The sequence below is a fragment of the Nomascus leucogenys genome, chromosome 11 (assembly GCF_006542625.1).
Source record: "Nomascus leucogenys isolate Asia chromosome 11, Asia_NLE_v1, whole genome shotgun sequence".
Classification (NCBI taxonomy): domain Eukaryota; kingdom Metazoa; phylum Chordata; class Mammalia; order Primates; family Hylobatidae; genus Nomascus; species Nomascus leucogenys.
Genome location: NC_044391.1, coordinates 56,508,050 through 56,576,493, shown reverse-complemented (window position 1 = coordinate 56,576,493; position 68,444 = coordinate 56,508,050). Strand labels below are relative to the sequence as shown.

At 52.6% G+C, this 68,444-nt stretch overlaps 3 protein-coding genes across 6 annotated transcripts; all 3 read right to left on the bottom strand.

Moving 5' to 3' along the window:
* Window positions 1-9,981: 9,981 nt before the first annotated feature.
* On the bottom strand, window positions 9,982-12,023 carry GPR84 (G protein-coupled receptor 84). Its single transcript, XM_003252879.1, has 2 exons — window positions 11,930-12,023; window positions 9,982-11,396 (listed from the first exon to the last, which is right to left on the bottom strand). Exon 2 carries the CDS (start codon window positions 11,386-11,388, stop codon window positions 10,198-10,200), a length of 1,191 nt encoding a protein of 396 aa, XP_003252927.1. The 5' UTR covers window positions 11,389-11,396; window positions 11,930-12,023; the 3' UTR covers window positions 9,982-10,197.
* A 4,992-nt stretch (window positions 12,024-17,015) lies between these two features.
* Window positions 17,016-39,114, bottom strand: ZNF385A (zinc finger protein 385A). 4 transcript variants are annotated; one of them, XM_030822504.1, is made up of 8 exons: window positions 39,033-39,114; window positions 32,260-32,396; window positions 23,702-23,812; window positions 21,845-22,007; window positions 19,350-19,592; window positions 18,808-18,977; window positions 18,507-18,602; window positions 17,016-18,366 (listed from the first exon to the last, which is right to left on the bottom strand). In XM_030822504.1, exons 1-8 carry the CDS (start codon window positions 39,040-39,042, stop codon window positions 18,136-18,138), a joined length of 1,161 nt encoding a protein of 386 aa, XP_030678364.1. In that variant the 5' UTR covers window positions 39,043-39,114; the 3' UTR covers window positions 17,016-18,135. The 4 variants fall into 4 exon arrangements, with proteins under 4 accessions (XP_030678364.1, XP_030678366.1, XP_030678365.1 ...); XM_030822506.1 differs by having other exon boundaries at window positions 32,260-32,392; window positions 39,033-39,104; XM_030822505.1 differs by lacking the exon at window positions 39,033-39,114 and adding an exon at window positions 33,504-33,592.
* Window positions 39,115-43,371: 4,257 nt separating this feature from the next.
* ITGA5 (integrin subunit alpha 5) lies at window positions 43,372-67,418 on the bottom strand. Its single transcript, XM_030822503.1, has 30 exons — window positions 67,134-67,418; window positions 59,703-59,833; window positions 57,341-57,453; window positions 57,088-57,208; window positions 56,749-56,810; window positions 56,613-56,658; window positions 55,969-56,094; window positions 55,691-55,735; window positions 55,508-55,551; window positions 53,725-53,781; window positions 53,518-53,570; window positions 53,020-53,228; window positions 52,555-52,746; window positions 52,282-52,327; window positions 51,997-52,098; window positions 51,763-51,818; window positions 51,477-51,631; window positions 51,039-51,176; window positions 50,835-50,902; window positions 50,038-50,188; window positions 49,859-49,951; window positions 49,634-49,713; window positions 49,443-49,523; window positions 49,232-49,337; window positions 48,705-48,854; window positions 47,729-47,812; window positions 47,508-47,621; window positions 46,478-46,579; window positions 45,463-45,585; window positions 43,372-44,479 (listed from the first exon to the last, which is right to left on the bottom strand). Exons 1-30 carry the CDS (start codon window positions 67,349-67,351, stop codon window positions 44,396-44,398), a joined length of 3,150 nt encoding a protein of 1,049 aa, XP_030678363.1. The 5' UTR covers window positions 67,352-67,418; the 3' UTR covers window positions 43,372-44,395.
* Between the last annotated feature and the right edge of the window lie 1,026 nt (window positions 67,419-68,444).

Below are 68,444 nucleotides of genomic sequence, written 5' to 3'. Positions count from 1 at the left end.
CTTTGGTTTTCTTTCCCCCTTCCTCTGCAGGATTTTTAAGGAGGGGGGAGTGTGGGGAGCCTCTTCTCCACTGCAGTTTGAAGGGTCTCCTCAGTCACCTCTGCCGCTCATAAAATGGACCTGCAATTCCAGGATTAAGCAAGGGAGACCAAATTAGTATCTCAGATGGGAAAGGATGAGGGAAGGAAGGTAACAGGAATGGGGAGAGTCTCTCCAGCGTCAGAACATGAAACCCAGAGTTTTCCAGTCTTGCTTGCTCTTCTGTGAAAACCTGACAATTAAGCTCAACAACTATGGGGCACCTGTGCATGGGATACTCCTCAGCAGGTAGAAAAGAAAAATACCTGGGTGTACCACGTCTGCCTACAGTCCTGCATTGAAAGTTGGAGTGCAAGAGTTTGGATAAAGACTAGGTACTTCTTTTGTCTTTGCCTGTCTGAGCTGGGGAAAAGCAATACTCAGCCTTACCATCCTAATCTTCCTACTCACCACACAGCATTGACCTGGGGGAGGGGCAGTGTCAGTGCCAGAGCTGGGTGGTGGTCTGTGATGGTGTGGAGTTCTATCCAGTTCTCAAACTTGGAATTCTCTGAGCTTCAGTTTCCCCAGCCTGGCCTGGGTTAAACTCCTGCCTTCTGTTTTCCAGTATGAATGGAACTTTGGTGCCCTGGCCTACTCAGTCTTTTGGCCAGCAATTTTTTTTCAGGGCTATGAGTAAACACATCCCCAAGCACTGACTGAAGCAGAGCCTGGGAGCAGGGTCTGATTATTTCTCTTCCTTGGTTTCTTTCTGTCTGTAAGCCTCTGTCTCTGTTTGTGAGCCTTTCCCTCTTTCCCAGGGGATGCTGGGAGGCCCCTCCTCCCCTCTCCCCCTTCCTCCCCTTTGGCTGGGAAAGTGACTACAGCCTGAACAGTGCCAGACACCTGCCTGCCAGATGTGGCGATTCCCCATTCTTCCCCCCACCCTCCTATGTCTATTCTTTCCCTACCCCACTGAGCTCAGGCAGAGGGAGCCCCCCCACAGGGTGATTTACTGCTGCTGCCTCTCTTCCTCAAGTGCCCCCCTCCACTCCTCTCCCTCTCCCTCCCCCTGATGCCCATGCCCCCTCTTTTCCCACAATGTTCTGCAGCTACCTTCTTGGTACAGCCTCCTCCCACTCCTACCCCAGAGTGCTAGGCTATGTAAACTCCAGCTCCTGGACTAGAGAGTGAATGCATGGGGCAAAGGTGATTAGCCTTCTGTTTCACCCATGGGAGAGTACATCAGCAACAGGGCTGAGGACAGGGGCAGCCAGAGCTGATGTCATTCTCACTGGGGGAGGAAGGGAGGTGACAGAGTGGAGGAGGTGAATGGGGAGGGAACCAACACTCCAAGACGGTCTGGAGAGGAGAAAAAGGTCTCTGAGAACTTCCTAGGTAGGTGACAGAGAGTCCAGAATTGTGGATGCCTGGTGGACATCACGTCTTTCTGGCTGAGCCTCCAGACCTTGTCTTTGAACCTGTATCTCAATATGACTTAGGAGATGCCCCTCAGCTCCTCCCCTTCACACTGACCCAAAACACACACCTAGAGAGAACTTTAAGTCCGCACCCTTCTCTCTTTAGTGTTTGTCCTTCTGTGTCTTTTCTTTTCTTTCTTTCTTTTTTTTTTTTTTTTTGAGACAGGGTCTCACTCTGTCACCCAGGCTGGAGTGCAGTGGCATGATCGTAGGTCACTGCAGTCTCGACCTCCCTGGGCTCAGGTGATCCCCCCACCTCAGCCTCTTGAGTAACTGGGACTACAGGTGTGTGCCACCATGCCCGACTAACTTTTTGTATTTTTTATAGAGACGATGTTTTGCCATATTGCCCAGGCTGGTCTTGAACTCCTGGGCTCAAGTGATCCACCTGCCTTGGCCTCCCGAAGTGGTGGCCAAGTGCCATGAGCCACTGCATCCGGCCTGGTGTCCTTTTTTTTGTTTGTTTGTTTGAGATGGAGTCTTGCTCTGTTGCCCAGGCTGGAGTGCAGTGGTGCAATCTTGTCTCACCGCAACCTCTGCCTCCCGGGTTCAAGCAATTATCTTGCCTCAGTCTCCCGAGTAGCTGGGATCACAGGTGTGTGCCACCATGCCTAGCTTTTTTTTGTTTTGTTTGTTCGTTTGTTTTTTGTATTTTTAGTAGAGGCAGGGTTTCACCATGTTGGCCAGGCTGGTCTCCAACTTCTGACCTCTGGTGATCCGCCCGCCTCGGCCTCCCAGAGTGCTGGGATACAGGTGTGAGCCACCATGCCCGGCCTATGCCTTTTCTTTATCAATCTCTTCCTTCTCATTTCACCCTACCTCCCTTCGTTGTGCTTCTCTTTCTGGTCACCTTCTGCCCACCCCGCCCTTCCGTGCCATATTGTAACCCAGTATGATTCCCAGACCTCCCACTAAAGCAGGGACTCATTCAGAGCCTCTTTTCTCCTTCCCATCTATTCTTGGAATCTAACTCCTAAAGGTCTCCTCTGGGCCAGAACAGGGTTCTGAGGTGGGACTGAGGTAGGAGGGATGGCTAGGCTGAAGAGTGGCAGAAACAGGACAGACGGAGCAGCGTCCAAGGAATTTGGGGAGGGGGGAGAGGGAGACAAGAAGATGGAAAGAAACAAAATGAGAGAGAAAAAATGATTGAGAGACCGAGGCAGAGGCTGAGAGACGGTGAGAATAACAAACTGGGAGAATGAGAGACACAAAGAAGGAAAGCAAGACTGGGAGCAGAGAAAAAGAGTAGAGTTGGAAACAGGAAAGTCATAGCAAGAGAAGGCCACTAGAGAGGGGCCAGGAAAGGGGCAGCCTGGCTCTCCGGGGCTCCCTCATGCCATAAGTCCTGTGTGTGTGAGTGTGTGTGTGTGTGTGTGCATGGCACATTTGCATAGGAGTCTGCGGTATGGATAGGATGATTTCCACAATATTTTTCCACTTCTTTCAGCAGTCTCTTTCCTTGAGGCACCCCATACTAGCCCCCCATCTCCCAGTATTCCAGATGCTCAAGGGACCATTCCGAAGGTATTTCCACAACTCAGCAATCCTGGCTTTCTCCCTTGGAATGCAGACCTGCTGGAATGTCCAGGATCTGTAGAATGAAGAAGCCCCATCCCCTCACCGCCCACCCCCCATGCCTGCCCACCAGCTGCTCCTGTCCATCTTCTCCTCCCATTATCCTTGTATCTCCCCTTCCTCCACCCTGACCCCTCCCCCAGCTCTGACCCCCAGCCTGCCTGAGGCCTGGGTCAGAGGGGAGACAAAGACAGGATTTATCACCAGTATTGAGAAGCAGCCAGAGACCAGGACTGAGGGCAATGGCTGACCTCCTTCGGATAGGAGGGAGCACTAGGCTGGATGCTGGGAGGCTGGAAGCCTGGGTTCCAGTGGCTGCTGCTCACAACCCCCTTTTCCCACTCCAGCTTTCCTCTCTCCCTTGTCTCTGAAGACTTAGAAAACAGAGAAGAGTATGACCCTGGAGTGATTTTAGGCCTCTGAAGGAAAACCTGGGAGAAAGGAAGAGATGAGATTGATATCTTAGGGTTATTCTCTTATGGATATGGAAGAGGATTTGGAAACTACAGGCAATCAGGCACCAACTGTTTCCAGGGCTGGGAAAGAGTTCAGGCCTAATACTGCAACAGATGAGAGGGACTGTCCTCTAATATAGAGAGGGACTTCTCAAGAACAGGCCCTGGTTGCCAGTAGGAAAGGAAATAAGGGTGATTATGGGTCCTGAAAGGTGGAAGAAACAGTCTCACCTGAAAGCGAAGAAAGAAATGAAATTTACCAGGGCTCATTCTAGCTCTAGCCCCTCTGAAAAAGTCTTTTTCCCTAAGATCCCCAACTCCCTCCTGAAAGGTATAAGGAGCAGCTGGTCCTTTACAGTAAATACACTATTGGCCTGAAATTGTCTCTACTCAGCAGGCAGGGTGTGTGCTTGAGGAGAGGGAACGGTATGATCCAGGAGTTTCCGAGAAACCAGACTGTATATCTTTCAGTGGACAGCTCCCGCAGCTTCCCTAGCTGCCCTTGGAAGCCCACCACCAGCCCCTCTAGAATCTCAGTGTGTCAGAAGCCTCCACAAACCCAGCTCAGAAGCTTTCGTGCCCCTTCCAGCCCCTGGCACCCAACTTCCTGCTTCTTGCCTTTACCCTATTGTCCTGGAAGACGGCTGCTAGTTACCTCCAAGTGAGAAGAGGGTGGAAGGATGAGAAACTGAGGGATCTGGGAGTTACCAATCTACCAGTTTCTCACCACAATCCACCAAGCATTCCCACCTGGGGTCTGGTGAGGGAAAAGTTGTGATCTCCTCTCTTAAACTCCTCTGCAAGCTGAGACCATTCTGTCAATTTCTGATGCAAAGCCCAGAATTGGACATTTTAGTGGGAAGGGGTTGTGGATTGCAAGAGAATGGGAGAGGACAAAAGAATTGGGTGGAGGGGGGTGGTGTGGGCACACCAAGTAAGGAAGAAACAGGAAAGGGGAGAAGAGAGCATGTCTTTTTTCCTCAGTCCCCCTTCCCCCAGTTAAGAGGCAGATTTACAGCCTTGGTTTGGAGAGGGGGGTGAGCATAAGGAAGACAGATCTGCAGTTCTGCCCTCTGAGTGTCTGGGTACTTAGCTTTAACTCCCCCATTAGCATCAATCCCCATCTTGCTGCCCATCCGTCTTCTGACATCAGCTGCTTCCCCTCTCTGTAGCCCAGGCTTTCTGACCCTAAGTGGCTCTTAAAGGGCCAGTCTAGACCCTTCCCTCCCTCCTGCCATTCCAGGCAGCAGTCTAGTGTATGTACGCATGTGCATTGCGGCCATCCTTGCTAAGGCCATAGCGGTTGGAGGGCATGGGGGATGGGGGCGATGTGTGACTCTTCCCCAGCTCTGTTTTCCTTAGGTCTCCCTTATATTATGGACCTCCATCTTTGTTCACTACCTACCCAAACCCAGAACAAGCCCTTTCACTGGGTTGGAGGGTCACAGACACATGGCTCCTAGAGCTGAGGGCTGGAGAAGGTACGTGGATCCATAGGCAGACCCACCACTCCTTCTCAATTTCCTGGAGGCCCAGAGCAAGGGATGTCAAGAACTGGTGGCTGTTTTTAATTCTCAGCAGCAGTGGGGGTGGGCAGGTTGGAGGCCAAGACTCCTAGGAGATGCCCTGAGCCCCACATTCCTAGCCTCCTTTCCCAGGGATCCAGGCTGTGGTCTGTGGAGGTGGGGGATTTCAAATCTTCCTTTCCTGTGAGGATGGTGACAGGCCAGAGAAATCTGCCTCTGAATTTTCTGGCTTATCTCCCCTATTCCTCAGCAACTGAGCTTAAGGGGACAGGGGGGAAATGGGCTTCTTCCCACCTTCTGCAAAAATGTTGTAACTGCACACTAGGGGCTATAAGAATGCCAGGATGCTTGGAAAGTTCCTCCCCTATCTGCCTTCAATCCTTTCTGCTGCAAAGCTCTGCAGTCCTCTGAGGGGCTCTACAGGATAGTCAACCCCTCTTCCTGATACCTGAAACCCATTCCTCACCTCCCTCTGTGCTTCCTTCTCTGGCTCAGGAGGAGAGGGAATGTGTGGGTGGGGGCCTTGGGAAAATGGCCATGTTAAAAATAGGAGCCCCCAGCTGCACCCCGCAGTGGACCCTTATTTATCACCTTCCAAACCTCACTCTCAAAGAAGCATTAATATTCCTAATTCCTGAAGGCCACCCTGGACTCATAAATTTAACTGGGGAGGTGGGCAAGGGGAGGAGTGAGGTACATGGGATGGGGAGCTTACTGCAGCCTTGAGGAAGCAGAGTATCTCCTGGGGGAGGCGCCTGACTCGTCTGTCCCCTTGCAGACGCCAATGGGTCTTCACAGGGGAGGAGGAGGAGCCTTTCTGTCAATATTTCCTTTGGGGGGTAGTCTTCTCTCACTGCACCTTTCCTCCCTCCCCTAAAAACAAACAAAAAACCAAAAACCCACCTTCCTCCTGGTCTTCCCCATTAGTTCTCTGTCGCTCTCCCTCCCTCTTTTCTTTGCTATTACTTTCCAGTTGTCCTTTCCTGCTTCTCTCTCTCTCTCTCTCACCTCCCTATTGCGCCTTTCTCTGTCTTTGCTTCTCTAATGCTTTTCCTTTACAGAGCCATTGTGTGAAAAGGAAATTTCCGTCTCTTATTCAGCCTGGATAGTGAGGTTTGAAAAGTCCCTCTCTCGGTGCCCGGATCTCGCTGCTTCAGCCCGTGTGGCCCCTCAAATGCGTCCTTTCTCTTCATCTCTCCTTCTTTCTTCTCGGATCTTGGACAAATTACCCAATCCCTCATTTATCTCCTTAACCCTCTCTCTCTTCTCCTGCCTTCCTTCTCTCCTCAGCCTTCCTTTCTGTCATCCTTTTGCCCCCTCAGTTTCCCCTTCGGTCCTCAGCTCGGAATCCTCTCTCCCTGTTCAGTCTCCTCTGCTCTCCCTGTCGGCCCCCACCCGCACCCCTCAAACTCGACTTCTCCGCCCATGTGGTACCCTCAGACCCCATCATCCCTTCAGTTCCCATCACCACCACACCCCAGTTTCCCCTCCCAGTGGACGAAAGAGAAGGGAGGAGGGGGCCTGAGGAACAGGTAGAGGGAGCGCCATTCCTTGAGGGGAGGGAAAGAGGAGAAAAAGCAGGGGAGAGGTAGAGGGACGCGGCGGAGAGGGGAGGGGAGGGGCATCCTCACTCCCCAGCCGCTGCACCCCCCTCCCCGCGGCTGCTGAGCCATAAATCAGGGCCAAGGCGGTTTGGCCAATGGTAGAGTGACTCGTAAATCGGCCTGTCAAGCTCAGCCAATGAGAGGCGGCGTTAAATCAAGTTCTGTCAGCGCTTGGCCAATGAAAGGCCCTGGGCTGACCATAAATCTGCCTGTAAGAGACAGCGAAAGAGAGAGAGCGTGCGAACGAGCAAGAACAGCCAGGGCGGGCGACTGGGGAGGGGGCGGGGGGAGCGCGCGAGCGGGGAATGGAGAGACGAGCTTAGGAGAAAAAAAGGGCGATAACAGAGGTACAGGAGATGAAGACAGCCTACAGGAGAGACGGACAGATGGAAAAAGACAAAGAGAGGCAGTGAGAGATAGCGTCAGAAAGTCAGCGATAGAGCTCGGACTCGGGCGGGAGACTGATAAGAGATAAAGAGACAAAGAGAGACAGACGGTGACTCACACTCGTGAGCATACAGGGCCTCCAAACACACACACTTCCCGAGACACGCATGAGCAACGCACCACGAGGGACCCAATGCATGGGCTCACGCGCCAAGCACAACCGCAAGAGAGAGAACGCTTCAAGAAAGCCTGGCTTTTCTTCAGTTTCTTTCCCCTCATTCAGCCCTTATTGAAATTAGGGGCGGGGGTGGCTGTGTGGGCCGTGGCGGGTGGCTGCTTTCTTGCTAAGATCTGCCCTCTATGGTTCTTAGACCCCAGGATTTCTTTCTGTGTCTCCTGAGTTTTTTTTTTTTTCCCAGCGACTGATAATTGGGAAGTCCTTTCTGAGGTCTAACCTCAATCCCTATTGCTTCACCTTTCTACTTGACACTGTTGTGATTTGCCTTCTAAGAACATGTAAAGTAAATCCTTTTACAACCCTTCGGAGAGTTGTCAACTTTCAGAATCTTAGAAGGTCTGAATAGGAAGGACTCTTAGGGATCATCTGGGCACTCGATCCTAGTTTTAGAAAGGCGGATTTGAGACTCTGCCCTCAAATCACGGTCTTACAACGTATTAGTCATTCGGCCTTGGACAAATTACTTAACCTATTTGTGCTTCAGTTTTCACATTTGTAAGAAATAAATTATAATAGATACTTCATGGTAATTTTGTGAGGATTACGTGAAATAATATATGTACAGGGAACTGCATGGGGCACATGTTAAGAGTGTACCCCGCACCCCGCTTTGTACAGATGATAAAATCTGAGCCCCAGAGTGGTCCCGAGATCTGCTCAAGTTCCCAGAGCTAACTATCAGAGAACCTTGACTGAAACCTTTGTCTCTACACCCATAAACTGTTGTTCTTCATTGGTCCAACAGTTCACCTGTCTGGACCCCTGCCTTAGTAGTCCCAGCTTGATTTGGTTTAGGCTCCTGTGACTTTCGTGGAAGGAGGACACCGGAAAGTGCATGTTCCATATTAGGAGTCAGGATTCCTGGACCCTAGGAGTGTGTTGCATGTGAGGGTATCAATCTGTCCACCCCAACTGTGGTTCTTTCTGCCCTTAATATCTTCAGATTTTACTTTGTTCTCTCAAACCGTGGACTTGGGGTAGGGAGGGGACAACATGCAGCCAGAGCATTAATGTCAGCATGACTCACATTCCATCCCCAGTGCCACCCCAGTGCCCACACTGCTACTCCCCCCAGCCCCACCCCAAGTAGACAGTAATATCTCATGAATAATAAATGTCTCATTCTTCACTTTTCTTCCTAAGCTTTGGGGGAAAGGGAGGGTGAAGATCCCTGGGTCTCTACTCCCTGGTCAGGGGTCTCTGGATTCCCAGCCCTGCCTTCTGTCCTCAACTGGGAAGCCAGAAAGGAAACGCAGAGAACCAGCGTCACCTGGTGGCCACAGGTGCTTTAAGGAAGTGTGTAAGCATGCACATTGTGACAGGATTTGGTCATTCTGGAGGGAAGGAATGGTATGGTTTCCTAGCCTGGCCCCTGAGCCCTTTTAACTAGAGTCTTTGTTTTCCTGCTTTCTTTCTTTTTTTTTTCTTTTCTTTTTTTTTTTTTTTTGTTTGAGACAGAGTCTCGCTCAGCCACCCAGGCCGGAGTGCAGTGGCGTGATCTCGGCTCACTGCAACCACCGTCTCCTGGGTTCAAGTGATTCTCCCGTCTCAGCCTCCCAAGTAGCTGGGATTACAGGCACCCGTTACCATGCCCGGTTAATTTTTGTATTTTATTTTATTTATTTATTATTATTATTTTGAGGCAGAGTTTCACTCTTGTTGCCCAGGCTGGAGTGCAATGGTGTGATCTCGGCTCACTGCACCCTCCACCTCCTGGGTTCAAGCAATTCTCCTGCCTCAGCCTTCTGAGTAGCTGGGATTACAGGCATGCGCCACCATGCCGGGCTAATTTTTGTATTTTTAGTAGAGATGGGGTTTCTCCGTGTTGATCAGGCTGGTCTTGAACTCCTGACCTTAGGTGATCCACCCACCTCTGCCTCCCAAAGTGCTGGGATTACAGGCGTGAGCCACTGTGCCCAGCCCATAATTTTTGTATTTTAGTAGAGACGGGGTTTCACCATGTTGGCCAGGCTGGTCTTGAACTCCTGACCTTAGGTGATCTGCCCGCCTCAACCTCCCAAAGTGCTAGGATTACAGGTGTGAGCCACCCCACCAGGGCTGTTCTCTTGCTTTCATAAGTCCGGATGACAAATGCAAGGCAACTGAGGGCCTGGGACTCAGGTGAATTAGCCCCATGGGCAAGACCCTGGCCAGGGCAGCTGGAACCTTTTTCTGCCTTTGCCTCAGCTAAGCTCAGTTCCATTTCTGCAAACCAAGGAGTCCTCCTCCATGACCATTCCCTTCGCACAGAGCAAGGGCTGGGGGGCTGGATCCACTGGAGTAGATATCAAAGCTGGATTATAAAATTTTTTTAAGCTGAATAAACTTGTTTGTAAGGATGGCAGATCCTGGCAGCAGTGGTTAGGGGCAGAGGCCATTTCCGGGAAGTTAAACAAAAAGGCAGGCTAATCCTCTTAAATCACCTCACATGTTTTATTACCTAGAAACCCCTCTTCTAAAGACTATGTCCCAGGCCAGCTGCTTCCTGCTCCTGCTTTGACCTAGGTACCCCTGAATCCTTAGGTATTAGGTTCCAGCTCCTGGTGGCCACAGGTGCTTTAGGGATATGTGTGAGCATGCACGTGGTGACAGGATTTGGTCATGCAGGAGGGATGGAATAGTATGGTCTCCTCCTAGCCTGGCCCCTGAGCCTAACCGTGACCTGTTTCCTTCTTCCCCAGAGACCGCACCTGAGCATTAAAAGCACAGAATTCATTTATTAATAATTAATAATACTCCTTGGGCAGTCTAGTGCTGAAACATTGATCAAGTGATGGAGAGACTTGATTTGGGAGGCTGGGGAAAGGTTGTTGTGAAAATGCCCACACGTGCTATTTTACCTATTCTCCTATCACCTGGCCACTTTGGTCCTGGAGGAGACAGTCCTAAATTCTGGTGACTAGGGTCACAGTTCTAATGGAGCCTACGGAAACTCCGGGGCCCTCTTTTTAAAACGGAGCCATATGCTTGGCGGAATTGGCGGTTCATGGCTGCATAGAGCACAGGGTTGATGCAACCATTGAGCCATGTGAGGTTGGCAGCAAGCATGTGGACCACCCGGGGAGCCTGGACTCTGGCATCCAGAATGTTGAGCAGCAAGAAGGGGATGTAGCTCAGGGCAAAGCAGAGAAACACAGCAAAACACATTCGAGTCACCTTCCCAAATTCCGATGAAGAATCCGGAGCTCTTCTGGCTCCTTTAATTGGCTGGGCTTTGGCAGATGCTTCTGGAGGGCTTTTCTCTGCCATCTGCTTAGCTCTCTTGCTGTTGATCTGGTCTCCCACTTCTGATGAGTCTCCTTCCAGGGTCTGGGTGGTGGCAGCACTGACTGGCTCAGATGAAATCCCCTCACTGGGTCCTCCTGATGCTAACTTGCTGTCCAGCTCCTGGAAACTACCAGGCATGGCCTCATCAGTCCCGGCCACATGGTTGGAGTGGATGCTTGCCTGTCGCAACTTGTATTGGTCCAGTGCCTGTGCTGTTCGTTTGACCTGGCGATGGATGAGGCAATAGAAGATGCCAACACTGCTGAGCCCAAGCACAAAGTAGATGCCCATGAGGATGGTGGTGTAAGGCCGGCCTCGGATGCGGTCAAAGCTGCAGGTGCAGACTACAGGTACCAGGATATAAATAGGCCAGAGGGGAGCAAAGCTGGCTACGCCCACAACCCAGGTGCTCACCAGTGCCAGCACTATCCCCTTGGCACTGAAAACTTGGGGAAAAAGCTTAGGGTGGGCAATGAGGAGGTAGCGTCCCAGTGCGATGAGGCAGAGGGTCAGGATGGAGACAGAATTGGAGGCAAAAAGGAGGAGCCCAAATACCCTGCAGAAGGTGGCACCAGTGCGCCAGTGCATGTGGAGGTAGGTGTCCACAGAGAAGGGCTGCAGGAGCGTGCAGTAGAGGAGATCAGCCAGTGTGAGGTTGGCTATGAGCAGGTTGAATCGGGTACGGAGCTTGGGCTGGATGGCCAAGGCCAGCAGGGTGAGCACATTGCCCACGGTGCCTGTCACAGCCACCACCACCCCCCAGCTAACTGCAACATAACGATAGCCCAGCACAGACTCATGATAGCAGGAGAAGTTGGCGTCAGAGGTGTTCCACATGATAGAGGCTAAAGAGGCAGAGAGGGGAAGAGGAAGAGGGAATCAGAACCTAGCATTAAACTTAGATCTCTTGAACAGTTCTGGGACCCTGGACATCTGAACTGCTCCTGGACCTCACCTTAATTCACTATCCTCCAGAACCATTCCCAGGCCTCTTCATCTCAAGATCCATAACTGTCTCCTTAGGTTCTCTTAGTCCTTTCCCATTCTCAAATATTTCCCCAAGTTTTTATCTAAATATCTCTTGCCTAAATATCTTAGTCTTATTCTGCTCCAAACCTCAGTCCTCTTCTATATCCATCCCGCTGCTCTCAGTAAACCCAGTGCCCTCCAACTTTTCTAATTCCTTCCCCATCCCCAAAGACCCCCAGGAGTCCCCTCTCTCTATTCAGCATCCTGTATTCAGGATCCTCTCTGTATTCAGTTCCCTCTGCTCCTTTCCACTACACACATATATAGGCTTTAGTCATTTCTGTTTGTTACCACCTGGGAGATGAGAAGACCAAGAAAGCAAAAGTATACCCACGACAAAAGTACTTACCTGAGTTTCTCAGCCTTCAATTCTTTCTCTGATGGAAGAAGTTCAACTCACCCAAAGAGCAGTCCTTTCTGGTGGACAGTCAGGCTTCAAGCAGGAGACATCCTGCTCTTATGTATCCTATTATAGTCCACTGAAACAATAAGAAACTCCCCCGTTACCCAATCCCAGCCACTTCCTTCACCACCTCCGGTCCTACTCATTTTGCTTTGGCTGTGAAATCTAGGCTTCTCTGTTGAAATTCCCCTGCTACTTACTTCAGAGTGGTTTCACTCTTCCTTTCTCCTTCCTGAAACCCAAACTCTCTTTTCTTCCCCTCTCTGCATGGCAGAACTCACCTGTAAGATCATTGCCGAGAATTGCTAGGGCACGGAGTCAGAGCATCAGAACATTTGGGCCACTCCTCAAAGGGCCAAAAGATAAGACCAAGTTCCAGGAGCAACTTTAGGTACCCCCAAAAGCCTTGGGTTTGTTTCGGAGGAGCACTACCTTTCTTCTCTCCACGGCTTAGACATGGTTCAAGTCAGAGGGACCCATGTGACACCCTAGCACATCTGAGAAACCGAGTCAGATGAAGAAAAGTGGGGAATGAGGCATCCAGGATTCTGGTTTCATTCTCCTCAAGGGATCAGGGTCCTGTTCAATCATTCATTTATCCCTTCACCCAACAACTTTGTATTGAGTGCCTACTATACACCAGACTCTGATCTAGACACTGGGGACACAAGAACGTCTGATACATGGCCTTGTGCATAGTCTACTAGGGGAGACAGATACATAAATATGCAAATGCTTAATCAATTCTCCAGAGCAAGGGTGAGTAAACTTCGCCCTATGGGCCAAAACTAGTCTGCTATCTGTTTTTGTATAGCCCGTGACCCAAGAATGGTTTTTTTTTCCATTTAAAAATGGTTATATTTTAGGCCAGGTGCAGTGGCTCACGCCCATTATCCCAACATTTTGGGAGGCCAAGGAGGGCAGATCACTTGAGGTCAGGAGTTTGAGACCAGCCTGGCCAACATGGTAAAACCCCGTCTCTACTAAAAATACAAAAACTAGCCAGGCGTGGTGGGTGTGCCTGTAATCCCAGCTACTAGGGAGGCTGAGGCAAGAGAATTGCTTGAACCCAGGAGGTGGAGGTTGCTTGCAGTTAGCCGAGATCAGATTGCACCACTGCACTCCAGCCTGGATGACAGAGCAAGACTCCATCTCAAAAAAAAAAAAAATAAAAAAAAAAAATAAAATAAAATAAAATAATAAATAAATAAGTAAAATAAAAATGGTTATATTTTAAATTGTTATATAAGTACCTATGTAATATCCTCAGTTGTATCTCTTGATCAACACAGTTTAAAATATTTATAATCGGGCCCTTTGAGAAAAAGTTTGCTGAGGCTTGCTTTAAAATACTATATAGGCCTGGCTTGGAGGCGCATGCCTGTAATCTCAATACTTTGGGAGGCTGAGCTGGGAGGATGGCTTCAGGTCAGGAGTTTAAGACCAGCCTGGGCAACATAGTGAGACCCTGTCTTTACGATAAATAAATTTTAAAAAAATAGCCAGGTGTAGTGACGTGCATCTGTAGTCCCAGCTACTGGGCAGGCTGAGGTGGGAGGATCATTTGAGTCTGGGAGGTCAAGACTGCAGTGAGCTAAGATTGTGCCACTATGCTCCGGCCTGGGTGACACAACAGGACGTTGTCTCTGAGAAATTAGAAAAACAAACTAACAGGCTGGGCGCAGTGGCTCACGCCTGTAATCCCAGCACTTTGGGAGGCCGAGGCAGGTGGATCATGAGGTCAGGCGTTCGAGACGAGCCTGGCCAACATAGTGAAACCCCGTCTCTACTAAAAATACAAAAAATTAGCTGGGCATGGTGGCAGGCGCCTGTAATCCTAGCTACTTGGGAGGCTGAGGCAGGAGAATTGCTTGAACCTAGGAGGTGGAGGTTGCAGTGGACCAAGATCGTGCCACTGCACTTCAGCCCGGGCGACAGTGTGAGACTCCGTCTGAAAAACAAACAAACAAAAAATACATGGCTGGGTGCAGTGGCTAACACCTGTAATCCCAGCACTTTGGCAGGCCAAGGCGGGCAGATCACTTGAGGTCAAGAGTTCAAGACCAGCCTGGCCAATATGATGAAACCCCATCTCTACTAAAAATACAAAAAATTAGCTGGGCATGGTGGCAGGCACCTGTAATGCCAGCTACTTGGGAGGCTGAGGCAGGAGAATCGCTTGAACCTAGGAGGTGGAGGTTGCAGTAAGCCAAGATCGCGCCACTGCACTTCAGCCCAGGTGACAGTGGAAGACTCCGTCTCAAAAACAAACAAAAAACAAACAAACAAAAAACAAACAAAAAAACAAACAAAAAATACATGGCTGGGTGCAGTGGCTCACACCTGTAATCCCAGCACTTTGGGAGACTAAGGCGGGCAGATCACTTGAGGTCAAGAGTTTGAGACCAGCCTGGCCAGTATGATGAAACCCCATCTCTACTAAAAATACAAAAATTAGCCAGGCGTGGTGGTGCGTGCCTGTAATCCCAGCTACTCGGGAGGCTGAGACAGGAGAATCGCTTGAACCTGGGAGGTGGAGGTTGCAGTGAGCCGAGATTGCACCACTGCACCCCAGCCTGGGCAACAGAGCAAAAACTCTTTCTCAAAAAACAAAACAAAACAAAACAACCCAGAACTATACATCAGAGGCTTAGAGAAAAGGAGCATACTATTAAGGAGGAGGTGAGGAAAGGGTTCACAGAGAGGTAACTGAGCTGCATTTTGAATGATGAACAGGAGAGTTTTTGGGAGATAAGTAGAGGGACATTCTAGACAAAGAGAACAGCATGTGTAGAGGCGCAGAGGTTCAGGTAGAAGCCAACAAAGGGCATGAGGTAGAGAACAACAGAGAAGAGCTTGGAGAGTTGAGCAGGCAGGGTCAATGGGGACCTTGTGTATCATGCTAAGGAGCTGGTTTCATGCTGAAGGAGTTGGTGAGATTTGCACTTAGATTGCTGTGAGTAAGGAATGAAGGCATGCAGTCTGGGAGTGAGCCTGGACAAAGAGGCACTAGTTCAGACGAGAGATAGAATGGGCCTAAGTTAGGGCCAGACCACCTGTACAACTGCATAGGGCCTTGCAGTTTGAAGGGCCTGGTGCTTGGTTCAATGCTCGTCAATCACTGTTTTTAAATTCTTTTTTTTTTTTTTTTTTTGAGATGGAGTCTTGCCCTGTCACCCAGGCTGGAGTGCTGGAGTGCAGTGGTGCGATCTCAGCTCACTGCAAGCTCCGCCTCCTGGGTTCACGCCATTCTCCTGCCTCAGCCTCTCTGAGTAGCTGGGATTACAGGCGCCCGCCACCACGCCCGGCTAATTTTTTGTATTTTTAGTAGAGATGGGGTTTCACCGTGGTCTCGATCTCCTGAACTTGTGATCCGCCCGCCTCGGCCTCCCAAAGTGCTGGGATTACAAGCGTGAGCCACCGCGCTCAGCCTTTTAAATTCTTAATACTATACTTTTTGAATAAGGGGCTCTGCTTTTTCATTTTGTACTGGGTCCCACAAATTATGGAGCCAGTCCTGGTTAGGGCAGTGGTTGTGGGAATGGAGGAATGATAAGGATCCATAGGTTGTTAGAAAGTCAAATAGGACTTATTTAGTGATTCATTGAAGAGTTAGGAAGAAGGAGGAACTAGGATAACTTTCTGTTTTCCAGAGGGATGGTGGTGCTCTTAATAAGATAGGAAATGTGGGAGGAGGAGCAGGCTTAGGGAAAGGGGTAAATAATGAATTCAGTTTTAAACTAGCAGACTTGAGGTACTTGTGGGGTATGCTAGTATCCTAGACTCTCTAATTTCAATTTCTTCCAGTCCCTAGCTCCTTCCCCACGTGTGACCCAGCCCCTGCTTTTCTGTACCCAGTCTTCTATAGGACCTCTCTTCTCCCTCATCCTTCTAAATCCTCCCACCCCTTTTAAGGCTAGATTTACCTGAAAACAAACTTGCAAACAAACACCAAAACACTCCTTATTGGGTTCCGATTCTGAACCCACAGTGAACACCCACCTTTCAACTTCACAGTTGACAAACCCAGGAGTCCCCCATTCCCCTCTCCTTCCTGTTTAACAGACGTCATCCCAACTTCCTTCTTCCTTTCTTCTGCAAGACTGGGTAGTGGGTAGAGAGGGGGAAGTGAGCAGAGATAAAAGTCAGGAGGACCTCACATAGATTCTGGGGTTTTTTTGGGGGGCTTTTTTGTTTGAACTTCCTGCCACTCAGTAGGGATAGAGGGTGTCAGGATTGCTGGCTGCTCTTGGGAGTGTATGGTTGAACCAAATTTTGGAGATAACGGAGAGACCATTTTCCTCACATACCATGTGAGAGACAGCTGAACAGTGTTTCCCTGTCCCACAGACCATTTAGGGGCCAGTTGAGAAGGTATTCTAGTATATCTGTAAATGGCACAGTCTCAGTTCTTCAGTCTTGGATACATGAGATCTTAATGAACCTTTAAAAGACTCAAGTCTCATTTTGAACTGTGACACTGAGGTCCAGAGAGGGCAAGGACTGACTCAAGGTCACTATTTATGTGGGGCCAGAGCCTAGAGCTCAGATCCCCAGTCTCTGCCCCCCGTTTCTTCCTGTGCCTTGAGTCTCGCTGGCGTGGGTTTCCCACCAGACACACAAAAGCCTGGATTCTTTTCTTTGTCTGAGACTGTCCAGACCCATCTGCGTGGAATCTCGAAACACATCACAGGAGCGGCTTAGCCGCGGGCTTAGACTCCTTTTCCGGGTCGTTGGCGCCGCCTTGTGGAGTTGTGGCAAATTCTCAACAGCTGCAGCTGCAGTCCCAGACTTGGACTAGAAATGATCTCCCAGGCCAAGTTTACAAGAGCTGGACGAGAGTGGGGGTGGGTGGAATGGGGAGCCTCTGCTCACTTTGCACAAGCCTCATATTTTGCCTCCCCCACCCCCGATTTCCGTTTCCCTCCTCCCTCTCGCTCCCTTTCCTCTCTCTGTGCCGGTCCCATACAGATACATTTAAGGATAGAATTGCTCCCAAAACAGCGGGCAAAGACAGAGTCTGAGTCTAGGGGCGGAGGGCAGAACAAATTCAGACTTTATTGTCAGGGAGAGGAAAAAGGGGAGGACCGTGGGTGGGAGGCCGGGGTTGCTACATTGTCAAGCAGAAAGAGTTGATGGGAAGGGGAAGACCAGTGTAGGCCGGACCCCTCCCGGGTCGGCGGCTGAAGGGTTGACGATACGGAAACCACGGAGTCGGGGGCGGGGGAGAGGTGTCACACCCCCGCCCGAGTTGTGCAGTGGAGGTGACTGGTGGGAGGGGACAGCCATGAGGTCTAGGAACTCGGATCGGGGAGGCTACAGACTCGGCGAATCCTGCGAAGGGGAGGGGCGGGGGCGAGGCTTCTATTGCTTTTTGCTCACAGTTTTGCGGAAGGCGAGGCGGGGGTGGGCTTGGACTGGACACCCCTTGCCCCCCTCGGTACCCCTTGGGCGATGGGTGCTGGTGAAAAGAATGGAACCCGGACTAGGGAGGAAGAAGGCGAGGGAAAGGTCTATGGTGGCATCTCCTTGGTCCCACCCAAGTGCCGGAGATGCCCCCAAGTGCTGCCCCCTGCGATGGGCCCAGCTAGACCTGGGGCTGGGGCGTGGTGCGGGGCGGGCACAGTGAGGTTGCAGGCGGTAAAACCAAAGTGCTTATGAGGGACCCAGGATCCCGCCTGCTCCCCTCCCCCTACGGAGGACGGGGGTGTTCACGGAAGCGCTTCAGTTTGGGGTAGGGGGCCGGAGTCCCAGAGTCCGCTTATTGCCAAGAAAATCCATTTCTGTCCCCCCGGACCCCCACCATGGCTTGTGAACCCCGTTTTGTGCTAGGTTTGGGGGGGAAGGGCTGGATGGACATGGCTTTTGGGAGGGGGGGTGTCTCCAAGGGGGCTCGGGGGTGAGACGGCCCCCCCTTTTCTAGGGGAGAGGGAAAGGCAGGGGGCGGGGTTCCCTGAGATCTGGGGTGTTCCCCCCCTTCTGAAGCCCCCCTCCCCCGCTACCCCTCCCCTTTCCTGGAACCCCGTATCTCGGGGTGGGGGGGGAAGGAGAGATCATTTAGGGAGTGCCGGGAGGAGGGGCGGGCTGGGAGCCCGGACGCCTGGGTCCCGGCTGGAGGTGGGGAGTTGAATGGGAGGGGTTCAGGGTTGAGGTCAGTACGGGGAGAAGAGGATGGGTCCGTGAGCAGTTCGGATGGGTCCGGGGGCCGGGTGAAGCAGAGGGTGAGTGATCGGCGGTCCCTGGAGAAGAGGTGCGGCTGGAGCCGGGCGCAGGGACAGCGGCGAGCCTGCTGCCGCTGCCATCACTGCAGCCACCGCCAGGGGGCTGGGGAGCAGGCCGCCCGCCAGGGACTTGGGCAGCTCCTTGGAGAAAGTCAGCGTGCCCTGAAGCGGGCGAAAGGCGGAGGAAGAGAAGTCACCCGGCGGTCCTGCAAACCCCACCTCTCCCTGGGCAAAGCCCGCGTCCCTGTCTCCTCCCTGCCCGCGCCCTCCCATTGCCGAATTCTCCAGCATCCAGGCCTCACCGCCAGCTCCCCGGCGCCCCTAGACTTCTTGTGACGGCTCAGTAGTGGGTTGGGCTTCCCGGCCACGCCGTCTCGGTGCCGCCGGCTGGAGATGTGCTGCGGGGACCAGTGGATAGGGGGCTGTGAGCTCCCGGAAAGGGGCAACAGCGAGGGGTTATAATCAAGCTCCAAGCACCAGCCCCCTCCCATCTGGCCCCCTGGGGAAAACCCTGAAGAAGGGCCTTTACTCAAGCTCCTTGCTCCCCTTCCCCACTTAGCCCGTGGAGCGTCCCAGAATTCCTGGGAAGGGCCTTAGACCCACCTGTTTCAGCTGGACCTCCGAGTTGACCTTGACATTGCAGATCTCACAGTGGAAAGTTCGGTCCTGGGCAGGAGCCTCTGGTTCCCCCGGGGTGGGAGGCCCCAGCCGAGGGTAAGCTTTGATGGGCCCCAGCCCACTTCGGGCCTCCAGAATTGTCTTGTGCTTAGTACCTGGAGCCCAGAGAGGGCAGGAGGTAAGGGGTGGAAGAAAAATTATCCAGGCCTACTGGGCCTCAAAATGCACATTCCCAGTTACAATATGAGGGGGAAGAGGGTGGGCACAGTGTGGGTTCTTTCTAAGCTCCTTGGGACCCTCCCAAACAGGTGGATCAGGAGAGAGTCATAGGTAAAGGAGTAAAGTGGAGGGAGGAGCTGAGGAAGTAAAGGGCTAAGGCACAGGGGAGATGGCTGGAGAAGGAGACAGGCAGATAGGCTGATAGGTCTTAGATGGTCTAGGGATGGTGGAAGCCAGGGGCATTAGGATGTAGAGGCAGGGGTGGCCTGAGGACAGGAGAGTCTGGGTGGGGGCAGGGGAGTCCATACCTTTGTTATGTGCCTCAAGCTGGGACAGGGAGTTCACAGCCACCTTGCACAGAGCACAGTAGAGCAGCCGCTTGGCTTTCTCCTCCTCTTCCTTGCTACCCCCAGGCAAGGAAGCTGGGGCTGGAGTCCCCCCTTCACCCTTGGTTACACCCTGACCAGTCTCCGGAATGCTGGGAGGGGATGGGGAGCCAGGCTGTTTCTCTGGGGATCCTGGGGCTGGCCCCAGTCCATTCTCCATGGAAACTGTTGTTGGGGGAGAAACATGGGGATCACCCTAGATGGCTCTTGGAGAAGACTCTTCATGTGGAAGAGACCCCCCCATTTCCTGGAGGGCAAGGGACCAGGAGTCCCCACCCTGTTACAACATGCATGCTCTCATGCCCTGGTCCAGAGCCAGATGTGGTCCAGCTGCCGCAGGCTGGGTGTGAAACTCCAATGCTTGGCTCATTCTCCATTAGCTGGGAATGGCCAAGGGGTCCAGCCTCACCAGCCTACCTTCAGGGTGAAGCTGGCAGCCAGCCCAGCCAGGGGGAGAGGCATGCAACAAGGATATACCCCTCAGTGGCCTGCCAGCCAGTCTGGGCTTCCTGCCAGGACAGCCCCTTCCCGGAGTCTTGCCCAGCCCCCAGGAAGTACAGGAAAGAGCCCTAGGAAGGGGCAGAGGCAGGGTGAGGAAAGGTCTGGAGAGATAAACACAGGCATGGCAAAAGGGAAATAGAAACATCAGAACCAGAGAGGGAAGAAACAGGGATGCAGGCTGCTCTATAATTCATGGCTTGATGAAAGATGCACAGGCCCTGGGCCTCAGTGCTGGGTTCTGGCCTCTGTACAGGGGAAACTCTAGCGCTCCCATTCTTGCTGCAGCAGCTGATCCAGTTTCCGGGTCATGGCGAGGCTGGCAGTGGGGGTGGGGAGCTTGTGGGAGGGGAAATCCTCACCCCTCCAGGTACCCATTTGCTTGTTCATCCTATGTCCTTCCCCTTATTTCTCTTACTTTTTTCTGACATTCTTCACCTCCATCCCAATCCAGACAGCACATCCACATCTCAGTCTGGACAGGACTTCATGGTTTATAAAGCAGGGCAGGTATAGTTATCCTGCCTATATCCTCAGAGATACTGTAGGAATTAAATGAGGTAATATGTGTAAAGTGCTATTCAAGAAATGTTAGCTATCATCACCATCATCATCATTCTCTTCCTCTCCATCTTATAGAGATGTTAACAAACTAAGATGCTCAGGCTAAGAAGCAGCCAAAGTACAATTAGAACTCAGCTTCCCATGGCCGGGGATGGTGGCTCATGCCTGTGATCCCAGCACTTTGGGAGGCTGAGGTGGGCGGATCACTTGAGGTCAGGAGTTTGAGACCAGCCTGGGCAACATGGTGAAACCCTTTCTATACTAAAAATACAAAAATTACCCGGGTGTGGTGGCAGGTGCCTGTAATTCCAGCTACTCAGGAGGCTGAGGCAGGAGAATCGCTTGAACCTGGGAGGTGGAGGTTGCAGTGAGCTGAGATTGTGCCACTGCACTCTAGCCTGGGCGACAGAGTGAGACTCCGTCTCAAAAAACAAACAAAAAACAGAACTCAGTTCCCCCACCTGCCCGCCTGCCCACTCACTCTGTCTGTGCATCTCTGAGGGGGTTCTGTGTGTGTGTTTTTGTGTGTGTGTGGGTGTGTATTGAGAATGGGGGCCTGGTTTCCAAGCTGGTAGTACAGATATTTGTTTCTCATTCTTCTTAGGGTGGGGCAGGAAGGACAGGCAAGGATAAGGATGGAGATGTTAGGTCTCTCTGGAATTGGCCATGATTGACATCTGATGTGGTAATCCCAGGATGGGGGTGGCTCATCATATCTTCCTGTCTCAATGTTCCTGCTTTCCAGTTTCTTGGCTGGAAGTATGGCTGAGGATGGTCACCAGCCATGAGGGAAAAGGAATCTTGTAAACTTGGAAAAGACCTCAAAGATCTTAGTCTCACTCCTCTATTTCCCAGAAAAAAACAAAAAAAACAAAAAAAAAAAACTCTGACTAGGGAGGTCAAAAGGTCTGCTACCCAAGATCATTCAGGGAGTTTCCTGGGTTTCTTGCACTCTCTGTCTTCCCTGAGGGGAGCCCCAGTAGGGCAGGAACTCAGATATTCTGATTCCTTTCCCTGCCCCTCTCCCTAAGATGAAAAGACCTCTCTCTGGATTTGGTGGTTCTCTTTTTCTTGGGGATGTTTGCCAGGTGGCCTCACCCTAGCCCCTCTCTGAGTCACTGGGCTGTGGGGAAGGCAGACAGAGGGGACTCTGTTGAGAGGAGCTGTGGGGGGGGTAAGGGTGACAGGATGGAAATTTTACATCACTGTGCTTGGCTCCAGGACTCACCTTGGGTGGGGGTCGGGGTATAGGGACTGAGGAAGAGAGAGATGGAAGCAGAGGAGAGTTCTGGGAAAGGGGGAGAGAATAGAGAAGACAGAGATTAGCTGAAGAATATGGGGGGATTCAGACACACCTGGACGGGGTGCTACACCATCCCCATTTGTTGGGGTGCTGCCTGGGGGGGCTGGGTCTCCAGGTTCTCGGACGCCAGGCTCCCTGCCTCTTGTCTTGGCGGCCTCAATGCCTTTGACTCGTCGGGCGTGGCGATTACCCTTGTAGTGCGCCTCAGCCTGGCTCTTTAGGGATGGAGGAAGAAAATGGAATCTGAGATCACCTTTCATCTGACCGATCTCCCTACAGAGCTCCCTCAAGTCCTGGGGTGATCTCAGCAGGCTGCAGTGAATTTTTCTGTACACCAGTGAGATGTAAAGCCCCATGCCAATAAGTCCTGGTTATTCCTGGGGCTCAGACTAGCTTCTCAAGCTTGAGTCCCTGGGAACCTAGGTCCCCACCTAGTTCAGACTCCACCCTACCACCACACCCAGGGCCTGGCTGCTGACTCAGACCCCCCATCTAGTCCTAGTAGAGACAGGGGGACAACAAACCTATGGAAGAGTTCTAAATTGGGAGAGGCCTAGCAATCCAGTCAGTCAGCATCCTCTTAGACCCCAAGGCTATGTGCCCAAGTCCTCTGCCCCTAGGATCCAGCATTTGCTGCTTTCACCCTGAGGCTGGAAGTCCCAGGATTCCTGATGCCTGGGCTCTGTCCTGACTACTTCTCCTTGGGTCTCATTTTCCCTGAAGTCTCTGTGGACACCCTGGAGGACCCTGGCCCCAAGCCCAGCTCTGGGGACAGACACAGCAGTGGAGACAGCTGTCAAAACAGAACCATTTGATGGGGGAGGGGAGGGGAGGGCAAAAAGTGGGAAGGGCTATCTGCTATTGGCTCCCTGCCCCTCTAGTCTTCCACCATCCACCAGTGAGTGGAGCCAGGGTTGACAGACAGGATGCCTGGGGTCCAGCTAAAGGAGAGGCCTAATTCTGGGTTAGTCCTGTCTTCCCTTCCCCACCCTGCTCCACTCCCATGTATACCCCCGCTAAGAATGTACAATCCTGGAGGCACAGGGTCACCCAGACAAGGGCAGAAATAAAAGGTGTGGATAGGCAGGAAAAGAAGATTGACAGCCCAGGGGTAAGGTAGCGGTGTGCAGAGCCCAGCAGTATGGAGTGTGTGTGTGTGTCTCTCTGTGTACTGGGTAGAGAAACAGAACATGCTTTTATTTTCCCCTACTCAGCAGAACGAGGCTCTGCTGTTTTTCTCCAAAAGCTCTCAGGGCCTGCACCCCACAAAGTCCCCTCTAGACCCACACACACTCCACAGAGTCCCAGTGGAGCCTCAGAGGGAGGAAATCTGGGAGGCTGGACATCTGGGTTTTGGGTTTGGGGTAGCGTCTCCCCAGGGGAAAGCCCCATGGGATAAGAGTAGGGGCCAGGCCTTGTGTGTGATTTGGAGGGAGGAGAGTGGAAATGGGGTGGAGAGAGAAGGAAGCCAGAAAGTTAGAGGGAAGTGGGTGGGCCAGGGAGGAGTATAGCAGAGGCCAAAGAGGACAGAGGCTCTGTGGGGGAGCCAATGACCTAACTGTCCCGTGCCCAAGAACCAGTGGGCCAGAGGCCACACTCCTGCTCAGACACTGATGGCCACCTATGTTCCAAGAAGCTCTGAACCAGGGATGCCCAAGTCTCAAGGGAGGGAGGGGTCAACTTTAGAGGACTGATCTACTTCATGTCAAAATACACAGCAACTTCTTGTGCCTCTCCAGTGCCTTCCACAAGACCCTGCCCCTCCTGTGGTATCCCCATTCCCTGCTCTTTGCCTAGTATCCCCTTAATCCCTGCCCCTCACCCAGAGTAAGTGTTCTCACCCAGCCTCTGCCCTCCCTCAAGGTCCCCTGCCCCACCCATTGGGTAGATGAGCAGCTTGGCTTCTTACCTGAGAATTGAAGCGGATTTGACAGACATTACAGGAAATGACGGGCCGCTTGGTCTTGAGCAAGGGTCCCCCAAAAGTGTGGGAGAGCACAGCCTTCTGCACAGGGTCCATCTGTGGAGGCAGGCTGGGGTGAGCCGGGAACCCTAGCGCAACTCATGTCCAGCATTCCCCCAACACAGATATCTGTGTTGAACCAAGGTCCCCAGACCCCTTCTATCCCTTAATATGCCTGAGGGCTCTGAGCCTCAGTCTTCTGATTCTCTCTTAGCCCAATCTTCAAAGCACTGAAAGGGACCTGATTGATAACTGGCCCAATGCTCCCATTTTATAGAACATAGAAGTGGTTTGCCCAACATCACACCATGAGTTAATAGCAGATCTGGTATCTGAACCTGGACTCCTGCCTTGGTCCATCATACCATGAACATCCAACTCTGTCACCTTGACTTATCTCCTACAGTGAAGCCAATCCACCAGAGGCCTCTGACATGAAGTCCCAAAGCACCCTAGATCCTAGGGCCTTCAGCTGAAGCCTCTGAACCCTTTGGGCCTCCACTCTGGGGTAAGACTATCACCAAGCCCAGCCTCTAGTCCCAGGAGACAGATGTTCCCAGCCTCCCAACTCTGGACCCCTGGTCGCCCTAACACACACACTCTCTGGACCTCTTAAAGGCAGCAACTTCTAGAGGGAGTAAAAGAACTCAGGAGAGAGTAGGAGCTCTAGTGAATCATGGGGACTAAGTGGGGGGACCTAAGCAGCTGGGCTGGCCCGAGGCAGCCCAGGGATCTTCTGAACCTTCTCTCCCTGATCATCAGTTTCTAGGGCAGAGCTGTGGGGCTGGGCGGGATTAGGAACCATCCCTGTCCCCACCCTGGGTCAGCAGATGTCTTTGCAGTCTCCTGCCAAGAGTTCACATGAGGAAGGGAGAGGACGGGAGTTTCTCTGAGGCTTTCTGCTATCAGGGGATGAAAACCAGGGGCTCAGAGGCGTGAAAACTGCCTCTCTCAACAGTTCTCCTCCCTTTTGGCCTCTAGGCAGCCAGGGAGAGGAAAGCCTGGAATGCAGCTGAGACTGAAGATTGGGGGATGGCTGGGCTCTCTCATAAGAATGAGACTGAATTAGGACTGAAACCTTATCTTCTAGGTGGAGGGATCAAGTGAAAAATAGTTGCTGGGGACTTGGGGTCCTTATCTCCTCAGGCGAGCCCGTCTCTGTGACAGGTCTTTAGGGTTTCCAGTGAGACATTGGTGAGAGAACAAGAAGTGGGGGAAAGTGGTAAGAATCTGGAAAGCCCTGTCCTCTGGACTCTCCTTTGCCTCTCACCAGTAGTTTCATTGGCTGGATGGGGTTAATGTCAGGAAATGGGCTTTCGTATCCCTGTGAAATAGACAGTGGCCTCATCCACTCTGCTCCATTTGGGTAATGCTGAAGGCAGGGACCAGGACTGGGTTCAGACAACTGGTCTGACTGATGAGTGTCAATCTCTTGGCCTACTCTTGGTTGGAAAGAAGCCTCTCTAAGGGCTCACTTTTTTTTACCTCAGCTTCCCAGAAGCCCCAGTCACATCCAAGGAAAAGCCAAACAGGAGAATGGGTGTGTCTGTGTGTGTCAGGCAGGCTGTGATCAATCTGTGCATGGGTGGAGTGTGAATAAGTGTCATGTACTGTGCGTACATCATTTATATATCAACATTTCTGTGTCGGGGGCTTTGGTGACACCATGAATGGTCAGGTGGTGTAATCTTCAGCTGTGTGTTTATCTGTGTAAATGTATGATGTGTTTGGCAGAAAGAAAGACAGACCAAGTTGGAGACAGGCTTTAATCAGCAAGGGGTGACAGACTGCTGCTCTCAGTTCCCAGTCTCCAGGCCTTAATCCTTCCTATTTAGAGACCCCCAAGTCTGTTCCAGAGTTCTCCTCAGCCCTGGGCTTCCTCACATGCTGGGTGGGGAATGGGAATTCAAACAGAAACTCAAGTTGGGCCAGGAAACCCAAGTTGGATGAAAACAGTAGGGAGAGAGGAGTGGGATGGAAGGGGAGAGCAGAGTCTCCTAGTTCTGTCTATGCTGTGCCCCGTCACCCCAGCCTGCTCTCCAGAGGGGCTGAGGACACAGTACCCTGAGGATGACTTGTGGACTGGCCATCCCAACATCCATACCATGAGAATGGTTCCTGCCCTACCTGGGTCCTTCCTCCAGGGTGAGAACCTTAGCTCTTGCACAACCCCCTCCCCTGGTTTAAGTCCATAAACACCAACTAGGAGTGGGAGTGGGGAGTGGGGAGTGGGGAAGAGGGCAGCAGTGGAGTCAGGTGGGTGCTTCCCACCCTCCTCCGGGAACTAAGGAGACGCCAGGATGAAGGTGAGGACTCCTGGGCCCAATCCCTGTGCAGGTGGAATGTGAGCCACTGAAGTGCTGCTCCAGGCCAAGGTCAGGAGGCCCCGGTGACCTAGATGAGGGCTCCCTGGGGAGGGGTGAAGGCCAGCACCTCCCAGAGCCCATCTCACTCTAAAGCCTCTTCCCTGGGATGCTGGCTTGGACATGGCCTCGAAAGGTCCATAAAACAGTCCCCTCCCACCTGCCCTCCAACGGTAGACATGAAGGGGAACCGCTCCCTGAAGCTGGGGCAAAATGAATCAGGAAGGGCAAGGAGAGGGAAGGCGGAAACCAGATCAGGAACACGAGGGGTGCTATGATTATATTTCCTTCCATTGCCCTTTATCTGATGGAACTGCTGCTCCTTGTGTGAGCATCCCACTTCCCCACCCACCAAAATTAAGACGAAAAGGGAAAGGTGGTGGAATCTCAGGAATGGGAAGAACTGAGGCAGGACTGAGATAGGAAAGAGAGGGAGCTAGGGGATATCTAGACAGCAGGTGCAAGCTGGTGGGGGAGGGATGCTGGGAAGGGGCTGGGGCTGGAGAGGAGGGATCTGATCAGTGTGGTCATTGGAGGGCAGGTGTAGGACCCGACAGGAAGTCTGAAGATTTGGGGGACTCCAAGAATGTGGGAAGCAGGGGTCAGGGTATCCAGTGTGGTGGCAGTAGTCTGGGGGCATGAGCTGGGATCCGAGATTGGTTAGGGCCGCGCCGGTGTGGGGGATGGGCCGGACAACCCGAGGACTAGGCAGAGGGAGAGGTAACCAGCCCCGCAGGGGCGGGCGGGGACGGGGTGGGGGTGCGCTGCGGCAGCCGCGGGAGTCAGGGAGAGAGGAGGGGCCGGGTGGCTTACCCTGCGAGACCCCGGGGGCCGCGGCTCCATGGCCCGGGGTGGCGGACCCGGGCTGGGGGGCCGAGCCTGGCCGGGCCAGGCAGGCCAGGGACGCGGCGCTCGTTGCCCGGGCGGCTCGGGGCTGTGCGGCCCGGCCGGCGGGGAGAAGGGGAGGCGGCGCTGGCCCGGGCCAGAGCCCGCCCCGGAGGCGGGGCCGAGGACGGGGGCGGGGACAGGGACAGGGAGCTCTGAGGAATGAAAGGGGGCTAGGGCGAAAAGAGGGGGATGTCCATTATCCAGACACTCCTAGGAAAGAGCTGGTTCTGAAGAGAAGGAGCCACTTGGCCCCGCGGCAGGGGCATTGACCAGATGACCTCGTTGCCTCCACTGGGGCTCCTTCTTGGGTCCAGGGTCCCCACCAACTCAGACATTTCTCCTTTCTTTCACCCCTTTTGCCCCACCTTCCCTAGATCCCCTGCTGATAGTCTGTCTTCAGAGCCCCCAGACGACCCTTCCCCAGCTTCCTCTGCAAACGGCGGCCCCTATGCTGCTACCTTTTTACAAGTCACTTCCTTCCCTAGGGATGGGAAACTGAGCCCGGGTACCCAGGTGTCAGGCACTGCTCTCTCAGAGACTCCTCCAAATTGTGGAGCTGAGGGCACCCAGGGCAAAAGCGACCTCACGCTGGGGATGTCGTTCCTAACTTCTTCCCACCTCCTACCCGCGCCCGCCACCTGCCGGAGAACCAGGCTCCCTGAAAGCCCACGCTTCGTGCACCTGCTGCCCTCTGGCGGTTCACTGGGGGCAGCACTGGGGGACCAGAGGCTGTAGGGCCCAGCAGCCCACTCCCCCAGACACCTCGCTCTGTCTAGACAGGTCCCGGGATTCCCAGTCTTTCATCTCTAGGTCTCATCTTCTCCCATTCCACCTAAGGCAGAGACATTAGTGAAGCAGGGGACTGGATCTACAGAGAGGGTGGCTTTGGGAAACAGTGAGGGACGTCCAAGGGCAGAGGGAAGCAGTGGAGTGAGTGGGAGGAGAATGAGGGGAGACAGTACTTCCAGAAGAGGTCTAAGGAGTAGGAACTGCCCAAGTAGGAGAGAGCGCTGGAGGCGCCAGTCCACTGGGAAAGAGAGACTCTGTCATGAATAATAATATCACCACCACCACCTAATGTTGATTGAGCCCTTGCAATGTGCCAGCTTCTGTACTGAGCTCTTTGCATGGATTATCTAATTTAATCTTCACAACCACTATTTGAAGTAAATACTATTATTATCTTCATTTTATAGATGAGGGAACTGAGCTTTAGAGAGGTTAAATAATTTGCCCAAGGTCATAAGCTAGTAAGTGGCTGAACTGGGATTTGAATTTAAACCTGGGCAGTCTGACTCCAAAGCCACGTACTTAAGTGCTGCACAGTACTTCCAAAGGCCTGTCTGCAGCTTTTCTGCAGTCCTCATTCCCCTGCAGAATTTGACAGTATTGATGCAGCCCGCCACACTCTCTCCCTTGGCTTTTCCAACTCTACAGGAACGTATTTCCCTCCCCACCCCCTCCAGTGGCTTTTCCATTCCCTTTGCTGATGCCTCTTCCTGTTCCCACTGCCTAGTTCTGCATGTTCCCGAAGGCTAAGGCCTTGACCATCCTATGTTTCTCTCTCTACTCCTCTCTTAAATGAAAACAATAACAATAGCATAATAATCACAGTGCCAACACTGATTGAGCACTTAGTTTGTGCTAGGCATTATGATTATGTAATATGATCTCACAACCTTGTGAGTTGGTGTTAATACTATCCCATTCTCAGCCTGGGCAACATGGCGAAACTCTGTCTCTACTAAAAATACCAAAATTGGCTGGGTGCGGTGGCTCATGCCTGTAATCCCAGCACTTTGGGAGGCCAAGGTGGGCAGATCACAAGGTCAAGAGATCAAGACCATCCCGGCCAACATGGTGAAGCCCTGTCTCTACTAAAAATACAAAAATTAGCTGGGCATGGTGGTGTGCACCTGTAGCCACAACTACTCAGGAGGCTGAGGCAGGAGAATTACTTGAACCCAGGAGGCTGAGGTTGCAGTGAGCGGGCCACTGCACTCCAGCCTGGGGGACAGAGTAAGACTCTGTCTCAAAAAAAAGAAAAAAAGAAAAAAAAAAACTATCCCATTCTACAGTTGGTAAAACTGAGGTTCAGAATAGTTAAATAACTTGCCTAAGATTACACAGCCAGTACTTTGGAACATCAATTTAAATCCTGCCAATCAGATGCAGGATGCAGTGCAACACCCTGCTGAACTCTTCAAGCTTATCCATGCTCATCGTTTTAAATACCTCTGCTAGAGGCAGTGGAGCCATGAACTCTGCAGGAGTCGAAACCCTGGATTATCCAATCAACTAAGTAGCTTTGTGACCTTGGACAATTCACTTAACCTCTCTGCGTCTGTGTTTCCTCATCTATACAATGGGGACAATGATGGGGTTGCTAAGATCTGAGGTCAAGTGTAAGTCAGGTGTTTAGATGGGGGGAAGTTTTCTCCCCATCTTATGACCTAGTCACATCCAACCTTGCACTTTCTCAAATGCTCCTTTCTAGCTCTTGTTCATGCTACTTACTTCAGTCTGGAATGTTCTCTAAGACTACTTTAAAAATCTTGCCAATAATTCTTCAAAACCCAAATTATATGTCACCTGCTCCAGGTTAAATCCCTTTTTCCTCTGCTCTCTGTTTTTCTGCCTAACTCTGGTTGGTCCCTTAGGCCCCACCATATCCAGGAAGGTCTTTCTTGACACTTGGGCTTCCATGCAAGCGAAATGCCTCTGACACAGCTCTTTTCACACTGTATAGGGTAACTGTTAACTTGTTATCCTTCCTACTAAACTATGAGCTCCCCAAGTGTGGTAACTGAGTCCCGTGTCCCCGACACCAGGCACAGTACCCAGCACATGGTAGGTGCTCAAAAAAATTTTTTTGTTGTTAAATTAATTTTTTTTTTTTTTTTTTGATGGAGTTTCGCTCTGTCACCCAGGCTGGAGTCCAGTGGTGCAATCTCGGCTCACTGCAACCTCTGCCTCCCGGGTTCACACCATTCTCCTGCCTCAGTCTGCAGAGTAGCTGGGACTATAGGCGCCTGCCACCACACCCGGCTAATTTGTTGTTGTTGTTGTTTTTTTAGTGGAGATGGGGTTTCACCGTGTTAGCCAGGACGGTCTCAATCTACTGACCTTGTGATCCACCCGCCTTGGCCTCCCAAAGAGCTGGGATTACAGGCATGAGCCACCGTGCCCGGCCCAGTCTGAAAACTTAAAAGTGCAATGCAAATGTGTGTCTGGGTTCTTCGGGAGGAGTCTGGGGGGAGCAGCTGTGGTATAACGATAAGTCTGCTTGGAGTCAGATGCAATGGGTTCAAATCATACCTTAGGCACATACTGTGTCAACTTATATAAATTACAAAACCCTTCTGAGCCTTAGTTTTTGCTTTTTCATTTGTTAAATGGAATAATAATGTCTACCTTGTTGGGTTGTTGTGAAGGTGAAATGAGATTGCAGATAGAAACATCTGCTACAGTGCCTGGTGTGTAGTCGATGCTCAATACATGTTTATGGCTAAATATGGTTTGATGTGGATTATTTAAGTTGAACAAGGCTGACTTTCCCCAAACCTTTAGCTCTAGCCCACCTTCCAGGCTTCAAATTCTGACTATCTGTAGGACATTTTGGGGTCGATGTCCTACTGGTATGCCAAATCACTGTATCCTTTTTTTTTTTTAATATTTATTATTATTTTTTAAAACAAAACAAATAGGCCGGGCATGGTGGCTCAAGCCTGTAATCCCAGCACTTTGGGAGGCTAAGGCAGGCAGATCACGAGGTCAGGAGTTCGAGACCAGCCTGGCCAAATGGTGAAACCACGTCTCTACTAAAAATACAAAAATTAACTGTGCATGTAATCCCAGCTACTGGGGAGGGTGAGGCAGGAGAATGGCTTGAACCCAGGAGGCTGAGGTTGCAGTGAGTCAAGATCATAATGCCACTGTACTCCAGCCTGAGAGACAGAGCAAGACTCCATCTCCAAAACAAAACAAAACAAAAAACAAATAAAGCTTCAGCTTTAGCACCACATGCTAAAGCATCACCCTCACTGGAGACCAGCTTCCTCTTCCAACCCTCTGCCTCTGTCAGTGGTGACTTCCGTCCAGTCACAAAGGCCTGAATGCTGGAGTCATCCTTGACTCATGCCTTCTCTTCTCCCCCACCCCCAAACACCAGTTGGTCACCATGACCTGTCAATATTTCCTTGAAATTACCTCCCCCATTCTCCCTTTCTCTCCACTCATACTGCCACTGCCACCAGCCCAGTCTGGCTTTTGAGGCTTCCCTTGGGCCTGCATTGCTAGGACAGTCTCCTAACTGGTCACCTTCCTCCTGCCTCTGTTCCCTTTCATCCAGTTGCCCCACTCACCTTCCTCAAACACTGCTCTTACCAAGTCACTCTCCTGCTCAAGAATAGACAGTGGCAGCCGGGCGTGGTGGCTCATGCCTGTAATCCCAGCACTTTGGGAAGCTGAGGCAGGTGGATCGCCTGAGGTCAGGAGTTTGAGACCAGCCTGGCCAACATGGAGAAACCCCATCTCTACTAAAAACCCCATCTATACTAAAAATACCAAAATTAGCCTGGTGTTGTGGCACACGCCTGTAATCCCAGCTACTTGAGAGGCCGAGGCAGGAGAATCGGTGAGCTGGGGAGGTGGAGGCTGCAGTGAGCCAAGATCGTGCCACTGCACACCAGATTGGGCAACAGAGTGAGACTCTGTCTCATGAAAACAAACAAACAAACACACGAACAGACAGCACTTCCCTATTTCATATTGTATTAAATCTAGACCACCTTGCCAGTCCTCCAAGCCCTACCCCATTGATGCTACCCACTGAGCCGTGCACCCCAGAGAGGTGAAACTTACAAACAGGCATGCTTATTTTCCTGCTCATTCTCTCTTTCTGGATTCAGCACTTACACCCCTCCTACCTCCCTACTGTTACTACCACCAATTTAAGTCTCATTACTTCTCTAGATGGTAGGGCGATTCACTGTAGGACTAAATGATATAATTCATATAAAACACTTAGCACAGTGTCTGGTCTGTAGCAAGACCTCAGCAAATATTAGCTATTATTATTGTTGTTAACACTATACCAGATGGCCCACAATACTCAAAATTAACTAGAATTAAGGAAGATGGGGTCATAAGAGGAGATAAGGAATTAGAAACAGGAAAAGAGGGCAGAGGTGGGTCTGAGAGAGAAAGGTCGAGTCACAAGAGGACGGAGAAGGCAGGCGGGCTGCTACTTACGGTGCTGTAGTTGCCGAAGAGGCCAAGGGTAGGGGCCGGCTCGAGTGGGAAGGGCAGGATCTGCTTGAGGTCCAGTGGGGGCTGCATGATGGGGGGCTGCCGTAGCAGAGGCAGGGGCCCTGCCCGGCTCAGGCTGCCTGAAGGGCAGAGAAAACATTCTGTGGGGTAGGAAGATTAAAGCTTGGGAACCCCACCCAAGCCTGCCAGTCCCACTCCCTAGCCAGGGCCCCCACACTCAGAAGTGTCACCCTCAGTGCACATAGTGTACACACTTCCCCTGCTGGCTCCAGAGCAATGGAGCACAGTGCCCTGTGGGCCTGGGGGAGGGTGTAGACCGGTCCTTCCCTTCTGGGTGGTTTTCACTTCCCCCTTTTCCAGCCTCCGTCCCCCAAACTCTTTAGGCACATTACAGACCCAGTAAGAGCTCATACCTTTTCTGCAGGCTGCCTGCCAAACCAGCAGGACTCCCAGCCTCAAGCCCCTGGCCACCCTCTTCTTCTGGTTTTGCTTTCCCCCAGGGGATCCTAAAGCTTGGTATCGCCCCAGGAAGAAGAGAGTCAAGTGGGTGATTCATCCCACTGACCAGAGGGGGATATTGAGACTTAGATTTGGAGGGGGCTGCTGAATCTCTCAGATGCCCTAGAATTAGATTTTGCTCTAATTATAATTCTTAATTAACTATTGACATCTGTGGGGGTAGGTAGCGGGTTGGGTGGCTTTTGCTCTGGGAGGTGAACTACCTAGGTCATTCTCAGAGCCCCTTCTCCCAACCTTCTTCAGTCTTCCCCCATGCCCCTTTGTCTCACCAGGAATGCTCAGCTACAGGTCCAGTTCTGCAGGAGGAACCTCAACCTGGCCTCTGGGCGGGGAATGCCTGGGTCTGACCCCAAGGGGAAATGAAAGTCCAGGCCAGCCATTCAACTACCCTTCTCTGAAACCTTCTCCTCCTCCTCTCAGAGTCACGGGAGGAACTCCACCAGACTCCAAAGGGGCAGCCCAAAGGTCCTCAGAGCCCTTCTGGGCTTCCACTGGCCCAGCTCCCTTCTGCGACCCTGCTGTGCACCAGTTGGGGAGCTCTGGCAGCCCTTCACTGCTCCAGTAACCCCCTGACAGCAACAGGGGTTCCCAGGAACAGAGGCAAACCGAGGAGGCTGTGTGCTTGGCCCGTCCTCCCTTGACCTTACTAGGGCAGAAGGTCCCCAGGATCCCTTCCTGTTCCCTCCAGAGACCACCCCCTTTCATACCTTTAGTTTCTGGTGCCTGCTGCCCCCAGGCAGTGGCCTGGCCCTGGCCCCCCAGGGGCCTGGGCCTGACAGCGTCCCCTTCCCTTGGTTCTGCCCTCTGCCCCCTCCCTTGCCAGCCCCCTCCCCCTCAGCCCAGTCAGTAGAATCAGCCAATCAGAATCCTGGAAAAGTGGGGCAGAGGGGAGGGCAGGGGAGCAGGGATTAGGGGAATCTGAGGCGACAGGGAGGGGGTGGGGAGGGCTCAGGCACAGCTGGGGGCTGGGAGCTGGTCCAGAAAGGTCTGGAGGGGTCTGTCTCTTTCACCCCATGCCAGGATGGGTGGTCAGGGTGACTGAGACAGAGCAGGGGGCCAAGGCTACTGGGAGTTTGGGCTTCAGAATTCTCAGGGCTAAAGGAGAGGGTAAGATCCTTGGCTGTGACCCTTAAGTAGCTGGGGGTCTGTGTGCTTTGTGTCTGTTCCCTCCTCTGTCACCTTCAAGGTTGGGATGGGGTGGAGAGAGGACACACACACACACACACACACACGAGATGGACAGATGAAAGTGAGTGAGAGGATGGGAGAGTGGTAGCAGCAGGAATAGGTGACTGAGGAATCGGACAGTGACACTGAGAGAGAAAAGGATAGAGAACAATGGAGAGATGTCAGAGAGCGAAATCAGACTACAAACAGAGAGACACTGCCGAAAAGCTGGACACAGAACTAGAGACTAGGGCAGACAGACAGACAGAGAACAGAGACAGAGAGAAAGATAAAAGAGAAGTGAGAGGGACAGACAGACAGATGGGGCAGCTTGACCATCTCCCCTTCCTGGTCTGTCCCCTCATGGCATCTCCCCTCTGTGCCCCACCCTCCCTTACTGCCTGTTACCCAAGGCCAGGGCAGCCTTAATGAGCCCCAGGCGGCATCAGGAATGGTGAGAGAAACCTGAGTGCTCCCAGAGTCCCCTGCACCCAGCATCCACCCCCAGCAGCTGGTTTTGGGCTGGCACTTGCCCTGCCCCAGAGCACCAGAGGCTGAAGCTTGGCTTGACCCTTTCCCTGGTCCTAGGTTTCTCTAGGCTCCCACTCCTCAAAGCCATCTTAAGAGGAGACAGCAGAGTTCCAGAAAAAGCCACAGAAAAAAATTTGAGGCTACTATGTGCCAGGTAATGAATTCCAAGTATTATCACATTTAACCTCTGCAGTAGCTCAATGAAGTAGCCATGATTCAATGAAGTAGCTGATAATATTTTTCTACTTGACTTATGAGGAAATGGAGACTCCGAGAAGTTAACAAACTTGGCTGATGTCACACGGCCTGTAAATATCAGAGCTGAGATATAGATCAAGATCTGTTGGACTCTATAGCAAATTCTTTCTCTGCTACCTTACTCCCAAAGGGCTTGAATTTAACTGAAGCAGAGATCTGAGCACAGGCTTCCATCTTGTTCAAGGAGAGGAAGGGGAGAGCAGGTTCCATGCACTTCCTCAGGTTGGAGTCTTCATTTTTCCTCCAGAGGAGGGATAGAGGAAAACAGGTAGCAGCCACTCAGTTACCTATGGCTAGCAACTCATCTTTTCCACAGACATGAGCCCTGGGTGAGCGGGGGAGGGGAGGGGAGTGGGAGAGAGGGGTCAAATGAGGGTACAGTGAGGGAAGGAAGCAGGGCAGGCAACTGGAGACAAACTATCTCCTTCCCGGATTCCTGGGTCCACTCCATTCTGAGGTGGCGAGAGAGGCAGATGGCAGCTTTTGGGCCGGGTGGGCAGAAACAGGACTCTTGGTTTCAGGTAGCCCAGGCCCCAGGCCCCTCCCTCTCTTTTTCTGAGGCTAACAATAGTTGCCGCTTTTTGAGGCTTTACTTACTATAGGCCAGACACTTTACATACACAATCTCCCAGTAGGTGGTCCCAGCACTCACTAGCTGGGTGAGCAGCTAGGTTCTCTGACTCTCAGTCTCATTTCTCATCTGTCAAATGAAAACAACACTACTTGCCTCACCAAGTTGTTGAGAGGATTGAACAAATCCATGTAAAATGCTGGCATGTCACAGTGAGAACTCAATAAATATTTGCTGAATAAATGAATCTCATCTTATAGATGATGACAATTGGCTCAGAAGGGGAGTTATTTGGCCAAGGTCACACAGTTAGTGAGTGATGTGAACCTGTCTGTCTGGTTCCAGAGACAGGGCTTTCAAGCACTACGCTTTTCTGGGTAGATCTGGAAAGGGAGGAGGGGAAAAGGCAGGAATATAGGAATGGCTGGGGAGGCAGGAACTGAGTAGGAAATGTAGGGCTGTTGACTTCTGGCTAGGTAAAATCTCCAGGCAGGTTTGGCAGAAGAGGTAGAGAGCAAATTGAAGTGTGTGTAAGTGTGTGTGTGTGTGTGTGTGGCACCCATGTCAGGCAAGGCAGGGAGGAGCTGAGGCCTGGCTGGGGCAGGCCACTCTTGAGGGAAGCTCATTAGAGTAATTACCTCCAGCAGATAGAGCCCCACCCAGCTTCCTCGGGAATTGCTAAATGCTTTATTAAAGAAAGCTCCCAACATGATTTAGAGGGGGTGAATTCCAGACTCTTGGATGGATGTCCATCTGTCCATTTTCACATCCTACTTAGCCCTGGGCACTTTGATCCTGCTCAAGTTGCCCTGTCAGCACTAACCCTCAACCAGGCCACATCTGGCTTCCTCTATTGGTCTTTTCCTTTCCCTCTTCCCCAGAAATTCGGGCCTGGTCTGGAGCCCCAGCCCTTTGGCTATTTTAGGTGGGGCCCCATGCCTCAAGCCCTGTTGTTAAAGAATGCTTAGGGAGTGGCTGCCTCTGAGTAGGAATAGGAGCCAGGAAAGGTGTTAGTATAGGGCTGTGGGTTAGTGTTGGTTGGAAGACTGGGCCAGAATGGGATTAAGATCAGAGAGAGAGATTGGGGTTAAGGTTGCAAGTGGTTAGGGCCCAAGGTGGTAAAAAGCACAGGGCCAGTGCTGGGTTCAAATGGGAATTAGACTTGGGCCAAAGGAGAAATTGAGATCTCTTCTCTAATTAATCTCTTTTACCCTTCAGGCCCATTGGCCTTGTCTCCCTCCCCAGAAGTTCCTAAAATTGAGGGCGGGGGTGGGAGGAAAGCTTTGAGCCCCTGGGTCTTTTTTACCAAGTTCCGTGTATATGTCCCCTTCTGCCTCAATTCCCCCATCTTGGCAGGAGGCAGGCTGAGGACTGGAAAGGCTTTGAAGTCCAAGATGAAAGAGACAAGGGGGATGATTATGAACAACTACTCAAAACACCATGCCTAATAACCCCAGGGTGGATGTGGGCGGGGACTGGGCCTAGAGGGAGGAGTTGACTGGGAAGGGGCGAGCAGGGAGGCCCCTGGGAAATCTTTCCCAACTTGATTGGAAAGGGCCTCCTTCAACGTGCCACTACCCTTACTGCACCAGGGACTCAGCTGGAAAGGATGGTATAGAAAGGCTTAGAACAGGGAACCTGAGCCCAGAACTGCCGTCTTAAACCTGGGGCCCAGACTCTAGATCTTGAGCAGGCTGGCTGGGTGTCACATGCTAGGCAGGGAGGTTTTAGGGTCCCTCCAGGGCTACCATGCACACGGATTCAGAGGACCTAAGTGTTCAGAACTGAAACCTTTGTAGGGTCCCTGGGGGTCCCTGGGGGTGGGGCCTGAGCACTGGCTGGCAGCTTCCTCCCTCTCTCCTTCCTTCCTCATAGAGGGCTAATGTATGTGGGCTTTGCCAGACTTCCCGCCCTCCGTGGGCTTGGCATAAGGAGGGAATTAATTACAGTGTCCTCCAGGGGTATGTGAGGGTACCACTCGTAGCTGTGGTCCAGTTTCAGAAAATGTGGACCCAGGAATTATTCCTGTGGCTGGGGTCTTGGTCAGGCTCCAGCAAGCAGGTCCATGATGTCCTTTTCAGGGCCTGCTGACCAGGGAAAGCACGGCTTATCCCAGCCTATTCTGGGCAAGCACGATGCTGCCTCTCGGGCTGTGCCCAGGGTGGAGCCAGGGTGCAGCCAGGGTGCAGGGATCACACAGGTTGGAGGAATGTGGATCCTGTGCTCTGGGGGACTGAGTGCAATGTGCGCTGGTGGGGGTCACTCTAGCATCAGGGTGGTATTCATAGAAGGGTGGGTAATACCTTCCCCTGCTGGAGAGGCTCTTGAGAAGGAGGCAGGCAACCAGCCATTCATGCCTTCGTTCAGTCATCCATTCAATAGATAGGTGGAGTGCCAGGTGGAGGGGGTGAGACATACAGCAGAGAGAGACCGAGGGCACACAGGAGGAGGAGAGAAAAAGAGATGGAGGAAGGGCAGAAGGACAATAGGTAGTCAACAGGGATAGGCGGTGAAATGAAAGAAGGTAAGACAGGAAGACAAATAGCAGAGGGACTCAGGAGAGGGATGAGTGCAGGAGCCAGTCAAGCCCTCCAGGTACCAGCATGGAGCCAGGTGTCCTCAGTTGGGGGCAGGGAGACCACAGGTGTCTGGGCCTGGTTGGGGGGCTCCCACCATAAACAGATCCCAGAAACTGGCCTAGCCAGGGTGGAGGGCAGAGGTCAGAGCAGGCCTGTGGACTATTGTAGAGGCAGGGTGGAGGGCAGGGGCATGCAGCCGGCGCTGATGCAGAGTCCAGAGCACAGCTAGGCCCTTTCCTCCCCCACCCCTGGGGCTCCCTTCCTGATGTAGGTCATGAGGATGGGGTGGCTGTGGCTGACGGGCTGTCAGAGCCCAGCGGGAGTTCCCATCCCCCATCCTTACCCTCTCCATTGCCCCTCCCTCTCCTGGTGCCCCCCGGCCCAAGGCAGGGGTGGAGGGAGAAGAAGGAAGTCAGGAAAGAGGGACTCAGGCAGCTAGAGCAGGGAGAGAGAGGGGCAGGTCTCGGCGTGTTGGGGCAGGATGGCTGTGGAGACAGGCTCTGAGCCGCAGGAGCCCTGGATGGACAGTTTCCCACCCCCTATTTTCCCCACCCGCTCTTCTCCCAAGCCCCTCTTCTCCCCAGCCCCTCTGCTCCCCAGCCCTCTTATCTCCGGCCCTCAGGTTCCCACCTCCCACCACACTCACCTCGAAGCTACACCCACCATCTTCTCCTTTCACCCCCCACTTCCTCCTTTCCCTCTTATCCTGGGCCCAGAAGGATGTCGGAGTGTCTAAGCTAAGGGTTGGGGAAGACGCTGGGGCGGGAGACGGATCAGAACCTTTCCCCCAACTCCACCAGGCCAGGACCAGCCCCCTCCCCCAGCCTCTCGTAGACTGCAATATAATATTCATGAGCCTCATGAATACGCAATGTTCTAATTATGGGGCGGGGGTCTCACTCCGCTCTGCCTCCCGCTTTACCACTCCTTAGATTACCCGGAGCAGCGGCAGCCTGGGGAAGAGGGGAAGAGGGGACCCCAGATATGGAGCCAGATGAAGGGGGAGGGGGAACCGGTCGCTGACGGGCGGCCGCAGTCACCGCGGTGCCGGGAGATGGTGGGGGGGGCGGTGGGTGACCCACAGAGAGGAACCCAGGAGCCGGGAGCCTGGAGTCGCAGAGACCACTCACCGAGGATCATGCTGGGGACCCAGGCGCCCGGGGTTCCGCGTCGCTCTGTCCCGGGGGCCGTTCTGGCCGGGCTGGGGGTACGGGGGGAGGAGCCGAGGAGGAGCAGAGGCCGGCCGAGGCGGAGCGGGGGCGGGGCCCTCAGCAGGTGAAGACGGGAGGAGGGGACCCGGGCACTCAGGGCTCCGCGAGGGGGCGTCCTGGCCCCTCCCGCTTCCTCCCGCTCTTCTTCTTGCTGCCTGCTGGCCTCTCGGGTTTACGGTGTCACTGCGGCCAGGGCTGGGGGAACAGGACGTCTAGAAGACGGTGTGAGGTGATGGACGAAGCTGGAAACTAGGATGCCTGGGTTCCCGGGAAGGGCCGAGTCTGAGGGCGGGAAGTCTGGTTCTGGGCTGATATGGGGTGGGCAGGGGAGTTGGGGGGAGGGGGGCGGGGGTGCCTAGGTACTCTGGGAGGCGATGGGCCTTGGGTTGGGTAGGATACCTAGGTTCCCTTCAGAGTGATGGTCTGAGTGCAGCAGAAATTGTTTGGGTCCTTGTTCGTTGTTCTGGCTTTGGAGCAGGATGCCTGGGGGCTGGGCCTCTGAGGTGAAATGGGATGTTGAAGATGGATCCCAGGTTGAGTTCTGGCTGGGGTCTGAATGCCTGGGTCCTTAGGGAAGGTCTCAGCGAAGAGACTGCAATCAATGGACATGAGGAGTTGGAAATAGAAGCTTGTAACCGAGATCATTAGGGCAACTGGAAGATGACAGAAAATTCAGAACTGAGGCACCTTGTAGAGAGGACCTGGATTGGGGTGGGGTGGCGTAGGGGAGCATCTATCCAGGGCTTAAATCCGCGGCATTCCCCACTAAGGCAAGCTTCGATTGAGGAGGACTGGTTGGGGGGCATTTCGTGAGGTGGAGGGGAAGATGGAGGGTAGGACAAAATGTATGAGCTGGGGAGAATGTCAGGAGGGAGAGGAAGTACAGGCCACTTGGAGGTATTCTTTTCTTTTTTTTCTTTTTTCTTTTTTTTTGAGACCCAAGTCTCGCTCTGTCTCCCAGGCTGGAGTGCAGTGGCATGATCTCAGCTCACTGCAACCTCTGCCTCCCGGGTTCAAGCATTCTCCTGCCTCAGCCTCCCTAGTAGCTGGGATTACAGGTGCCCGCCACCACACCTGGCTATTTTTTGTAGTTTTAGTAGAGACAGGGTTTCACTATGTTGGCCAGGCTGGTCTCGAACTCCTGACCTCAGGTCATCCGCCTGCCTCGGCCTCTCTAAGTGCTGGGATTACTGGCGTGAGCCACCGCACCCAGCCCACTCAGAGGTATTCTTAAGGGACCCCAGTACAAGGTTGGAGTCTGGGAGACTGCAGATGTCTGGGGTAGATGGAGCCTGGACCTGTCTGTACTTGTCTCCAGAGGGAGGGTGGCAAGCAGATTTCCCAGAATGCCACACAGCCAGCTTCAGGCCAACCCCAATCAGAGGAAAGGTGGGTGGGAACTGGAACGTTTGAGGTTTAGGAAGGTAGAAGCTGAGGGGAAGAAGTCGGCGAAAGGGTGGTGGGACAGAAGTTTTGGAACGGTTTAGGAAGGGGAAAGAGACTGACATTCCTGGGTTCTGGAGGGAAATTGGGACTGGATGGTCAATTAAGGTGCAGGAAGTTTGAGTTTCTGTTTCTGGGTCCCAGCAATCTCTTGCCCTCACCCCAGTAATCTGGTTTGAAGAAAAGACCTGTTTCTGTACCTGCCAAGACACTCCAGCTCAAGGGCAAGAGAATGCTGGGAGTGCCAATGCCTTAGCCTCGTTCTGATTCAGTGGGGCAGAGATCTCAGGGGACTGGCCTTGCTGCCCAAGTCTGGCCTTGGGAGAGGATATGGGGTTTCTGGGTCCATCAGAGGAGGTCCTCCTGCTCTGGGTCTGACCTACCACCATGCTGGTCAACTCCAGTATGAAAAACCCTTGCTTCTCCTTAGACCCTGCCCCTCCTTTCCTCTTCCCATTCTTTCTCCTTCTGCGTGGACTCAGAGACTAAACAAGAGCCATCACCAGGCATGGTCGATTGGTTTTAGAGACCCCTTTGCCCTCAGCTGTTGTCCACACTGCCATACTGCCCCAGGGACTCTGGGTTAGAAAGATCTCAGAAGAGGGGTTGCTTAAGTTTACCAAGGGGAAGCAGCTGGCTAGAGGACGGGGTGACCTTGCAGGCAGCTGGGGTGGGGGAAGGTGTGTGGGGTGAATTCATTATTGATGAGCCCTGCACCCCGGGCTACTAATGAGCCCAGGCTGGCTGCTCTAATTGATGTCAAGAAACTTGAGACCCCCAGATCAGCTTCCCGCCTGCCAGCTGCCTCTCCTGAGCCACCTCCCCCTCCCTGCACCCCCAGCTGCTCTGTTCACTTCCTAAGGCCTCCTTTCCTTCTCCTTTTCATCTCCACCAACACAGACAAGGATAGGGCTCAGGCCTTCTAGCCCCCCTACACTTAAGTTTGTCTGGATTATTCAAGTCTCAAGGTGGGAGCCACACTCCCTTCGGAGGGTTGGGAGATTTGGGAGAAGAAACTTAGACCAGGAGTCTGAGAATTAGAGCTCAGGGAAAGAGAGGCTCATGCTAGATTACATCTGTGGCATTTCTGAGCTCAAGGAATTTCTTCCTTATATTGTGCATACACGGGTAAGAACTTGTCACTCTCTCAAAAGTACAGGCCCTACACAGTGACACACCCGTGACACCAGCCCAATTTTCACAGCCCACTTCCCTTCCTTATTTCCTCCTCACAACAGTGGAAGACATTTTAGGTCTGGCCCCTGGAGTTTGGCTGCTTCTACCCCCACCTCTCTCCCAAGAAGGGGACTCCTCTTAATGTATCAAGCATGAGATTTCCTCCCTCTAGAATTTCTGGTGCCTTGTTATGCCATGGCTGCCATTCTTAGAAATGCTAGGAGGTTCTTTGTCTCATCCTGTCTCTTCTACCCCATCAGCCCCTTTTCATTTATGGGTTCTGTGAAGACATTCCTGACTCAGAGCATTCTAAGAAGTCACAGACTGGAGTGTGGTCCAGGGTTGGTCTCCCAGGATGGATATTTTTAGGTGATGCAGGCCCTGCTAGGCAGGAGCCTGAGTTAATGAGAATAGTCCTGGTGATGGGGGAAGAGGGTGAGGTGGACCTCATACCCTACCTCCCCAAATTTCCCATAAATTTGTGGCTATGCTGCCCTCTGGTGGCTGAATTTTAGTCTCTCTTGACAGGGACATCTTTGTCTCCAACAACCCCAATTGCTCTCCCTCTTGCTGCACGTTAGGACAGGCCTTGAGGAGAAAAAAGGACCCTGAGGGTCCCTCACTTTGTGTGATTTATCTTCAAAGATCTGAACCCTGTGGCATGTTGGTTAAGAATTCGGGCTTTCCCAGCCATATAAGGCTGAGTTTCACTCTGTTCTGCCACTCACTGTGTGACTTTGCACAAGTTATGTAAACTCTCTAGGCCTCAGTTTCTCTTTGTGTAAATGGGATAAATAGTACCAACCTCACAGAACCCTGTGAGAAATTAAATGTGATAATGTATGCAAACTAACACCCCCTACCAGCACACAGTAGCAATGAAAACAAAGCAGTACAAAAACCTAACTGGGCTTTCTTCTAATTTAGTTCAGTGGCTTTTTCCTCTCAACTCATTTCATTATTCTGATTTAGGGAAGCCTGGTAAATTTTCTTTTTTTTTTTTTTTTTTTTTTTTGAGACGGAGTCTCGCTCTGTCGCCCAGGCTGGAGTGCAGTGGCGCAATCTCGGCTCACTGCAAGTTCCGCCTCCCGGGTTCACGCCATTCTCCTGCCTCAGCCTCTCCGAGTAGCTGGGACTACAGGCGCCCGCCACCACGCCCGGCTAATTTTTTTGTATTTTTAGTAGAGACGGGGTTTCACCGTGGTCTCGATCTCCTGACCTCGTGATCCGCCCGCCTTGGCCTCCCAAAGTGCTGGGATTACAAGCGTGAGCCACCGCGCCCGGCCAGCCTGGTAAATTTTCTGAACCATCCTCCCCCACCTCCACCTTGGACCTCCCCCTTTGCATTCTGCTCTAATCCTCAAACCCAGAGAGAAGAGGCTCCTTTCCCTTCTCCCTGGGGAGTGTGGGGCCAGGTCTGATGGTGGAGGAGGGAGGCGTGAGGAGTCAAGCCCTGCTTTCTCTCCTTCCATCACCTCTTTCACCTAAGAAGTGAACGTAGAACTAGTTGCACAGTTTCTGGGGGGTCATACTTCTGGCTCCCAGTGGAAAGAAGCCATGAGAGAAATAGGCATCTGCTTTCCACCAAGCCGCTTGGTTCCAGAATGGGTTTGGAAAGAGTGACATATGAGATCACAGATTCTAGTTCTGGTCAGTGGGGGCACTGGGTCAGATTTATTGCACTTGCAACAGAGTTTAAATAAGTCCTGGGTGTCTGGTGCCAAGGTGAGGGAAGGGTTGGGCAGAGAGAGGAGGGGCAGCATCAGTGCAGCTGGCAGGCAGAACCCAAATTCTGCAGGCCCAGGACAGTGGGCTCCCCTTTCTCTGGGGAACAGGGAGGGCCTGTGTCTGGCCAGGCTGAGGTTCCAGATCTGTTGCCATCATGGCCCCTTCAGGGTCCTGGGAAATTCCTGGCTTCTCCTAAATCAGGGTGAACTGGGCCTCCAGGATCAGGTCTGGAGCAGGCCCAAATACAGTCCTGGATCTGCCTGGATTAGGCGCCAATGTCTGAGTCTGGGTTCCAGATCAACTCCAGACCCCAGGCTGGATCTGGCCCCATTTGAGTTCTGATTCCCCTTGGAGCTGGGCTCTGGGCCAGCATCTATCCTTGTGTGGCATCTGTCCTGAGCTGGTCCTGGGGCACCATCCATAGTTAGTGTTCCTTGTTGGCCCACGAGGGTGGGGCTGTCCGGAGCTGCGAGTTCTTACTCCCCAAGTTCCAGGTTCTTAGCTGGGGGCTTCTTTTGGATCTCTGGTAAGGCTGAGGACAGATCTTTGCAGGTTGGAGCTGGACAGGAAGTCCTTGTGGCATGTCTGGCCCAAAGAACTGTGAATGGATTTCCTAGTTATCTTTCCAAGTTGTTTCAGGAAACTCTCCAAAATGCAAAGGCTTCAGGAAGGCTGGGGCCTCTGTCCCTGGATCTGAGTTCCCCCATCCATGAAGAGGGTATGTGTAAACAAGGGTCCTTCACAGTGCGTGGGGGGGAGGGATCCCCAGCTCCCCACCCCCCTGGCTCTGGCCCTTCAAGTATGTCTCTGGGCTGGGGAGAGGAGTTTCTCCCTGGCCGTCAGCACCTTCAGGAAGTACCCAGACCCCTCACTTTCAGTAGAATGAGGGTGGGGGGACTGGTTCTTCAGGATTGGGAGTCTGAAATTGGGAGGACTCAGGCATCAGAGGTGGCTGGAGGCTTGAGCTGAGCTTTTTCCATGGCAGTGCCATATGGGAGGGAGCGCTTGAAGAATCCGAGCTGATAAAAGGGAAAAGAGGGAGAGTTTAGGTACTATGGCTGCCATTTCTCCACAGCTCTTATTCCAAGAAGTAATAAGGAGGACTCTAGTGCCTCCAACCTCTACATCCTGCAAAACTGGCCTCTGAATTCAGGCTAGGACTACCCTTCTAAGTTGTGCAATTGACCCAGGAGGACTAAACTTGGGGGTGATTTTGTATGGGGGTATCTTTTACCAGTGCCTTTAAAATTCCCCAGTTAAGCCAGAAATGGCAGATAGGTTTGAACTCAAATGCCAAGTCTGATTGCTTAGTAGTGGCTGCTTTTGTTTGTTTGTTTTTGAGACAGGGTCTCACTCTGTTGACCAGCCTGGAGTGCAGTGGCATGATCATGGCTCACTGTAGCCTCATACTCCTGGGCTCAAGCGATCCTCCCACCTCAGCCTCCAGAGTAGCTGGGACTGTAGGCACGCACCACTAAACCTGGCTAATCTTTGTGTTTTTTTTGTAGAGACAAGGTCTTAGTGTGTTACCCAGGCTGGTCTTGAATTCCTGGGCTCAAGCTGTCTTCCCACCTTGGCCTCCCAAAATGTTGGGATTACAGGTGTGAGCCATCACACCTGGCCATGGCTGCCTTTTGAGAGAGATTCTGAAGCCACTTCTAGGAGATGATCAGTAGCCATTTCTAGGTTAGTGATGGCTGCCATGGATTTTTGGAGAAACTGACAGCACAAATGCCATGTATTTGTCATCTTTGGGTTCCAGTGATTTTGCAAGTATAGGCAAACTTATCATCTTGAGTCAAGAGGACCCTTTCTAAGCTAGTGGCTATAGAATGAAGGGAGAGATCCTGTAGGAAGGGTTAGGATGGGATGCCTGTAGCCAGGACAGAGGTGGGGGCACATGGCTGGTGAACTGGTCTAGAGGTAGATACTTGGGACTGTGCCAGGCCAAGGGCAGAGCCTGATGAGAGGGTGGCCAAGTCACAAGCAGGATGTGGCTGACCTTGTAGAGGATGTAGATGAGTAGACCTAGGAGCAGGAGGCCAAATAGGATGGCTAGGATGATGATCCACAGTGGGACACCGTAGCTGCCTTCTGCCTTGGTCCATTGCACAGCTGTGGCCACCTGGGGAGCAAGTTGGGTGAAGTCAATGAAAGCTCAGAAGTTCTTTCTACCCTATACTTGGCTCCCACTTGTCATTGGATCTAGACCCACTTCCCACCTCTTATTTTGAACCAACAGCATTCTGAACTTAAAAATTTAAGTTCCTAAAATGTACAATATTGTCTCTCTTACTTTCGGGCTGTCATATCATATCCGTTGTTTTTTTTTTTTTTGACAGAGTCTCACTCTGTCACCCAGGCTGGAGTGCAGTGGTGCGATCTCAGCTTACTACAACGTCTGCCTCCTGGTCTCAAGTGATCCTCCTGCCTCAGCCTCCCGAGTAGCTGGGACCACAGATGTGCGCCACCACATCTGGCTAATTTTTGTATTTTTTGTAGAGATAGGGTCTCACTATGTTGCTCAGGTTGGTCTTGAACTTCTGAGCTCAAGCAATCTGCTTGTCTTGGCCTTCCAAAGTGCTGGGATTACAGGTGTGAGCCACTGCGCTCGGCCTCATATCTGTTATTCACCTCTCCCCAGGATATCCCTTTCCTGAATGGCTAGCCTGGTTAGTTCCTATTTATTCTTCAGGTCTCAGATTGAACATCACTTCTTCCAGGAAACCTTCCCTGACCCAGTTAGACTGGTTTCAGGTGTTCCTATCATGTGTTTTCATAAATATCACCACACCTGGAACACTGTGTTGTTCCACGAGACTGTGAGCACCAGGAGCAAAGATCCCATGTTGATCTTGCCTACCACTCTGTCTCTGGCATCTGCACAGTGCTTGGCACATAGTACATTCTCAACAGTTGTTAACAATACCAAGGCCGGCCCTCACCCATGGCCCAGCCCTAGTTCCAGCACTCTGAGCCCTGTATTCCCTCGTCCAGTCCTCTGGCCCTAGACTCACCTGACGCTCCTTTTGGGGCAGCTGCCGAGGCAGGATTCGGTAGGGCATCTTCAGTGCTTTGTACACAGCCTCACACTGCAGGCTAAATGGCTGGTGCTCTCGCTGTGGGTAGGGGCAAGTTGGTCAGCACATCCTCTCTTGGGATCCAGAGGACATAGGGTTCCCCGTGGTCTGGCTGGGGTTGTGATCTTTCCCTATTTTGGACTCATTCTCCCTGAGTCTCTCTCTCTCTCTTTTTTTCGAGACAAGGTTTCACTCTGTCCCCCAGGCTGGAGTGCAGTGGTGTGGGCTTAGGTCACTGGAACCTCCACCTCCTGGGCTCAAGCAATCCTCCTGCCTCAGCCTCCCAAGTAGCTGGGACTACAGGCATGTGCCATCATGCCCAGCTAATTTTTGTTTGGTTTTGTTTTTGTAGAAGTAGAGTTTTGCCATGTTGCCCAGGCTGGTCTCAAACCTCTGGGCTCAAGGGATCTGCCAACCTCGGCCTCCCAAAGTGCTGGGATTACTGGTGTGAGCCACTGTGCCTGGCCCCTGAGCTTCTCTTGATGTTCCTTATATGAGATAATAAATGTGTAACTGAATAATTGCAACTGGATAATATACAATTAGATGACTACATGTTCAATAAAAAAAAATTTTCTGAATTATTAATGTGCTTTGACACCAGAACAGTGCCTGGCCTGCAGTGTGTGCTCAAGAAGTGACTGCTCTTTACTATTCCTACATGTGCTTACCTATTCACTATGGATTCATCTTCCATCTTACTGTTTTTCTATCATTCTTTGCACACTGGTCTCCCTCCAGCCCTCCCTCCTCTGAATGGGCCGGGAAAGGGAAGCTGCTGCTCCCACTGTGGCCACTAGATGGCGCCAGGGACATATAGCCTGGTCTAGACAAGGGGAAGGAAGGGGAGCTGGAGTGCTGGGTCCCATTCACCAAAGGAGAGGTGGCTACTGCAGTGGAGAAAGGGGTGGGTCAGTCTAAGCAGGCCCAAAGGTCAGGGGTCAGGGCTGAGGTAAGGCTCCCTCACCTGCAAGAAAGTTTTGGCCCAGACTCGGAAATGCAACTGCAGACTTTGGCTCTCTTGTTGGTGCAGGGGCCCGAGCTCACAGCGCAGCCTGAAACACTCAGCCTCCGGGCATTTCTAGGAAGAAAGAAGCTTGAACCTGGTGTTCTGCCCTTGTGATGGCTCTGAGAACCCAAACAAGTACTCAACACTTTGGTCCACACCTCATTCCCCGCCTGACTTACCAGGATCTGAGGTCCCGAGGAAGCAGAGCTGCGGCTTGGAGCTTCCCGTTTTTGCCGGTGGTGCAGGGAACCCTCGGGATCCAACTATAAGAGAAAGAGAGTGTTGGGCCCCTTTCCCATCTCATTATAGCTTCTGAGTCAGCCTGCACCTGGGTTCCAGGGCAGCTTCAACCTATTCTTTCATCTGTCTCTTTATTGATCCATCCAACTGTCCACCTCCTATGTGCAAGGCACCGAGCTCAGGGTTAAAATATGGAAATGAAGAAAAACTCCTCGCACTGGAGGAGATGCTTAAATAAGTAATTAGGTCCGTGTTCCTGTTTTTGCACTGGCTGTTCCGTCGGTTTGGAATGCTCATCCCTGGGTCTTATAGATAGGTTCAACCTTATCTTTCAGGCCTCAGTTCAGCTGTGACGTCTTTAAGAGGTTTTCCGATGATCCAATTTAAATAGTGTCCCTACAGCTTATTAACACTTCACTTCATCACCTTTCAATCCCTGTTAATTTTTCTCCTTCTCTTTTTATTTTCTATGTCTATCACCCTTCACTAGAATGTAAGTTCCATGAACGTGGAGACCTTGTCAGTTTTGTTTGGTGCAATATTTCCTGGGCTTAACAGTGTTCAGTACAGGCACTTATTTAATTAAATGTTAATGAGTAAATGAACTATAAAACAGGCATTGGGGCCCAGAGGAAAAGGTTTGAAGAAGGCTTCCTAGAGGAGGTGGCACATAACTGGGCCCTAGGGGTATGCCAGGAAACAAAGAAGGGATAGTTCAGGCAGAAAGAAACACAGTGGATCAAAGTCCTTTTTCCTCCAGAGGCTTTTGAGGTAACGTTGGGCCTTGTGGCCCTCAGCCCTAGCTATAGGCACATCCACATGGCCTCTTGCAGGCCCCCAGCAACCTTCCCCAACCCCTCAGCCTTGGTCCTCTGAATCTACTCCTCTTCCCCATGCCAGTGTTCAGGCTCTCACCTCCAGGCCCTTTGGGTTAATGGGGTGATTGGTGGTGCAGTTGAGTCCCGTAACTCTGGTCACATATAGGAGCTGCTGACCTTCCAGAGCCTGGGGACAGCTGAGCTCCAGCACGCCTTGGCTAATGGAGCTGGGGCCTTGGCTGATGAGCTGAGGAGGGAAGAGCACAATCATCATGAGAAGGAAGGGAATGCTTCTGCCCCCTTGAGAGCCTGGATCACCATGGCTCCACTATACCCTGCCGTCAGGCTCCTATCTCAGAGACGAAGCAGGGAAGCAATGGCCAGAGCTGAAATCCTCTCTAGCCAACACTTTTGGAGGGGGCTCCATCTTTCTTTCCAAGCCACTCAATTGGCCTGTCTCTCCTCTGGCTGTTTCTCACAGGACTCTGCCTCATGCCTTTGCATATCACTTACCCCTCCCTCCTCTCTTTCTGTCAGTCTCTCACGTGGGTTCCAGACATCTGTCACTCATATTAGCTCCTCCTTTCCCATCATTCATTCTGGCCCTGCCCCTTCCCCACTTACCTCATAGACATGGTGGACAGCAGGTCCCAGGTCCTCCTCCTTCTGAGGCTGGTCTCGGGGATGCCAGTCGCTTACTGGGAATAGCACTGCCTCAGGCTTGGAGACACTAAGGAGGAGGGTGGTTTAGAGGAGGGTGGAAGAAACCCCATATGCATCTTCCCTAGAAGTCTGTCTCCCCTCTCAGAAAGACCCCATTCTGCCTGGCACTGACCCGTTCAGGGTGACCTGGGCCTGAGCCTCCACGGAGAGCCGGAAGGAAACCACGTCACTTTGCGAGTTGTTGAGATTCTTGCTGTGGGATGGAGGCAAGACTGAGGTGCTGGAGTGCAGCCAGCGAGAATGGTGCCCAGCCCTCCCTTCTGTCCCCAGCTCGGCCCCAGCCTAGACACAGTCACTCCCTACCTGAGGATCTGGAAGTCAAACTGGATGGTTTTCTTAGTGTCCCGGAGATGAGGGACTGTAAACCGAAGGCCACCCCACAGCTGGGGACAGAAAAAGAGGAAAAGAAGGCAGTTAGACTGTGTATTTCACCCTCCCTCCCCATCTCACAGCTGTGCTCTCTGCTGGCTGGTTACCACCCTCAGGTCTGCTCTCCCTCTGTCCCATCCTCTTTCATCCCAAACTTACACTGGCTCCTGCCTTCATGGGGTTGCCCAGGTCACACACCAGCAGGCGGCTCTGGTTCACGGCAAAGTAGTCACAGCTCAGGCTGGAGAAGTTCTGGAGGTGGGGTGGGCACTGGTCAGGTTTTGGTGTCCCCTCTGGAGGGGTATCCTCCCAACTCCCACTCGAGAGTCTCATCTCACCCCTGGGTGTCTGACGAGTCCTGAGTACTCAGCCTCTGGAGGGGCGGTGACCCGAAGCTCAGCCTCATAGGCGCCACCCTCACCCACATTCTGGGCATGGAAAGTGAGGTTCAGGGCATTCTTGTCACCCAGGTACACATGGTTCTGCTCCCTGGAAGGGACACAGAGGGTAAGGGACATTGGGGAATTAATCCTCAAACCAGGACAAAGGACCATTATAAGAGTAATAATACGAGACCGGGTGCAGTGGCTCACACCTGTAATCCCAGCACTTTGGGAGGCCGAGGCAGGTGGATCACGAGGTCAGGAGTTCAAGACAAGCCTGGCCAAGATGGTGAAACCCTGTCTCTACTAAAAATAATAATATTAAAAAAATTAGCCGGGCATGGTGGCAGGCACCTGTAATCCCAGCTACTTGGGACGCTGAGGCAGAGAATCACTTGAACCTGGGAGGCGGAGGTTGCAGTGAGCTGAGATTGCGCCACTGCACTCCAGCCTGGGTGACAAGGGCATGACTCCGTCTCAAAAAAAAAAAAAAAAAAAAAGAGTAATAATAAAGTAATAATAGACACTGTTTACTGAGTTCTAACTCTATGGCAGGCACTAGGCTAGATTTTTTATGTAGATTATTTCATTTAATCTTTCCAAAAAGTCTGAGAAATAAATGCTACTATTCCCACTACGCAGACAAAGGAGTTAAAGCTCAGAGCAGCTCAGCAACTTCCCAAGGCGACACAGCTAGTATGTCCCTAGCTGACTTTTTCAGGTGCCAGGTGCACCTGGAACTCCCTACTTACCCAAACACTTCCAGCTGCAGGTCAGGCACACAGATGTTGTCTTCTCCACAGTCCAGCAAGATCTGAGCCTGGGGAGCAGGGCAGCCTTGAGAGGGGAAGTTTAGACCCATTCCTGGGCCATAGGCTCTTCTCTTTCCAGGGCCCTGCCCCCCCAGTACCCAGGCCTCTGTCCTCCCAGGTCCCTTCTCCCTGCCCTGTCCTCACCTTGTCCTCTATTCGGCTCTTACTCTGGTAATGTAGGGCTGGCCTGAGGCCGTGGCTGTCCACTGGGGCTTGGGGGTCCAAGGAGAAGTTGAGAGCGATGTGAATTGGGGAGAGTTTGTCTCGAAATTCTGACTCGTTCTGGGGCCAGAGGAGAGAGTTCATGGGGTCAGGGGACTCTGGAGACTTAGTGGCCCTGCTCCTTAGCCTCTCTCATCTCCCTTTGTCTGCTTAGGGCCCACTTCTGACCATCCTCATTGTTTCAGAGGCCCTGGCAGCCTGCTTCCCAACTCCTCTGACAGAAGGTCTCCCTTTCTCAGTCCCCACAAGAGTCCCAAGCCCTTCACTGGAATCCCCCAATCTTTTTCCCTTCAGGAGGTGCCCTCAGTTCTATGTGGCCACCCTCCCTGGCCAGTCCACACCCCGCCCTCTGGGCCATACCCTGAGGTAGATCTTCATCTCCCTGCAATCCTCTCGAGCCCCATTCTGGATGAGCAGGGTCTGGGTCAGGGTTGCCTGCCTGGAGGCCAGGAACAGTGCCCGCCGTACCCCTCCCTTCTGCTTCTGCCAGTCCAGCTGAAGTTCCACTGTGAAGCCTGCAGCCAGGGCCATATAAGGGGAAACTGCTTGTCTTTCCTCATCTTTTCAGAGAGAAGAAATGTCCCCAGGTCCCCAGTCCCTTCGTTCCCTGTCCTAGGGCCTGAGAGATCCAGGCAGTCTCTCTCACCAATGGAGTCAGCAACGTGTTTTCCAGAAGCATTGAGGCAGAAGCTAAGGTTGATGCTGGAGAAAGACCAAGAAGAAAGCTGGTGAATCCAACTGGAACAGGCATCCTATCCTCTGCCTATCTCCCAGCCAGACCCAGACTAGGACACCACCATTTTCCCCTTCTTAAGGCAGACTTGGTGCCCCTGCCCACTCCCAGGCTCAGGTCTCTGCAATTTCCTGGGCACCAGCTCACCAGGCCACAGGGTTCCCCTCTAAGCTGCAGCTGCGCTCCTCTGGGTTGAACATGGCAGGGAAGATGGTGAGGGAGGCACTGGCGGACACGATGGGGCGGCCCCTGCCAAGAGTGAATGTGGGGTCAATAGAATTAGGACTCTTCTGTAACCTGGACACAGGAAACTGATGCCCAAGCCCCGGAATGTGTGTCTTCTGCATTGATTTTCCCAACCTCAGCTCTGTTGAGAAATTTCCAGTTCCAGTCTACCCAGGTTGTCCCCTCAACTCCCCTTGGAGCTCATACCTGTATACCACAGCCTTGTCCACACCAAAGGACCCCACAATCAGATCTGTAAGAAGTCAAGAAATCACCTCTTACAGCAAGCCCCAAATCAGGATCCTTTCTTCCTAACCCCTCCTGGTTTCAATGCTTAGGGAGGCTGAAGTGAGAAGACAGCGGCCTCTGTTGGAATTTGCTAGAACTGCGCTCAGGAACTTTAGGAAAGGTGCAGAAGAGAGGGGAGGGGTCAGTGACCAGGGAATTTTAAGGTGAAAAGGGGCCTCAGGCACAACTCACCAGGGTATCCGTTGCCATCCAGGTCTCGGCCTCCTCGAAGGGCAGAGCCAAAGAAGTCTGGGGTGTGGCTGGCTGCCCACAGGGGCTGCAGAACCTGGGAAGGTTTAGAGCCCAGCCCTCCTGGGCCCCCAGGGAATACAAACACTACTCCCTGCTGGGTCTCCCCACCAAAGGGGGCCCCGATGGCCACATCTGGAAGACACAGAACACACACTAGTCAGCAGGCCGGGAATCCATAGGCTCAAATCTCTACTACCAGACCCCAGGACCTAGGATCCTATTTTTTCCCATCTGTGAGTCCCTATATTCTAATCTCTTCAAATCCCAAGACCCAGACAGTGGGATTTTAACCCCTCGGGAAGTCATGAAGGTCTGGGTATCTTAGCGGACAGAGGCCCTCTCCTCAAATCCCTTCTGACTTGGGCCCCTGCCTCCTCTTTCACTCTCTGAGCCCATGGTACTCACCATTGTAGCCATCCTGGTCCAGGTCCCCCAGGGGGGTCAAGGAGCTGCCAAATCGGCCAAACTCATCTTGGCCAGTGAGGGTAAGGGTGGGCGTGGGCTCTATGCCAGCTGGGTGCTGCAGGTAGACGTAGACCCTGCCCACCTCCTGAGGCCGCCCGTCAGGGGTCCGATCCATGAGCAGGGGTGCCCCCACCAGCAAGTCATCCAGCCTGAGGGGAAAGGCAAACCCAGGCATCTCGATACCCTGTCTTGCCACCCCACCCCAATCCTAGTGCTAGAAATCCCGGGCACTCTGAATTCCATCAAGTCAGAAGACCTGAGGTCTCTGATCATCAGCGTTCAGCTCTTTCCTTGTCCCTGAGCAAGGGGAATGCAGGTATGAGCGAGAGTCTAGAGAAAAAGCTCCGGAGAAACTCTCCTTGCATTTTCTGTCCCATTCCCACTCTTCCCTCTTGGATCTGGGAGGGTATCACAGTGCGCTCATTTCCCACCACTCACCCGTCCCCATTGACGTCTGTGGCAGCCACTGCATAGCCGAAGTAGGAGGCCATCTGGGGAGGACAAAGGGGCAGCACTGGGTCAGAACTAGAAGGTTCAATCCACAGGATCAAGAGGGGCTGGGAAGTTGGGCTGACATTATTAGGTCAGGGCTGGGGCTTCGTTGGCAGAAGGCCAAGCTGGGGTGGGGTTAAGGGGTATCCTTACCTGTTCCCCTGAGAAGTTGTAGAGGGATCGGATGTCTGAGCCATTAAGGATGGTGACCTGGGAGATGAAGAGATAGGCCCATTGGTCCTGGACTCCCAGAACATCCCATGGTTAAAGAACAGATGTGTACAGGACACCCAGGGGCAGGCATTCCTTAGAGACGCAGACCACTGTCCCTAGTTCCCTTCTCAGCTTTGCCCTCATATTCCCACCTCTATGCCAGGTAGTTCCACCCTATGTCTGCTTCACTATTTTTCTCCATGTCAATCACCAACTACTGACAGATTTTGTATTTATCTGTTCGTTGTCCTTTTCTACCCACTAGAATGTAAGATCAATAGGGGCAGGAACTTGATTTTGTTCTTTGCTTTCTCCTCAGAGCCTAAAGTCATGCTTGATGAGTAGTAGGCACTCAATAATAATTATGACTGAATGTGTGCTGGTGCCTCAAACCCATCACGTTCAAAACCTAAGTCATCCTCATCCTCCAGTCCCCCGAACCACAAACACCATTTCTCCCCTATATTCCCTTAGTGACTGGCCCCACCAGGCCTCTTGAATCCTGGTGTGAGCCCTTTCCCAGGACTGCTGGATAGATATCTTGACAATGTCCCTGCCTCCAGCTCTCCCAGCAGATCTAGGGGGCTACCTCCGGCTTGGAAATCCAGTGGCTCCCTGCAGTCACTGCCCAAAATCTCACCTTCTTGGCTGGTCCTCCGAAGCTCTGGAGAATCTGGCCCTAACCTGTCTGTTTTTGTTCAACCTTTCCATATTCTACTCATCCTCAATCAGCTCATGAGTCTGCTAAGCTGGGCTGAAATTGTTTCCTTTTCTTCCACCTCTTTCATGCGCCTGCACAGGATGCCCTCCTGCCTCGTCTCTGCTGAACCTTCATAGAACCTTCTCTCATCTGTCCTCTTCCTTTTTAAAAACTTAAAATTTTTATTTCCTGACTCCCCAAACTTGTTACCATCCTTTTCCTAGAAAGGAGATTATTCCTTCCCCTAAACTGCTATGTCACTGTATCCACTTTGCTGAAGTTTATCCAAATGCAGAAAGAATGCTGATTTTGGATTAAGAGGGACTTGATTTTAAACCTACTTACTAACTGGGTGATCTTAAGCAACTTACTTAGTATCTTAGAACCTCAGTGTTCTCATATGCAAAATACAGATGCTAATATCTACCCCATAGGCTTGTTGTGAAGAATAGAAATCATGAACAGATAGTGCCTGATGCACCGAGTAGAGAAGAGAATGAATAGTTGCTCCACTTTAGATCATAATTGTTTGTATGTGTGTCTTATCTATCATACTTGATTAGAAGCATCTTATAAGACGGGGTATGATACCTTATTCATCTTATCTCTTACCTTGCCTTAATAAATGTTGTTAATTGAATGAACTCCGATGGCACTCTTACCTGTATCTTTTAAAAAGCACTTGTCCTGGTCTAATAATAACATCTGCCAGTTGTACATTGCCTAACAATTCACTGAGTACTTTCACATGCATTTTCTCATCTCATCCTTGCCAGAGCCTTGCGAGGTCAGAACGATTCCCAGTATACAGAGAAGAAGGAGGCTCAGAGAGGTTCAGCAGGAAGCAGAGTATGAATAAAGAGCAGAATGATTCCGCCAGAGTAAGTGCCAGAACTTGAATGGCAGTCTGCCTCCAGAGCCCGTGTTCTGATCCACCTTTTTGAGCCCTTGCAAACTGCCATGCACGGTTCTTTGTGATTAGGCAGGGGAGGAGAAGAAGTGAGGGGTCAGGCTGGGTCTTACATAGCCGTAAGTGAGGTTCCCTTTGGGCACACCAGCAACAAAGTCTGCAAAGAGAAGAGAAAATTGTGACCTAAGAGTGGGGAAAGGGAAGTAGATAATGGTAAGTGGCCAAGTTCATGGGCCCTCTGGCCCTGAGCCTCTAACCACCCCCCTCCCTTGGCCCCAGCCTGGGGACACACTCACCTTCTGTGTCATCACCACTGAATTCACCCACAGCCACAGAGTATCCTGGGGGACAGGATGGGTGGATGTTAGGATTCCTGCTTTGGGGACCCCTCTGCTCTGGCCTATCCCCCAATCCCTTCCCCATCCCTACTGGGCCTTCATAGTCAGCAGGCACATGACATGTATGGCAGGGGTGCTGGGGATGCCTGACTAGGAGAGGGGAGGCAAGGGGGTGAGTGGGGACAGGAGCACTTGAGGTTCTCCCTCCGCCATCCCTTCCCCAACTGCTTGCTCACCTAGGTAGCTGTCATCATAGATGGAACTGGCCTGGCGAGTCTGTAGCTGCCCCTGAACCAGGTTGATCAGGTACTCGGGGTAATAAGATTCTGCAATCTGCTCCTGAGTGGCAGACAGGATCTGGCCTGGAGAGAGGATGAAGAGGGAGTAGATGGAGGGGAGGTGGCAGAGGGGGCTTGGGACTTTGAGGGGCTGACTGGGTAGTATTTCAGAAGTCTGGTTCAAGAAAGGGAAACATGGGGAGGGTGGTGGCATGTAAGCTTCAGGAAAGGAAGAGGAGAACTGGGAGTAGGGTGAGAGGCTATGTGCCAGGGGACTTAAAGAATGGCAGAAACAGGCAGGGCGCGGCGGCTCGTGCCTATAATCCCAGCACTTTGGGAGGCCAAGGTGGGTCGATCACAAGGTCAGGAGTCCAAGACCAGCCTGGCCAAGATGGTGAAACCCCTTCTCTACTAAAACTACAAAAATTAGCCAGGCGCGGTGGCAGGCGCACCTGTAATCCCAGCTACTTGGGAGGCTGAGGCAGGAGAATCGCTTGAACCTGGGCAGCAGAGGTTGCGCCACTGCACTCCAGCCTGGGTGACAGAGTGAGACTTCGTCTCAAAGAAAAAAAAAAAAAAAGAATGGCAGAGACAGAACTTACCTTGCCAGAAATAGCTTCCTGGTCCACCTAAAACCACACGGCCAGTCTGTGGGTGAAAGGAGGGGAGTCCAACATCTGGTCCCGATCCCCCCATGTCCACCACCCACGGCCCTTCTCTCCCAGACCACTCTCTCACCTTGGTGAACTCGGCACTGAAGCCTCCTTGGCAGTAACCCTGTCCTGCTGCCCAGCTGAAATCTGTGAGGGGACAAGGTGGTGAAAATGAGCCCCGCACAGATGGGTCATCCAGGAAAGAAGAGAGGGCATAGGGAAGGAGGTGGGAGAGAGAACCAGAGAAAGGGCTTTCCTGGACCAGACAGTAAGCATAAAGGCTAACGAACTGGGTTAGCCTTTATCTTAAGCAACTTAGAACCTCATGGGGGCACGTGGTGGGTGCGAGTCAGCCCTAAGTATATGAGACACTCCAAGTATATGAGAAGGCAGACATGGGGCATAGGCCCCCTCTTGCCCCTACCTGAGCGGCAAGGTGCATACTCCAGAATTCGGGTGAAGTTATCTGTGGAGAGGTAGCAGGTGCCCACGGGGTCACTCAGTGGCTCCTTCTCTGTGCGCCAGCTGTACAGTGGAGCACATGCCTGGGAGGGCCCAGGAGGAGGGGCCTTCAGATTCAGTCCAGTAAGGCTCTTCCTCCCTCCCTCCAGGCCCGGCCTTACCCAACCACTGCCCATCCCCTGGCCACCACACCACTGAGCTTGCTGGCCCCTCACCAAGATGGAGGAGCCATGGGCTCGAACTGTTGCCCCGAACCACTGCAAGGACTTGTACTCCACAGGCTCCTCTCCCTCTGAGCTGGACAGTGAGGACTCCAGGAGCCGAGAGCCTTGTGGAAGTGAGAAGGGGGAGTCTTGCTGAGCCATGGACACTTGAGCTCTAGGGCAGCCCCTACCCTCAGCCTGGGGATACCCAACAAACGCTTCCAAGCCCTGAGACTCCATGACTCACTGGGAGTGTGGAGTTGGTAAGGAGCTTAATTCTGCTTTGTGTAGCCTGTTTGTGTAGCCTGACTCATCTCTCCACTACACACACACACATACACACACACACACATACACAAGCACGCACACGCACACAGAACCTGGGCTTTCTTTTTTTTTTTGAGATGGAGTCTCACTCTGTTGCCCAGGCTGGAGTGCAGTAGTGCCATCTCGGCTCACTGCAGCCTCTGCCTCCCTGGTTCAAGGGATTCTCCTGTCTCAGCCTCCTCAGTAGCTGGGATTACAGGCGCGCATCACCACGCCTGGCTAATTTTTGTATTTTTAGTGGAGATGGGGGTTTCATCATGTTGGTCAGGCTGATCTCGAACTCCTGACCTCGTGATCCGCCCGCCTCAGCCTCCCAAAGTGCTGGATTACAAGCATGAGCCACCGCGCCTGGCCTAGAACCTGGGCTTTCTAGAGTTGCCTCCCCACGGTTCCTGCTTTCTCACGCAACTGAGACAAGGATGCCTGCTGTGGAGTAGGGGCAGGAGGATGGTGGGGAACAGTGGCTATTTCCCAAGACAGTAACCCTTTAGCTGTACTTCTTTGTCTATACTTGGACTGTGTCTCTAACAGCATCTTGTTCCACCTCCTTTTTTTTTTTTTTTTGAGATAGGGTCTCACTCTGTTGCCCAGGCTGCAGTGCAGTGGTGTGATTACGGCTCACTGCAACCTTGACCTCCCGGGTGCAAGTGATCCTCCCACCTCAGCCCCCCAAGGGGGTGGAAACTATACCCAGCTAATTTTTGTGTTTTTTGTACAGATGGGGTTTTGCCATGTTGCCCAGGGTTTTTTTAATTTTTTTTTTTTTTTTTTTTAAACAAGGTCTTGCTCTGTCACTGAGGCTACAGGGCAGTGGGGCAAGTACCACTCATTGCAGCCTTGGCCTCCCCACTCATGTGATTCTTCCACCTCAGCCTCCCGAGTAGCTGGGACTACAAGTGCTCACCACTATGCCTGGCTAATTTTTTTTTTTTTTTTTTTTTTTTTTTTTTTTTTTTTTGAGACAGAGTCTTTCTCTGTAGCCCATGCTGGAGTGCAGTGACATGATTTCAGCTCACTGCAATCTCTGCCTCCTGGGTTCAAGCAATTCTTGTGCCTCAGCTTCCCAAGTAGCTGGGATTACAGGCAAGTGCCACCATGCCCGGCTAATTTTTGTATTTTTAGTAGAGACGGGGTTTTGCCATGATGGCCAGTCTGGTCTCAAACTCCTGGCCTCAAGTGATCCACCTGCCTTGGCCTCCCAAAGTGCTGGGATTACAAGCATGAGCCACCGCGCCCAGCCCTGTCTAATGTTTTTGGTAGAGACAGGATCTCACCATGTTGGCCAGGATGGTCTTGAACTGCTGGGACCAAGTGATCCTCCTGCATCGGCCTCCCAAAGTGCTAGGATTACAGATGCGTGCCACTGTGCCCGGCCTCTCCAGTTTTTATTTCTGGAGACAGATGGCCCTAGTTCATATCCTCGCTCCAATGTTTGCTAGCTGTATAACCTTGGATAAGCTACTTAACCTCTGCCTCCTCACTTAGAAAATGGGGATAATAATACCTTATACAGTTGCTGAAAGGATTAAGTGAACTAATATATGTAAAGTGTTCACAACTGGGCCTGGCACCGGGCAACTGATAGCTGTTAGTCTCTGTCCTCCTCCCATCCATCTGTGTCTACTCAGACCTTGAGCTCCTTGAGGGCAGTGGCTTAGTCATCTTTCAATCCCTGCAGCACCAGCACAGTGCCTGTCATGCACTGTCACTTAGTCAGTACTTAGTTAAAGGAACTGATTAGTTTGTGCAACATTCCCTGTCTTTGTCTGTGTTAAGGCCCTGGCCTCCCAGAGTTGTGGGTGATTCAGGGGAAATGAGAGCCACATGTTTCTGAATCATGCCCGTCCTCCTTGGGCTGGGCTGGACAGGAGAGTGGAGTGAGTGCCATGGGGATCCACTTTAAGCAATTGGAGCATCAGAGCTGGTGCTGAGAGATCACGTGGCCGGGGTTCCAGCAGGCTCCACCCCTCACCCCAGGCCCCACCCAGGCCTTGCCCCTAGGCTGCAGTCCCACCCCCCAGTCCCTTCCTGAATTTCACTGGCCTACCTTTGCTGTCAAATTCAATGGGGGTGCACTGTGTGGGGCTGGCACCCCAAGGACAGAGGTAGACAGCACCACCCTGCAGCACTCCTGGCTGGCTGGTGTTAGCCTTGGGTGCTCCCACCAGCACACTGACCCTGTGGAGGGGAAAAGAGAGGCAGTTCAGGATGGCTCCTAGCTCTGCATTGGTGTCTGGAGGCAGGAAGGACCCAGGCCTCTAGGCTGGGGCTGGCTGGGGGTGGAGTAGATGCCCCCTGGGTTGTATTTATATCTCAGAAGATGCCACAGATGCCAGAGGCACAGGCTGGAGTCAGGCGGTCCCCATGTGCCGCTGTCACTAACACAACCCTCCCCTCCTCCCGCCATTCTCTGTCGTCTCCTACCTTATCCTGTTCATAAAGAGAGGAGGAACCAGAGTCAATTTCTAGAAGGGGAAGAGGGGCCAGAGCCTGTACCCCTGGCTTCTCCCTCTCCTCTATGTACCTGCTGAGGTTAGATGTGCAGCCTCTGGAACCCCAAGGTCCTGTGGAGCCTCAAGTTCTCTCATCTAGCCTATATACTCTCCTCCCAAGCCAAATCCCCTCCCTGGGCCAAGACCCAGGCATCCGGCTGCCCAGCCACCCAGCCTTGGGGCGTGTAGGAGGAAAATGTGAGTCTTGGAAATCAGGCAGCAGGAGTGGAGAGAGGAGCTGGAGGACAGTGAAAACAGATTGTTCCACTGGGCCTGGGCCTGCCCTCACCCTGGCCCTGGTGTGGACCTCCCCTTCCTGGCTGGGTCTCTGTTTCAGCCCTTGAACCCCTTTCCCATAGACCACCCCCAGCTGACTGAATTCAGAGTCTGCTCTACCGGGGTCCTAGTTCTGGACACAGTGCCTCTGTTCCCCCTGAGACGAGGAGAAGTTTGCCCTATGTAATGGGGTGGTCTTAGCTAAGGGCCTGGGCAGTCCTCCTGCCGTCAGCTCTGCCTCGTTCATCCCTAGGTCCCTTGCCTCCAAGACCTCCACACAGCTCTTGGCTCTCTTGGTTTCCCCTAAGGGTCTCCTGCCAGGACTTGTATCTGGCAGCCTGGGCAACTCGACCCGGCCTCTGGACCAGTGGTCCTGCTAGCCTTGGCCTCTGCTCTGCTCTGTGTCTGCCTCTGGCACTGCTTCTCAATCTCTCTGTCCCTCTGCCCCTGTGACTGCTTGCTCTCTTGGTTTTGGTTTTTGGATCCTATCTCTCTATCTCAGATTTTGCATTTCTCCATCTCTATTGGTTTCTGTCCACTTTCAGCTTTCAACCCGTCCAATACCTACACCTTCCCTGATATTTGAATACCTTCCTCAGCTTTCTCACTAGGCAAGAAGGCCCAAAGTGAGGGATTATGGTACAGGTCACAAGAGCGGGGGTATTTTCTAAGAAGACCAGGTATACTGAGGCGGGGAGGAGTGGCCCAGGAGGTACAGGGGATGGAAGCAGCAGAGAGGACAGGTCTGAGTGGACGGAAGAGGAGAGTGAGGAGGGGTCTGTGAGGGCCAGTGGTGAGAATGGAGGGCAGAGAAGGCAGGGTCCAGAGGAATAGGAGATGGGTAGGCTGAAGAGGGAGAGCTCCTGAAGTTAGGGGGGGTGGGGAGGGGAGGTGCCAGTCTCCGTTACTCTGGGGACAGGAAATGTTTACTGCCTGTGGCTTCCTGTCTGTTTCCAACCTCTCACTTCTCCGTTTGTCTCCCACACCCCCACCTCCCTGCCAGGCCCCACCTTTCTCACTTAGGCATGACATCCATTTGTGGGGTCTGGGTGCACCGCCCTAGGGCTGGGTGAGGTGAGAGGAGTAGACCCCTCTCTCAGCAGGGGCAGCCCGCAGAGAACTTGGTTGCTGCCTTCAGGCTCTAGAAAGCAGAAAGGGCCACCAACCTGAACTAGACCAGAACAGCAGAGGTACGGGAAGCAGTGAAAGGAGCACTGGACCAGCAGCCAAGAGTTCTGGTTCAGGCACTAACTGTGGACTTGGGCAATACCCTCTCCCTCTTCCTCTGGGGAAGAAGAGTTTCTCTCAGAGTTTCCTGGAGCACAGGGCTAAGGCCAAGGGACCCTATTCCTGCTCCCAATTTCTCCAACACCCACTGCTCTTGGAGAGGAGCTGAGCCTGACACTCCTGGGGTGGCCTGAGGAAGCAGCCTGGAATTTAGCAGGGTTGCAAGACAGAGAGTTTACAAAGCTTGTAAAGCCCATAAGCCAAGGGCATATCCATTCTGGCTGTGCGATGGTTCAGGATACCTGGCATGCCGGCAAGTGACACAGATCCAGGCCTCCTTTCCTCCCGACACACTACCCATGGCTTATTCCTGGAGAGGCAGTGGCCCTTCCATCCCAGCAACCTTAAGTCAATCCAATAAATAGTGCCTCCCCTGCCAACATGCCAAGTGAGGTGACTGGTGCCAGGGATGGCATGCAAGCTAGTTTGTCCTTATTTTCCCACATCTTGTTCCTGCTTCCTAAATCCTGCAGCAGTTGGGCACTTTTAGGGGTCCAAGAAGGTAACAATGGAGGGTCTGTGGGCTATTTTCAATATTTCAGAAAGCCTAACGGAAATCATGCATTTACCAGATAAGGTGGCCTAGGCTAATTAAAACCTCAAGTGTATTTGCTTTTGGCTGGAATTATATCAACTTATGTGGGAACCTGGTTATCTCATGCTGGTCAGAAACTCTGATTGGCAGCTATAGATGTTTTTGGTTAATAAAAAATGAGAAAAGTGCCGGGTGCGGTGGCTCACGCCTATAATCCCAGCACTTTGGGAGGCCGAGACAGGCGGATCACGAGGTCAGGAGATCGAGACCATCCTGGCTAACACAGTGAAACTCCGTCTCTACTAAAAATACAAAAAAATTATCTGGGCGTGGTGGCGGGCACTTGTAGTCCCACCTACTAGGGAGGCTGAGGCAGGAGAATGGCATGAACCTGGGAGGCAGAGCTTGCAGGGAGCCGAGATCTCGCCACTGCACCCCAGCGCGGGGATAGAGCGAGACTCCGTCTCAAAACAAACAAACAACAACAACAACAACAACGGCCGGCCGGGCGTGGTGGCTCACGCTTGTAATCCCAGCACTTTGGGAGGCCGAGGTGGGCAGATCACCTGAGGTCGGGAGTTTGAGACCAGCCTGACCAACACGGTGAAACCCCGTCTCTACTAAAAATACAAAATTAGCTGGGCGTGGTGGCGCATGCCTGTAATTCCAGCTACTCAGGAGGCTGAGGCAGGAGAATCGCTTGAACCGGGGAGGTGGGGGTTGCGGTGAGACGAGATTGCGCCATTGCATCCCAGACTGCGCAACAAGAGTGAAACTCCGTTTCAAAAAAATAAAAAAATGAGAAAAGGAATTCATTATTTCTTACTAAATGCAGTTTGGCAGGTACACTTTTCTGAAATAGAGTCTGAGAGAAGAAATAATTGCCGTAATTTATTCTGAAGCCTCAGAAATGGAAGGGTTGGTCCTTGGAGACACAGACTACCACAGCTAGAAGGCACTGTAGAGAGCACCCACTGGTTTTAAGACTTTACTGTAGGTGCCTGAGGCCACAGGGCATAAAGGCAGGCTGGCCTCGTTCTGACACTCCTTAAGAAAAAGTTCAGGCTGGGCATGGTGGCTCATGCCTGTAATCTCAGCACTTTGGGAGGCCGAGGCGGGCGGATCACAAGGTCAGGAGTTCGAGACCAGCACGGCCAATATGGTGAAACCCCGTCTCTACTAAAAAAAAAATACAAAATTAGCCGGGTGTGGTGGTGTATGCCTGTAGTCCCAGCTGCTCGGGAGGCTGAGGCAGGAGAATCGCTTGAATCTGGGAGGCGGAGGTTGCAGTGAGCCGAGATCATGCCACTGCACTCCAGACTGGGTGACAGAGCGAGCCTCTGTCTCAAAAAAAAGAAAAAGTTCAAAGCTGCTCACCTCGTCCCATGTTCTCATTCTGCAGATGGGAAAACTATCTCAGAGGAGTTAAGTAATGTGCTTAGGTCACTCAGACTCCCTCCCAGAATATGAAGCAGAAATCAGGAATCCTGATTTCTACGACAGCATTCTGGTCTACCCCATTACCAACTTATTCCCTCCTCTCATATCTGCTATCTCCCCAGCTTTTGATTAACCAAGTCCCAGTTCAATACTGGGTTACTGTTTGACTGTTGGCCTGACAAGGTCAGGGGTGGAGAGCAGCAAGTGGACCAGCGCCCAGCTCCTACAGCAGCATGGGCCAGGCCAGAGGAGGACACCTGGTTTGGGGTCCCCCAGTGCATTCACAAGGGATATGTATGATTGGCTGGGGAAGAACAGCTGTCTCCACTTGTGGCAGTTGCAGAAGGGAACAAGGAGCTGAGCTGAGACTGGCCTGCCTCTCAAGCTTTCAAGCGTCCTGGGCCAAGTCACTGCCTCTCTTCAAGCTTTGGATTCTCTGGCATAAAATGATGGATTTCCCTTGAACGTTTCCTAAACTAACTTCTGGTTCAAAATTTCTGACTCCTGAAGCCTCGGTTGTTTTTATTTTTTTGTTTGTTTGTTTGTTTGTTGTTTTTTTGAGATGGAGTCTCACTCTGTCGCCAAGTCTGGAGTACAGTGGTGTGATCCCAACTCACTGCAATCTCCGCCTCCCAGGTTCAAGCGATTCTCCTGCCTCAGCTTCCCGAGTAGCTGGGATTACAGGTGCGTGCCAGCACGCTTGGCTAATTTTTTTATTTTTAGTAGAGATGGGGTTTCACCATGTTGGCCAGGCTGGTCTCGAACTCCTGACCTCAGGTGATCCACCCGCCTCAGCCTCCCAAAGTGCTGGCATTACAGGCGTGAGCCACTGCACCTGGCCAGCCTCAGTTTTTATATATCTAAAAATGGGGCAATAATGCTTCCTTTGCTTTAACACAAGGATTTTTGTTACAATCCAATGGAAAAATCGATATGAAAGTGCTAAAGGAATATAACAGACTATTGTTACTATCACTAGTATAAGCAAACACTCAAAGCAAGTAAGAAATGGGGGAGAACTTAAAGAACTAGGCGGTAGCCAGGAAGGAGAGAACCAGAAACAGAAACAGCCGCCCATGTATTGATCACTCTTTGTGGACCAGGTCCCTTTTGTATATGTTTTCTCATTTAGTCCTCAGAACTCCGTTAGTCCTCAGAACTCCGTTAGTCAGGTGTCTGATTTTCATGGGAAGACCAGGCTCCAAGACCTTAAATACCTCACCCTAGGTACTAGGGTACCACACAAAAAACTAGTAAGTAGTGGGGACTCACACCTACCTCTCTCTGACTGAAAGCTTTGCCCTTTCCTACCATCTAACTGCTTTGGTGCTCGCCCTGTCCTTTAATGCTATTTTGGTGTTCACCACAAGAGGTGATGCAGGAAGAACTAGAACACTGAGGCTCTGCCTCTTTGGCAATGGCTGTAGGCAAGGGGCTATGTTTGTCTTGTGTTGTGGGGAAGGGGGTGAAGGCCTAGCTGTGGTGGGAGGAGGTCACTGGGGAGGTAGAATGTTCCACTCTAAGAGGGTATTGTAAATAGGAAATAAGAGGGAAGGAGTGTAAGCTGGACACCTGGGTTCTCTTGAGAGGGGAGATGAGCAGAAGGGGAGGGGGAAGGGATGAGAGAGCTAGGTCCTGTTTTAGAAGAGGACTTTAGGGACTATAGGATCAGGCCAGGGGCCAGACAGACACCTAGGGGACCAGGAATGTGTGAAGTCCAGATGTTTTACAGGAGTGTTTTAAAGAGAAATTTAGGGGAGGGAGGAGTAAAGAGAAGGTTAAATGCCAGACAACTAGGTACTCTGATCTGCGGGAGGAGACCTCATCCCCTTCCTCCCTCCCTCTTTTCTACTCCATTAGGGCTGTGATAAGAAGTTTGAGGGAACCTGGGGGAGACCAGGCCTGGCAGAGGCTCCAGGCCAGGGTGATGCAATGGGGTTTGGGCAAAAGGCCAGTGGGGTGGGGTGGGGGTTGGGTGGGGACCTTGAATAGCCCAGAACAACAGCCGGGGCCTAATCATTTTTCTTTTCTCCCATCCCCAAGTCCTCCAGACAAAGGAGAATTTGCCTTTCTCCCCAGTTGTATTAGCTAGATTAACCCCTTTTCTCCAAAAACCATAGGGACTGAGTAGAGATCAGTTAACTGTCTCATGTGTAAAAACAGGTCACTTCTGACAGAATTCCCCTCAAACCCTGAGATCCTGGGGTTGGGGTGGGGGTGAGCAGTAGGAAGCTCCCAGCTCAGAGATGTAGAAGAAAAAGGATTACACCAGTCATTGTGGAGGACCAGGAATCTGGCATCTACGGCCTAGCCCAGGAGCAACCACCTACCTCTCTTGCTTCCCAATCTCCCCGCCATCCCACATTTGAACAGACACCCTTGGTCCACTCTAACTCCTGTTTCCCAAGCCTGTCAGTACCCCATTTTCTAGGCACTCGGGGTCCGGGTCTGCTTATCACTCTGCTGAGTTGGGAATAAGGATCCTCCTTTGAGATTTCCAGGATCCTGAGTCCTTCATTCTGACGTTCTTGGCCCCAGGGAGCCCGCGTCTCCCCGGCTTCCGACCCCAGCCCCAGAAGTCCCGGTCTCAGCACAGCTCCAGCCGACCAGCTACAGGAAACCAGCTTTTCTCTTCCTCCCAAGAGCTAGAGGAAGAGGGAAACCGCCCACCCCCCTTCACGCGCGCACACACCCCTCCCGACACATCCCAGCACCCGCCCTTGGCTGAGTTCGCCCCCAGCCCCAGCGCCCCCAGTGCCAGGGTCCCCGCACTCGCCCCCAGTTCTCGGATCCCCTCGCCTGAACAGAGATTGGGGGCGGAGGGAGGAGTAGGAGACAGAGGAGAAAGAAGAGGGAACCGCCGTCCCTCTCTCGGGTCTTTCCCCAGTCTGAATTGAGGGGGGAGGGGAGGATGAGGCTGGCCCCCATTTAACCTTCCGACCCCCTCAGTCTCTGACTTCTCTCCTACTACACGTAGCTCATTCGGCTTCTACCCGTTCTCTCGCCGCACAATGGCCCCTACGGATCCGGAGGTCTCCCGGAGCCCCCAAAAGCCCTTCCCGGCCTCCGCGCCCCCTCTGCACCCCCACCCGCCCCAGGTCCCAGCAGCCCACAGACTTCAGCCAGAGACCCCCAGCTCTCCATTCACGCGCTCTCCTCTCCCTTGGCCCGGAGACCCCTGCCTAGACTTCTCCAGCTCCCTGTCCTCTCCCCACCGGACGCATGTCTCCCCAATGATCTCGAACGCCAGGGCCCCTCCTCACCCGCCACGGTGCCCCCCCTACTCCAGCGCGGGCCCCCAACTCTAGCGCGGGCCCCCAACTGCAGCTCTATTCCTTCCAAACTCCACCCTCAAACTCAAGCCTTGGTCCCCTCCAGACCCCAGCCGCGCCCCCAGTCTCCAGGCGGCTCCCCCACCCCCATCCCGTCGCCAGCCCTCCTCACTCACCCGTCTGTTCCCGGCCGATAAAACTCCACTGAGAATCCGAAGAAGGAGCCCGGGGGCCCCGAGAGCACTGCTGGGGCCTCCGCGTCTAAGTTGAAGCCCCCGACCCTGGGTGGCGGCGGCAGCAGCAGCAACAGCAGCGGCAGCAGCTGGGGTCGGCGCCGGGGGCCCCAGCGCAGCTGCACGACGTGGAGAGGGGACTCTGGCGTCCGGCTCCCCATAGCGCCCGCTCTTCCCTGTCCTGGGGCCACCGACCCGGAGCCGCTTCCTAAACCTCCCAGAGGCGAATGACTCAACGCGGGGAGGAGTTTGCCAAACTCCCGGCTGAGCCCTCCCCCCGCCTGCCGAGGGGGCTGGCGGGGGGGCATTCCTGGGTCCCTGGAACTCTGAGCCCGCGTCCCCCACCCCTAAGGGGCGTGGGGGGGGGGCGCACCTCTCCAACCCCCTTTCCCCAGCCCCAGCTGGAAGCCGGTTGTCTGGACTGGGTTAGACTGGGCGGATTTGGGTTCTTCCCCCTCCTCTCTGCTTCCCCCTCCTTCCTCCCCATTCCTTTCCAGATGTACAACGTAAACGCTCGGAAAACGAGTCGGAAAAGGGAGCGGAGAATTTCCTAATGAGGAAAGGAATCACCTCTGGTGGGCGGAGGAAGCCTGTATATGTGTGTGGGGTCTCCCTCAGTGCTTTAGGGAGGAGACTTTGGGGTCTAAAGAGACAGGAGACTCCTCTGGCGTCCGGCCAACTGGGATTCCCCCTTGCCTTCCGGGGCCGCCGGGTGCCTGGGTTCTGGCCAGCTGGATTTGGGACACAGGAGTTGAGGTACAGAGGCAGCGTTCTCAGTCAGCTTGCTGGAGGACCTCCGCCGGCTCCTCAAGTTCCGCTGCTTCCTCCTCCAAGCTGCTAGTATTGAAAACCCAGGAGTTTGGGGTCATTCACCAGGAGGATTCTGCTCCAGTTTGCCCCCTTCTTGGTCCTAGGGTATGTAAACCTCTGCTGAGCCGCTTCCTTGGATCTGACAGTTGACCAAAAGCCTGCTAGTGGCTGGCCCCTCAGTACCTTCTTGATGAAACTGGCCCGGTTCCTACAAACCTGGAGAATTGTGAGAGGTGGTGGTGGTGGTGGAAAGTCTTGCAAAGGGACCCGACTTTCAGCTCCTAATGGCTGTAAAAGCTGGGAGCTCTGCCACGCACGGTGGCTCACACCTGTAACCCCAGCACTTTGGGATGCCTAGGTGAGCAGATCACCTGAGGCCAGGAGTTCAAGACCAGCCTGGCCAACATGGCAAAACCCATCTCCACTAAAAATACAAAAATTAGC

Bases quoted from the DNA above. Each gene is read 5' to 3' on its own strand.
- GPR84 (XM_003252879.1), bottom strand. From the start codon at position 11,388: ATGTGGAACACCTCTGACGCCAACTTCTCCTGCTATCATGAGTCTGTG.
- ZNF385A (XM_030822504.1), bottom strand. The intron at 23,813-32,259 runs GTAAGTAGCAGC...CTGCCTCCACAG, and splicing joins TCTTCGGCAACTACAGCACC to ATGGACCCTGTGCAGAAGGC. The intron at 22,008-23,701 runs GTAAGAAGCCAA...CCATCCCTAAAG, and splicing joins AAATCCGCTTCAATTCTCAG to AGCCAGGCTGAGGCGCACTA.
- ITGA5 (XM_030822503.1), bottom strand. From the start codon at position 67,351: ATGGGGAGCCGGACGCCAGAGTCCCCTCTCCACGTCGTGCAGCTGCGC. The intron at 56,095-56,612 runs GTAAGTTCTGTC...TCCTCTCTCCAG, and splicing joins AGGAAGCTATTTCTGGCAAG to GCCAGATCCTGTCTGCCACT. The intron at 52,328-52,554 runs GTGAGTTGTGCC...GACTTCTTACAG, and splicing joins GGATGGCAACGGATACCCTG to ATCTGATTGTGGGGTCCTTT.